At 28.1% G+C, this 72,089-nt stretch overlaps 3 protein-coding genes, 1 long non-coding RNA gene and 1 pseudogene across 4 annotated transcripts in view; all 5 read left to right on the top strand.

Moving 5' to 3' along the window:
• LOC149062398 (uncharacterized) overlaps positions 1-514 on the top strand; it is a 3,520-nt gene extending 3,006 nt beyond the window's left edge. The window contains exons 3-4 of the mRNA XM_089215311.1: positions 75-206; positions 262-514. Of these exons, the coding sequence (XP_089071437.1) occupies positions 75-206; positions 262-514 (385 nt within the window). The remainder of the gene's footprint in view (positions 1-74; positions 207-261) is intronic.
• Positions 515-49,441: 48,927 nt separating this feature from the next.
• Positions 49,442-52,336, top strand: LOC149062397 (zinc finger MYM-type protein 1-like). The gene is made up of 2 exons (XM_089217283.1): positions 49,442-52,179; positions 52,244-52,336. The coding sequence occupies exons 1-2, from the start codon at positions 50,065-50,067 to the stop codon at positions 52,244-52,246; spliced, it is 2,118 nt and encodes a 705-aa protein (XP_089073409.1). The 5' UTR covers positions 49,442-50,064; the 3' UTR covers positions 52,247-52,336.
• Positions 52,337-55,554: 3,218 nt separating this feature from the next.
• LOC149062396 (uncharacterized) lies at positions 55,555-56,034 on the top strand. The gene is made up of 2 exons (XM_089217948.1): positions 55,555-55,710; positions 55,794-56,034. Exons 1-2 carry the CDS (start codon positions 55,622-55,624, stop codon positions 56,032-56,034), a joined length of 330 nt encoding a protein of 109 aa, XP_089074074.1. The 5' UTR covers positions 55,555-55,621.
• Positions 56,035-58,792: 2,758 nt separating this feature from the next.
• LOC149062395 (uncharacterized) lies at positions 58,793-60,722 on the top strand. Its single transcript, XR_016189932.1, has 6 exons — positions 58,793-58,898; positions 58,989-59,229; positions 59,285-59,347; positions 59,416-59,549; positions 60,098-60,181; positions 60,472-60,722. It is a non-coding gene; the product is annotated as an uncharacterized LOC149062395 (long non-coding RNA).
• A 55-nt stretch (positions 60,723-60,777) lies between these two features.
• Positions 60,778-62,330, top strand: LOC149062394 (uncharacterized; annotated as a pseudogene).
• Positions 62,331-72,089: the final 9,759 nt, after the last annotated feature.

Here is a 72,089-nt window from a genome sequence, read left to right as displayed (position 1 = left end):
TTCTATACTTAGCTTCTTATCATTCTATTATTATTGAAATATTACTGAAATTTCTGTTTTTACAGTTCTAGAACTGCAAAAAAAAATGTAAAAGACAATTTTCGTAGAAAATGTGTTTCAAAGTCTGGTATGGCTGCTAAAAGTTCAAAATGTTATACTTATGCTAAAGTATTAGAATTTTTGCGTCCGACAATGGAAAATAGAAAGTAATTAATTTAATGAAAAGTAGTATTTAAATATTATAATTTTTTTTTTTTATAGGACTGAGAGTAATATTTCTAGTGAGTCAAGCAACGAAGAACTGAGTGACCAAGATAGTGAAAGAGAAGATGAAATATTGATGATTGGCTTGAATGAAAGTGAAGTAGATGTCCAATCTCCTTCAACCAGCAAAATGTATGTTAAAAAAAAAAATAAAAAAATAGAAAACTCCTTTGAATCAAGTGAGAATAATAATTTAAGAACCAAACGTCCTTACTCACCTACTATGAGCAGGGCCGCATTTAAGATTTAGCCACCCCGTGCAATCAAATTCTGCCCCCCCCCCCGTTTCAGTTTACATAAATATTAAATATTAATAATTTTGGTTAAACAAATAACATATTACGTTTACAAACAGCTTACAGTTGCGGATAAATAAATTAAGAATCAAGAATTTACCAGTTGAAAAAGAAAACCTATAATATATTTTTATTTTATTTTTCTAATCAGTATTTGTAGCATATAGTAATTAGTAAAGTAAGGATAACATTATATAAATACGTTTAAATGGTGAAGTTCTGCGGACAATATCTTATTAGCATTTTTTTCTGCATTTTAATGAAGCAAATTCTTCGATTACACCATTGTAATCAATTTTTGATGTTAAATCCGCTTCTATAGTCATTATTGCTAAACTGTTCAGTCTATTTTCTTTAGAACATGATCTAAGATACGATTTTACTCTCTTCAGAGCTGAGAATGATCTTTCCGTTGAACAGTTACTAATAGGTGTCCATAGCAACATTCTCAAAGAAATATCAATATAAGGATAAATATTTACAACATTTTTTTGCCTTATAAATGCACACATATCTTGTATGGTATTTGGAGCATCACTGCCAATACTTTTTAAATGACCTCTAAAATGTAGGCATTCATTTATAAAAGACGGTTCCAAATCATTGAGATATTCTGTTTGTAGTCTAGCAGCGTACATATAAACACAGACTTCTATTTAGTTAGTATAGTCGTATAGGATGTCTGTGGACTGTGGATAGCAATCATTAATCGAGTTTAATGATAGATAAGATTATAAGAATACAATTTAATATGTTTAATCTGTATTCATCTATGCTAAATGATAATAGAATCTAAAGATGAAATAAAAAAACAAAAAAAAAATGAAAGAAAAACGATATAATATAAAACTCGTCAGTTAAAATTAAAATACTCCTAAGACAAATTACACATAGGCACTTTTTCCAGGAGTCCATGACCGCCCCCTTAAATCTGCCGCCCGGTGCAATCGCACCCATTGCACCCCCCTAAATGCGGCCCTGACTTCCAATACGACCTGGTTCCAATGGCATCGCCAATTTACCACCACGGATCCGCAGCTATGGTCGATGGAACAGTCCGTCCGGTCCCGCACCTGCACGCTTTTCCACGTAGACAGCACAAGGTGGTTGTAATTGGCAAAGGTGCCGACAAATGGCGATGACACTGGATTTGCTGGATGTACCCCCAGGTACGCAGACAGACGACGAAGGCCAGTGGCCAGTGGCCCAACAACAACAAAACCAAACAAGGCACGCGACGGCGAACGAGCACAACTATGTGTCAAGATCGACCGCTCGGAGTGGAACACACAGACAAAGTCGTCGGGCGCCGGGCTGGCTGGCGGCACGGTCAGCAGCAGACAACAATGTCGTCGGGCGATGGGGGGGGGGACTTGCTGGATGACACTTATCTCCGCCAGCTGTGGTGTCCGGGGCAAGTTTATGCTGTCGCACAACGTTCCGCGTCCGAACATCGGTTTCATTTGCATATTGCTGTCGGTCATGACGGTTTATTACTGAGAACCGCAAGAATAAGCGAAAAAAATCAATCTTATCCGTTCTAAAAAACACTTGTGAAATTGTATGTAAGTACCTAAATGTAATTTCTACGTTTTCGGATCCTCGAGTTAGATGTACCTATAAACGTATCTGAATTCTAAAATCTTATTCGTACGAATTGTACGGAGCAATAGCATATGAAATAATTTACACAGTTAAATGTCTGCGTGAATTTATTTACAGTACCTATATGGGTACAAAATTCAACAAAATCAATTGTATCTAAAAATTATTTCTAGAGATTACAACTTACAAGTTGCAATATATGAGGCATAATACCGTCAAATAAACGCATATATTGTGTGCAAATCAACATAAAAGTACAGCACGCTTATAAATTATAATTAAAGGACTGTGAATTTTAAGTTCTACAAATAGGTACTTGAAGTACCTATATTAGTATATTGGCATATTGATTTATTGCATATATGTTCTGGTCTTCAATAAAATATTAAAAGCTGCATCAGAAAACATTTTAAGAAAATATTAATAATTATGTTTTGATTTAAAAATAATTTTAAATATTTAAAAATGTTTGATAGATTATAATTAGAGCACGGATTTATATGCATTACAAATCAATCAAATATGCGCTAAAAAATCTTAAATATTCATAAATATATGCATTAAAATGTTAAAATATGCATGGAAAATAAAAAATATGCATAAAAAAATTCATTTTTGGAACATTTAATTAATACAATATAATATTATAAAAAAAAAATATGGAACGATACTAAAAACACTTTTCTTTATTTTTTCCACTGTTTTCAGGTAGCTTTAATCTATATATAAAAAAGCAATCAATTTATATCAAAAATGTCTCCTAAAATAAATTTACTTACCTATATTTTGATATTTTGATATTAATCGAAACTATAAAAATATAATTTTTTTTTCTTATATTATAATTGAAAATAGTATAAATTTAGAAAATGTCCAAAAAGAACATCGAAATATGCACGAAAAGATGAAATATGCAATTAAAATTGTAAAATAAGCCCTTAAAATAGAAAAATGACGAAATATGTAAAAATATGCGTAGCAAAGTTTCATTTTTTTTTAATCGTTTTGTCATGAAACAAATTTTTTGCTCACTGATCAACCAGAATAAATATGCAAATGCATACAAATCCTCGCTCTAATTATAATGTTATAAGCGAAAATAACATCGTAAAAATATGCTAATATGCTATACACCTACCTAGATAAAATCTAAGTATAATATAATTATACTGTGTCATTTTAAGACACATTAGAACATTAGAATAGCATCCAAAATGATATCCAATATAAACCAATATTATATTATAATATACTTATGTCTCAGATATGCACAATACATTTTTTTAATTTAAGACAGTCATGCGAAAGTCATGATTTAATCGAATCAGATTCTTATATATGTAGGTATAATGTATTTATGTGCTACAATAATTTCTGAACAAAATTGATCGACAGATATAAAAAAAATCATTAAATTCGCATCACCGTTTATATTATTATTATCACTAACTTATTTTCGATCGCCGTCAATAACACATCATTTATACTTAATTCCGATCAATTGGTGGTACAACTTCCCCATTACAAGTAGTATATATAAGTGTAGATAACAATATCACCATAATATTATATATTTACCACAGCATCTGTCATGTTGATTATGAATTCCAACAAAATCGGTGAATATGAAGTGAACCAGTAGATGTAATGTTTTACGAGCTGACCACCGCATCGCTCGAGCTCGTCACCTGTAAGACATTTTTTTTTCTCAAATTAAGACATTTTTACAATCAGATGGTTTCATCAAACCTTGAACCATTCTTCTCGGACAATGTCAATGGCTTGTTTCAATTGGATCCTGGGCAATAGCGTGGCCGACGTTTTATTTAGAGAATCGTTGAGTACTTTTAACGCGCCTTTCATTTCTTTACTAGGATTATCACTGAATAATATTATATTCAATTAAATTTAAATTCAAATCATACGTTCATGAAATTATAAATTTTTTAATAGTACCTAATATATGTACAAATTTTAAAGAACCTATATATGTCATTTTTATAACGCATTTATAAGGTTTTAGAAGGCATAACTATATTTCCTCATTTACAAATAATAAAGATATTTTTAGATTCAACGAAACGATCACTAATATAAAAAAAAATCTGAGTCATTTTAACCTTACAAATTAGTTGGCCAACAATATATGAAATAAAAATATTCTGTAGAACTAGAATTCTGTAGAATTAACAAAACCAGATTTTTTTTAAACAATTTGACGTATTTAAATTGACAAAACGATGGTTGATTCAAATAAATCTTCGATCAATTAATTCATAATTTTATCCAAAATATTGATAAAAATAACGCAATCAAATAATAACTTGTATTAATTTATTATTTAAATCAGGTAACATATGTTGTACTGCTAAATTAATAAACATTTTATAAATACTTTATTAATAATTAATACTTATTGTTAAATCGATCCACATTTTTATTGAACACACTGGTATATTTGATTGAGTGATACGTTATATTTTATTATTATTATTATTGGCAGTGCTCGCAATGATTAGGATTTGAGTAAAGTCAGTATGTGAAAATCATACCAAATTATATGATATATAACCACTTTGCGGACTATATTATACTTATGTAAATAATTATTAATTATTAGTGAAATATTCGGAAACTTCTCACTTCCCAATTCAAACCCACTCTGGTCTTTCGTGTTAAATGTGCCTTCCAACATAAATAACTAATTTTCATTTGTATCATACTTGGGTGGTCTGACTTGGGACGAACAACATTAAGCGTGTCGCACTACACACAATTTTAGGGACTGTTAAGTACTGAAATATTGATAACCAACTTAATTTAACCCTATAGATTATAGGCTATAGTAAAAATTCATAAAAATAAATATTTTTAGAAATTACATAAGAAATAAGAAAGCAAACTGAAATATTGAGCATAATAGAATTTTTTTCAGAACTTAAATATTTCGTTTTACTGCGAAATTACAAGAAAAAATATTTAAATAATCCTGTATAAGTATGTATTCTAAAGATATTCTCAATATTATGATAGAATAATTTAGTGGACACTAAACCCGCATCTATTGAGTTTGTTTTACACAAACGTACCACATGGCAAAAACTGTTTTACGCGGCCTGCGGGAAAGTATACTTCTTCTGTATTTATAAACTTATAATAATAGAAATATTGAATTACGCAGTGAAAAAAAAGGCGCTAAAAAAATGTAAAAATTTCGAGGTGAGGCGGATGCGTGGTTAGTCAGAACGTTAGGATCACTCCGGTGCGCGGCCCGTGACGGACCACATTATGCACAGTGGAGCAATTGATTGTATACTGATCAGTTTATGACCAATAAACGTTTAAAATTCTAAGCAAGACAAATTTTAATTTGTAACACGAACTAGTTATTCACTAGTGTCTGCCGTTCGGCTGGGTTGACGTTGACTACTACTTGCGCCTCACGATAGAATAACATCGGTTTGGTCGTATATATACTTGACACATCGGCCCCAGCACAACTAGTGAGAGCCAGATAATCAGATACTTACTTTAGTCATGGAGGTAGCTGTTCGGATACCGCTCTATCTTGCGGTGGCGTGTGGTCGCCACTAGATTTCTCACTACTAACCGGTAGAGCGCATTGCCTTTACCACGGAAGTGACTGATTTTAAGAAGACGTGACACTGGTAAATGTTATTATCTCTTTCTCTCTCTCTCTCTTATGAGTGCGTAACATAACAAATTTACGCTCAGCAGATCACGTGTAGGTGTAGCTTCGTTAGTTTAAAAATCTGTATCTATGTATTTAAGCGAATCGACCTCTTACGAAACTTGACGGTAAGAACATTATCTGTGTTTGTATGTAAGTTTTTTCACAATAATACAATTTTTTAGCAAGTTTTGTGTACATTAAATTTCATAAATTAGAATGTTCGTAACTCACTTTAATACAAACTATCGTAAAAAATCCACATACAAACACAGATAATGTTCTTACCGAAAAGAGTAAAAGACGTTTCCGTCAATTTGGGAACCATGTTCAATTATTATATATTCTTATCATATAAAAATATTTTTATTATTATAAATTATAATACATGTACCTAGATAATAATAATACATTATATTTAACTATTTCAAATTATAATACAAGTATAGGTCAAATATATATATATATATTATAAATATATATATATATATATATATATATATATATAGGTCAATAGAGTTTTGAAAAAACATATCGTTATTTTTAAATAATTAAAAATGTCACAAAAAATATTAACAAATTTCATTTTGAAAATCGTATTAACTGTTGTTAAACTCATGACGAACAAAACAGATACTGAATTAAAATATAAGAATTTAACATTAGTCAGATAATTATTGTGTGCGAATTATAAATAAACTATGATACCTTAGATCATATACACTGGATAGAGCTATGATTTAAAATCTTGAAGCATAGCAGTTCGAGCCCGAAGTCATCATTGCGCATGCGCAAAACGGTTTTATGATAAGAGATTACTGATGAATACACAAAACAATATCCGTGTGAACTGTGAGTGACTAGTCGACTAGTGGCTTCATCATTACTCATTATTCATTATATATTTTATAATTTCTATTTTCCATTGAGTGTTTGAATTGAGTTCCTTTACTAAGACTGTGAAAATTTATAAAATTGGCAAAATGAATAAACTTAACAAGACGCACAAATGTTGTATTTTATGTCTAAAATCGCCAATTAAAGTACCTGGTCTTAAATTGCATCGGTAAGCATGCTTTAGTATTATTATTTAGTTTTTACTTTTATGACTGCAGGGCCCAGATAGCTACTTATTATTATTAGTAAATAGTAATAAGTATTTTATGGTATTACATATGTTATTAGCTTATTTATTTTCATATATTTGGTAGTGTAGAATAAGTTGATACACTTTGTATTTTATTAATTTGTTTGGAACTAATTCATTAAATCATATTTAAATTTATAGATTTCCAAAAAATCAAGTAAAAAGAAATGTGTGGTTGAATGCTTGTGGGTTAAAAGCAGATGAGTATTTGCCATATGGAAAATTATGCTCCAGGCATTTTGACGAATCCTGTTACAACAAATCTGGTTTTCGATTAAAAGTAGATGCGATTCCTACAAAGCAATTAAAAGGGAAAATCATACAACCATTTTTTCAACTGTAAGTATCTACTCTTTATTTAGATTTATACTATTTTTAAGTATACATCATTTACGTAAAATAGATCTGAAGACAAAACATTAGATTTGACATCAAAAAATGATGAATTGACTTCAAAAAATGATGAGTTGACTATACCTAACCTTCTGTCTACTCCTGAACTGCAAACAACTCGGACAGTTTTAAGCATTCCGTCTACTCCTGAACTGCAAACAACTCGGACAGTTTTAAGCATTCCGTCTACTCCTGAACTGCAACGTAAATCATAAAGTTAATAATTATGTTATTTATAAATAATAAATATATTTTTGTTGTTGCAGAAACTCCAAAAAAACAAAAACGTTTTGTTGGTGAATTAAAGTCACCTGACTTTGCTACACCTCGAAGAGCTAGGAAAAGTTGGAATTTAGCCAAGACTCAAATTAAAATACAACAAAATAAAATCAAAATTCTTAACCAAAAAGTTAGGAGATTAAAAAATAAGTTATCATCATTAGAATTATTAATAAAACATTTAAAACAAAAAAATCTTTTAACTGAAGAGGCTCATGATAACATTTTGGTAATTTTTGACAAGGTTTTTACTTGATACTGTAAAATGGGGTAACTTTGATAATTTGTAACTGTTTTATTAGAATTTTACTTTTTATTTTATTTAAGTTATTAATCTTTATAAAATTATAACAGTGTTTCTATTTGGTGTTCCATGATATCAAAAAGGTTAAGAAACACTGCTTTATAAAATATTATCAAAGTTAAAAAATCTTAGTTCATTGTCATTTAATGCAATGTTTTTAAATATATATATATTTTTTTTATTTGTGTTTTATTTTATGTAGGATACAACAAATGATTCTGTTAAAGAAACTATAAATAGAGGTTTAAAAGCAAAGAATTCAAAGTATAGCCCAGCTATACGTAGTTTTGCCCTCACACTACAATTTTATTCTTCAAAAGCCTACTCTTTTGTGAGGAAAACCTTTAAAAATTTATTGCCCCACCCAGCAACAATACGTAAGTGGTATTGCGTAGTAAATGGGGAACCTGGGTTTACGAGTGAAGCTTTCCAAACAATAACTTTGCAAGTTTTAAATTCCAATGGACCAATTATTTGTAATATAGTAATAGATGAAATGGCTATTCGGAAGCAGGTATCGTTTATGAATAATAAGTTTTATGGTTGTGTTGACTTAGGTACTGGTAATAATGTAGACCAGGATAATGCAAAAGAAGCTACAAATGCTTTAGTCTTTTTAGCAGTTTGTATGAATGGTCATTGGAAGGTACCACTAGGTTATTTTTTAATTAATAGTTTTTGTGGCAGTGAAAGGGCAAATTTACTTTCAAAATGTTTAGAATTATTTTCTAATACTGGTGCAAAATGTAATTCAATAACATTTGATGGAGCACCTTCAAATATTGCTATGTGTACATTACTTGGAGCAAATTTCAATTATTATTCAGACAATTTTCAACCTTGGTTCTATAATCCTTCCAAACCACAAGAAAAAATATTTGTATTCTGGGACGCTGCTCATATGCTTAAACTTGTCAGAAATACGTTAGGAGATAAAAAGAAATTAATAGATGGTAATGGCCATAAAATTTGTTGGGAGCACATAGTTAACTTACAAAACATTCAGGAAAGCAAAGGAGTTTATGCTGCGAATAAATTGAAAATCTCGCACATTAAATTTCGTGAAAATATAATGAATATACGTCTAGCTGCACAGACATTAAGTAAAAGTGTCAGTGATGGTTTACTGTTTTGTGAAAACTTGAATTTACTAACAGGCGTAAAAGGTACAGCTACATTTTGTTCATTATTTAATGATGCATTTGATTTATTAAACTGTAGAAACAAATTAAGTAAAGGGAATTATAATTATTCACTTAACGACATAACACTCAGCCGTACTGAACAATTTTTAAGTGATTTAAAGATTTATATCGAAAACCTTAAGTTTGAAACAAATGATAAATACTCTAGAAGTGAATTTGTTTTGAAGAGTAATAGGAAAACTGGATTTTTAGGTATAATTATTTGTTTGGAAAATTTAATTAATCTATACAAGATGATAAACAGAGAAGATATGTCTTACATACTTAGCCACAAGTTAAGTCAAGATCATATCGAAATTTTTTTTAGCGCAGTTCGAAGCCGCGGTGGTTTTAATAATAATCCCAATGCTGTGCAGTTTCGGGCAGCTTATAAACGACTCTTAATAAGACATGAAATACAAGGGTCAATGAATGGAAACTGCTTATTATTAGACAATTGTAGCATATTATTTGTTGGAACAAGTAAGCGTACAGATGCCAATGCAATAGTCACTAATAATAATAATGAGTTAAATGACAAACCTTTTTTTGATGATTTTGACCACGATTATTATTCCCAACGATTATTGTGTATGGAGGAATATGTTGTGGATATAGCCAAATATACAAGTGGTTTTATAGTCAGGAAAATCAAAAAGATGAAAAATATATGTGATATATGTGATTCTCAACTTATAGAGACTGAAAATGAGGAAACTTCCTCTCTTTTAAAATTAAAAAACCGTGGAATGTTATTAAATGCGTCAAAAAGTGTAAGAAATATATGTATAACTGCAGAATATGTTTTTAGAATGGAACACGGTAATATTTTAACTAATAAAACTATTTTTAACAAAATATATATGAAAACCATGAACGAGATCGGGCAAGATTCATCAATTTTCAATTCTGACACAATGATAGATCATATTAAAAATCAAGATATTTTTGATAACCATAGAAATCAATTAATGAAGCTAATTACAGAGTACTATACAAGATTACGATTACATCACTTTAGTAGGATGCATACATTAAACATTAAAGGAATTAACATCAGGAGAAAGTTTTCAAAATTAATATTATTTAAAAACCAATAGTAAAAAATATTTTAAGCTGTATTATAATTTTTGTAAAAATTATGTAAACAATTGTATTTATGTATAATTAAATAATATATAAACTACATATATTATATAAATTACAAATATAAAAGTAAGTTTGTGTAACATTTCATTTTTTTTTCACTTCAAATTCAAAATTTGCTAAGAAATATCAGTATCAGTTATCAGTATTCAATAATCAGTAACCTAATGTCCTAATCACACTTAGATCCACGGTTTAAGATATACAGGTTAGCTATCGCCGGCCCGCTATACGGTCTGATTGTGTAACGGTTCAGTTGTTCATATTTTCACCACACGCGTAAAGCGCTAGTAGTAAGTAGGGCTATATTTTACTTACTATAGGTAGTGTACTAGTGTATCCTACATGATAGAATTTAATGAATTAATGATCATACATTTAATATCTAAATAAATATAATATAAATTAAAAAATATATTTAAATATATTTATTCAGATATCTATTATGTCGATATAATATTATATATTATTAAAAGATGGTTTAAAAACATATCCAATCATCTTCAAAACTTTTTAAATAACCTTCAGCCCAGCCAATTACCTACCTACATTAAGATATTTACCTTAATATACCTATAATATTATATTGTCTTACATTCACTCCATTTGTCATTGTCTTCATTGTTTTGTAATTAAATACAAATAATTTTCAATATTTTCATTATTGAATATAAATATTTTCCTTATACTTACTATTATTATTGTAACTGAAAACATTACAGTAATTCAGCCTCTTCATAACTGTAACAAAATATTTCAAATAAGTTTATTCTAGTGTTTCACAATTTAATTTAACCTTAAATTGCAACAGCAACTAGACAATATTACCAAAACAAATTAAAGAAAAACAACTGAAAGATTAAATTTATTAAATAATGCAACTAAACTACTAAAAAAACAAAAAGCCATGCTATTAATAATATATAAAAAAAAATTAGGGAAAAGCTTTAGAGTTTCTCTTAGGTTGAGATCAATTTAGCAATTTTTTTTTTTGTCTGCTTTTTTTTATATCAAAACGATTTTCTTGAACAGCAAAGTGGCGCATTCGCATTACAATGAAATTAGTCAGAACAGATGTGACAATTACATTTTTATGTTCAAAGCAGGGAATTACAATTTTATTAGAGTTGGACTTATATCCAGTTTGGCATCCAACAACGCAGCACGAACGTGGCATTATTCACTATGATAAAATATTGGACCACAAAAATTAAAAGAAATACATTATCAATATAGTTAGGATGAAGATGACCTAAAAAAAAAACTTAAAAATGCCTAAAAAAACATAATAAGTGAAAAAAATGTATTTATAAATAATAATTTTTATTAGAGATATGGGTATAATAGTATTTTAAAATATGAATTATAATATTAATAAACAATAGTACCTATACATTTACATTTTATACATTATTTAAAATTATTGAAAATAAATTAAAAAGTAAAATATAAATAAAGAATGTATAACACCAAAAACCCCCACAATAATAATATTAAAATTATTTTTTTTTTTATGTTATACAAATTATATACAATATAAAAAAAATGACTTAAAAATGTTGAAAAATGACCTAAATAAATTAAAAGTTGTATCTACAGCTAAAAATGCAAAATAGAATTAGAATATTCTGCATCAAGGGAGCATAATAATTACTTAAAGGCAATCGCAATAATTCGCAAATCTCAATCAGAAATTAGAAAAGAAATAGAAAATCACAATCACAATATTGAATTATCGAATAATAATATAGGTAGTTCCGAGTTCCCTAACATGCAGCTATATGACCCTACTTACTACTAGCGCTCTACAGATGTGGTGAAATTATGCGCTAAACCCGTGACGAGTTCTGACCGCAGCTATCAATACAATTTAGATAGCCGATAGCTAACCTGTATATCTTAAACCGTGCTTAGATCTAAGCAATCACACATCACTAGTTCCTACCCCGTCTCGCGGGATCTATTTCGTTTCTGACGCATGCGCAATAAGTACATCGGGCCCGAAAAGATCTGCTTCAAACACGGACTACGCGTGATATACGCTATAGCTCTATCCAGTGTATATGATCTAAGTATGATACAGTGTATACTTCCTTTCGTTATCGACGATTATCAACAATTATCGAAGATTATCGCTGTATATATTATTGTTGTACCTATTTCCAATTTCGCAATTATTTACAAATGCCATTGCTATTACCTACATTTTACATTACTATTTTATTTTATATATACGAGTATACGACAACATATTATAATATATTGCTTAAAAATTAAGACCATTAATTTCCAAACTTTTTTTGGCGGAAACGGGAATCGTACCTGTTTCGTTTTTGGCGGAAAAGGGCTATGGCGGAAACGGCCAATATTATTTTGGCGGAAACGGGTAACTCCCAGATTAACAGTCGAATGCTTTCGTATGGGCCAATGACACACAATATAATAATTATTTTTTCAAATTCATTTATCGATCTCTTGACAATTGTATATAACTAATCTATTTATCAGATAACATTTTTGAAAACATATTTAAATATTAAATTCAACATGAAATTTACTTGAAAGCGACTTTCTTATATTTTAAAATTTAAAATATATATTTATACAGTAAAATTAAAATTGTAGAGATTTAAGTTTAGGTAACTTTAAAATAGTGGAGGGGTAGCTAACTATAATATTAGGTACCTATATTTCCACTGAAAAAGGTTTTACTTTGTACGCGATTAGGTATATTGTATACCTATTATGTTGTGAAGTACTAACTTTTTTAGCCTGAAAATTGACATCACCAAACTTGAACAATCTTACGTCTATATAGACAACATATGTTGTCATTTTGTCAATAGATAATAATAAAGTACATGACAAATAAGAATTTATTTAATTTATTTGTCATGATAAAGTATAAACATAGGTTAAATAATAGGTTAATGAATAAGTTTAGTTACATTAAAATTAAAATTAAAAATCACATAAAAACATATTAAAGTTATAGGTTTTGAAATAAAAAAAGTTTTTTGTATTTAGATCTAAGTGTTATGATATCATTTTTATTTTTTAATTCGTGATACATTCGTATATCTCAATATTTGAAGATAATTAAATTCGTCAATTGGTCCCTGTGAGTATCTAAAATGGATATGTTTTCGCTGCAATCGTTTTTATTAAAATATATGTTTAATTGATGCAAATATTAGTACATCATTTTTAGTTGTAATTCACAATATTATAACTAAAGAGTTAAAACTTTAATTATTTGATTTCTCTATTCAAGACAAGATACGAATATAGTAATATAATGATTTATTATTAATTAATATTTATGGTGATAAACTTATAAAGCCTATGATACCAATATTCAGTAACCTGTGCTTCATTTTGTAACCATATTGGTAACTTAAGTTCTCTTTCGTCACAGATGAGAACAATAGCATGGCCCATCCATTTCTTTATTATCTATGCATTTATTAGGAAGTGTCACTACTGGGTGGCTTCTTATAATATAAGGATAAAAAATATTTAAAAATATAACTTTTTAATAAAAAAGTTGGTTTTTTAACAACTTGAAACCATGTAAAAAATATTTTGAAAAAAGTCAATACTTTTTGAAATAATGAGTGTTTTATGATAAATCAATCACCCTGTATAATATAACGATAATTTATGTATCAGTTCCAAGTTTAACCAATGAGCATTTAGATGATAGCTTACTTTCAAATTTAAGCATGGAATCAAGTAAAATTGATGCACTATTTCCAACACAATCCATACAGAAGATTTCTAATCAGCGTACCACTATAAAAAGTAATTTATTATAACTATTGCGACTTAATTGTTTTTGATATGATATATACCTATATAACATTATATAATACTACGTAGTATTAGGGTTTGAAAATGTATGCATTGACATACAGTTTTAGTAGTTCTTGTCCCTATATCCCTATATTTATATTTTAAAAAAAACAGAATTATGATATCTCTATTATTTTATAGATGGGTAAATGAGTAAATTCTCACAGAGAAACTGTATTTAATATTTTAATTATTTAAATATACTGCTATTATTATGCATTTTATAAACAATTTTTTTTGTAGGTTCAGATATAATGAATAGTGAAGGAAATGATAATGTTGAATTTGATGATGTAATAAAGAATAATAAACCATTTTCATCAAAAAACAAAAGTCAAAAAATGATTGAAACTAGCAGTCAATGTAAACGTATGTTTTAATATAAATTATAACTATAATAACACCATATAGCATGTCCAACTATGTATAAAAGAATTTTTTTTTATTTATTTTTTTTATTAACTTCAACCACATAGACCGTTTTTCTTTTTAAACTCTAGAATACAAGTTAACAAGTTTTATTTTTGTAGATTTTTAGGTTTGAGTTAATATTTTTTTTAAAATTTAGTTGATTCTAGGTTTTTTTTTTATTTTTTTATTTTAAAGAAATTTAAAATCTGTATACAAATTATTATAATAAGTAAATATGAGGATTGTACCGTAGGGGAGGTATTTTACTTTTTTCCTTTAAGATATTTTTAGTGGCTTTCAAAGTGAGTTGTATGCATTAGAGAGAGATTCCAAGTAGTTTTAAAAGTTGTCTAAGTTGTACTTTTGGTGAATATTTTTTAAGGAGTTAATGAGAATGTTGAAATGTCTTCTATCACTTAGCAAGTTAGTTCTTTGCCATGTATGGCGGCTCGACGCTTTTCTGTGATGAATTGTGTTATGTGTGAGGGTTAGACATTGGTTGTGTGTGTCCAGCATTTTGGATGATATTTGAGAAAAAATGTACCGTAGTATCTAAGTCAGATGGGGTTTTTTTTAAGGAGAAGTTGAAAATGATTTTTTTCCAGTTTGTTTTTCCTGGAGTGAATTATAGATTTATAATAAAAATATTATTCCAAGGCAAGAAATTTGTAAGGTTCTATTTTTACTAAGGTGCTCATTTTACAATAATTATTTTATTATAATGTATTATTTTTATGAATATACTTTTTTTAAATCATGTTTTCAGATGATTTATCTGTTCTCGAAGATTAGCTGAAGTAAAGGTAAAGGTTCAAAAACTGTTGTTGAATCAAAATACAATTCTAAACAATTTGCACAAATTACTAGGAAATGATCGTTTAAATGATAACTGCTTGCAAAATATTACATCAGCACATAATATATATAATTTTGACTTATCGTCATACTATTATGGACATCAGAAATTATTTCAAAAAACCAAAACTTTGTGATTCTTTTAATGAAGCCTCTACTGGCTCTACTTCATTTGAAATAAATAATACAGAGTCGTCGGAATTGTGTGTATTATAGTTAAAAGTACTTCGGTTAATATAATTACAAAAAATAATGATGGTCATGTCAATCTAACCTATGAAAAAGATATTGGAAAATTTTTGAACGTCAACAATAAGCATATAATTCTGACATTTTTTGTAATTTGCAAAGAATACACTTTTTAATGTACTTTTTGGTGTTCAATTTTATATCATTATTATTAATTCTGAAATATTTTGTAATTTGCAAGGAATAAACATTTTTTAATATAGTTTTTGGTGTTTGAACTTCGATTTAATTATGCCCCTCCCTGATAAATTTCCTGCAGGCGCCCATGTGCATTTCTGTATAAATATATCATGCCTACTGGTTACTAGAATGAGTAGAATATTATTAGGTTTTATACCACTAGGTTGTTGTATAAGTGTTATAACTTATAATAAAAGTGAATGTATTTTATGATTGTATTCAACTTGATATTTATTAACATAAAATATTTATATATATTATTATATTTTATAGATACTGTTCAAAAAAAATTTCCATCCTCTTCCCCTGATGCAATAAATATACAAATAACAAGCTTCCTACTTCACTCAAAAGAAAGATTAAAGAAAAAAATTGAATAAAAACAGAATTGTTTATTTTTAATATAAAATTAATAAAATGAGTCTTGACAATAATATACATTTTTAATCGTTTTTCAAACTATAAATATTTAATTTAATGTTAATACAATAATACATTACAATGCATTACAGAGCAGATAAATAAGTATCATCATAATGTTATACGTATTTAGTATAGTATTGTACGCCGTAGCACAAATTTACAATACACAAATTAGAATTTTAATGTTTTTATGTGCTTCTTTTAAAAGATTCCTTTATGCATCCTTTGTAGGAGTCCTACGGCTATCCCACGAAGGACTCCCGAATTTGTATCCTCGTGGCAAGCATTCAAAGACTGTAGGGACAGCATAGGTGCAAAAAGGAGGGGGTTAGGGGCTACCCCCCCCCCCCCACCAAAAAAAAAACACTTCAATAGCCCTCCCAAACATTTTCTAATTTTTTTTAAGCCTTTTTAGTATTTTATAGTTTATGATGAAAATTCATGTTCATATTTTAAAGATTACGTAATTCGTAAATGAACAAATTTTATTTGTCATGGTATTATTTTTATTATTATTATACATTGTAGACTTGTAGCCATAAACCATAATACCTACCAAGAACTAAGAATAATTAGCATTCTTATGTCGTATACGCCGATCACTGACGTACACAAATAAACGAATAAATTAATTATAAGCATTTTTATTGAACACTTTGACATCCAGTGGCGATCGAGTCACACGATCACCACCTGGCTCTGACACTGGTGGTCAGTGGTAATCGAGTCACACGACTACCGCCAACTGACCCCTTTTCTGTCTTCACATATTCCTTAAATATAAATTTTAAAATCGAAACACTATCGGTAATATCGATATTGAGTTTAACCTAGTTACATTAAACTTACTGACTAAGCTTAAAATTATACTAATTGTTATTGTATTACGCCATTACTTAATTGTTTTGGTATTTTACCAGTAAACAATCGTTTACTCAACCAGTTAATCGTTCTAATTGTAATATTTCTTATGTATTATGCATAATACAACACTTATTACGGAGTCTATTGTTGCAGCTCATATTCATATACCATTTGGCCATTATAGGTACGTCATTTAATACCCCTATACGAGCTATACTATTATAACTAATAGGTTATCAGTTATCACTAATAGACAGTATCGCGCTGAGCGGTGAGCACGATGTGGACGTGCATTTATGAGTTTAACGCACCTTATTTAAAAATAGATTATCCGGGGAGTCCAAATAAATCGCAGTATGATGTATCACGTATTACGTATTATCACTATTTTACATTTAGTATTTACGAGTTTCATGTTTGTGAAAATATTCTAAACGTACGTCGTACAAGAAAAAATGTTCGGTATATTTAATTTAAAAAAAAAAAAAACAGAACACTTCTGCTAGTTTTCATTTAACTGAACAGACCGAAGCCGAATCAGTATTAGTCGAAACATTAACTACTGAAAATACTGAAGTTCCAGTTGCGAGTATAAATTTGTATTTGACTCAAGTACGCCTGACTTAGATTTAGGTGATTTAAAAGGTATTAGGTAAGTTAGATATCAACACACTGGTATTAAAATAGTAGTTTTTTTTATTGTTTATACTTATTAACTAAGTATATTCTTACTTTTCTATATAAAAACTCCAATTATTTATTTTTAATAATCATGTAAGGTAACTACTTTTTTTCACCAGTTAAGACTTAAGATACAAATAAATTGATGTGTTTACTGTTTAATTTTTCTTAGGTTTATCCAAAAACTAAATTTGGATCTCAAAATAGAGCATTTTCTTCAACATACTATGATGATTTTAATTGAATGGAATATAGTATTCAAAAAGATGCTATTTTTTGCTATCCTTGTCACATATTTGCTGTAACTTCTGGCCAAAATGAAGAAACTTTTACTAAAACTGGCTTTAATAATTGGAAAAAGGTAATTTTATATATTTGTGATATGTTATTTATTTTTTTTATTCTTGGTAGTGGAACGTACTTAACTGTAATCAATATATATTTATAATTTTAATATATTTCAATTAAGTGAAGCCAAAAATGTTAAAACCAAAAATTCTAGGATTCAAAAACATGCAAATTCTGAACATAATTTAACAACTATAGTTAAATGGAATGAATATAAAAATCATGTCAATCTGGTAATAGTATTATTTCCCAATTAACAGCTGTTCATACTGAACAAATTAAACAAAATTGAGGGTATATGAAATGTATAATTGATATTGTTTTACTACTTGGCCACCAAGGTTCTGCTTTTCGAGGTCAACGTGAAAATGACACTTCACATAATAAAAGTAATAAACTAATAAATTATTATATTATGCTCTAGTTTTTTCCTTCAATTATACTTTTTTTGATCATGTTATAATACATTTTAATTTATGTGTCAGGTAAATTCAAAGAATTATGTGAACTCATGTCAAAGTATTATCCAGAATTTAAAAATAAATATTTTAACGATGTGACAAACCACTCTAGTTGGTTAATACAAAATGATCTGATTAACATTTATGCTGAAAATTTAAAAAGTACTATTATCAAAGAAATACAAGGAAGTGGAATTTCAGTATTTCTTGTGATGAAACTAGGTAATATAAATTAATTTAGTTAAAACAAATAAAAGTATATCATGAATCGATTTCATTATTATACATATATTTATTAGGTGTCACAAACAAGAACAACTATCAATTTGTATTCGGTACCCAAAACAATTGGAAGTACAAGAAAGATTTTTGTGCTTTGTCGACGTTTCAAGGAGTCGAAATGCTGATGCATTAGTTTCTGTATTACTTAATTTTATTAATTCATCAAATTTAGATAAAGAAGGTAAATAGGTCAATCATACGATGATGGAGCAAATGTGATGTCTGGGTCTAAGAATGGTATGCAAACAAAGCTAAGAGAGGCTCACCCTCAAGCTAAGAATGCTATCTATGTGCACTGTATGGCACATAGATTGAATTTGGTGGTAGTCGACATGTGTAAACATTTAAAGGTAGAGCTTCGATAACAGTGCCGTAGAAACCCAAGACCTATAAAGAAGAGGTTAGCCAGTTATCATGATATTTTCTGATTGGCTGTTGTGCGCGTGACGTATACGCTAGACCTCAATAGAACATTCGCTATTGCCTATTCATTCAAATACAAAATAAATATAAAAATGCGATTTCATAGGAATACCGAATGTCAGAATAATATTAATATATTATGCGACATTCGTTTTTTATTTATTATAAACTTTTTATAGAATATAGTTATTAAATATTAATAAATATCTTTTTAAGTCTTAATTATTCGAAATAACGTAATATAAAAATACATACCTCATATCTATCAAAAATTTTAAAATAGGTAATCAACATTATAAGACGTATAACATCCATTAAAAGGAATAAACAAGCATTGATTTAATTTTATGATAAAATCGTTCTGTTTCTAAAAATCAATAATTTTTTACACATCAATTTATTTCAATAATAGTTTAGAAACAAAACTTAGTATATGACTTAACATTTAAGGAAAAAACTAATCTGCAGTGATAATAAAAACTCAATTTAATACCCATAATTATGTGCCTTACTACTACTCATAATAATTTTTTTCAAATTAAATTTATATTTACCAATATTTATTGGTTATAAGTAGGTTAGAGAATATTATTACTATTTAGGTTTCTATTAATTTTTGTTGTTTCTATTTCCCAATACAATATATCTTTTAGAACTCAATCTATACCTACCATTTACCAACAAAAGTTAGTTTTTTTTAGACAAGTTGCAAGTTGCAATAATTTTTAAATATTATAATATATTATAGTTACTTATCTGTTATAAAAATACTATTTATAGATATCTTATGTAGATTTGTCATAAAGCATATTACCAATGTTGTTGAAGCTTATTTTTGTCGTCATAAGTATATTTGTTTATTTTCTAAAATAAAATTTTTAAAAAAATAAGATTAAATGTGGACAAATAGATGTTGTAATAACTAATAACTAGAGAAGAAAAAGCATGACTATAAGTAAAAATAATTATTTATAGCAATTAAGCAAAGCAAATCCTTATTTAATAATTTTTTTCATTTTTTTGAATAGCTTCCTTTTTTCTATACCTAGTTTTTTTTCTGTTTTGATTTTCAAACTTAATCTTGATGAATATCCTTTGTAATATGTATGTTTTTACAACCTTTACCATTCCTTGGTCTTGGCAATCCAAACGTCTAAATATCATTTGTGTTAATCTTGAAGAAATGTTTTTGGATTTAAAAATAGATTGCTTACATAAGAGCCGACTTAATATTTTTTCAATTACTCTTACCATTTCCAACCACTTAGAGGAAGGAATTGTAAGACCACCAAAAATACAAATGACTAAGCCAAGTAGGAACTTGTAATTGATTATGATCTTGTAACGATCGAAATTGTAATTAATATTATAATATTCTAAACCACTATGCGATAGCGCTCTCCGTCCCACGGTCCCCTCTGCCACCGCTCATAGGCGACACCGAGTTCACACACACACACATCATCATCACGTATGCCTAGTACCCGTGGTTCGGATGACCGGCCGACACGGCTGGAACCCGATTGAGCACAGTTTACCTTTTTCATTACCCTATTGAGCATAGATACAATTAAACAATAGAAATCCAAAATATAACACGATTGAGCATAGAAATACGTACAACGTTGCCATTTCACACAGAAAAATAAAAATTTAAAAAAAAAATTGAAATTTTTACAGGAATTATTTTATAATAATGATCAAGCTATTAATTAGTGTATAAAAATATAAAATTAAATTATTTTACAAATATATACAATATACATAATTTATGTCCAATACAGATTAGTCTTAAAGTTAATAATAAAATAATAATTACATAATATAATAAACAATAGTTCATTTTTTTATAAATATATATAATATAATTCAAGTCCTATACGGATTAGTCTAAAAGTTAATTTACCTATTGATGTAATAAATTGAGTATAATTTTTTTTTAAATATGTATATAAAAAAAGTTATCTAAAACAAAACGGTGTAACGTACTAACGCGTAACGACGAACGACACTAACCACTAACGCCTGATAATATTGAGTCTAAGTTACTTATATTTTGCCATTTTGGCAATACAAAAGCCCACTTCTATATGACTATATTATATTATGTAGATAACAAATAATATCCAATCTTACAGTCGTACAGATAATCTTAATTGGCGTAATCGACAATGCATGAGTGTACCTATTTTGATTTTACGATTACGTCGATCCTAATTTCCTACACGACTCGTATATTATTTATCGATTAAACTCGTGCCGCTTTTCAAAATATGGGAAACCACGATTGAAAATAATCACCACGACTAGTAAAGCACACAGATTGACAAATATTTCCATTTCATAGTACTAGTATTTCAAAATACGCGTGTAGTCTAGCTGGTTGTAGTCGGACAAAAAAATTGGCAACGTTGCATTTATTTGACTGTGCTCAATCGGGTTGTTAAAAAATATGGACCGTGCTCAATCGGGTTTTTTCAAAATAGGGACTGTGCTCAATCGTGTTTCACCGGCCGACACTATATAATAATAACACCTCGACCTCATTAACGGCCTATAATAATATAAAAGTGTAAAGTACACCGGCCAAACATATTTCTAACTAAATTATGCAACGATGAATTATATAATGCTGTTCGGTGAACAACACGCCCAGCCACGGCCATCTCTTGTTCATTACTTTTTCTTCGCGTCAACGGACAACATCATGGTCGAGTAGCGAAGAATAAAATCGCCGGGGGCGTCTTGAGACTTAAGATGGTAATATGGTTTTGTTAACGTTGTACGTAGTACGTACAATCCGCATACAGTCACACCTTGGCTGGTGAATTAATATTATTAATTGTTAATATAGGTTCTGACATTTTGGTGTTAGTTAATATTATAAAATCTGATCGTTCGTCTATATATATCTACTATATTCATATACCATTATTATTTATTTATACATACACTGGTAACCAATATTCGGAGCCGTGTTTGGAATTGGCATATCGTCCATTCCATATTATTATATTATGATTTATATTTATCCGTTATGTTTGTTTGTTCGGTGTCTTTCAATTGCGGCCAAGTTTTTATGCCGTATGGCTTTTCTTGGTCATAAATTAAATTTTTATTTTCTGGTATACATTAAAAAACCAACCCCCATAACGATGTTTTAATTTTTTTTCCCTTTTCCAATTTGTTTATTTATTTATATAAAGAAAATCCCGCATGCTCCGATTTTCGAATCTCGGCTGTGGGTTGGCGACCTTTACCAGCCTCGTCAATGTACACTCCACGCCGAATCTGGGTATGGCCTCGTGCGAGTTGTTACAATCTTCATGTTGAATTTTGGCAAGTAGATCAGGAAAATCTTTTTTATATTTTCTTGCAACCTAACCTGCAAGATATTCTATTCCGTCTTCTTCAACTACATTAATATTTTCATTAGATGGAGTTAACAACGATAATTCAGCATCTTCTTCAATGTTACATAAATCATAATTTATTGACTTTGGATCTGGTTCAATGTCCAATGGCACTTTGGCGGTTTTAATAACTTCAGCAATAATAAATTCATCAGGTTCAACCTCATACGTATTACAATTACTGACTATTACCCCTGGATTTTTACCTAAAATAATCATTCGAAGCCGATATAAAGCATCCAGGGGCGTAGGATGATCGTTTAGGCCACCACGACTTCTTAATTGAGAAAATAAGCTCTCTAATGAATCTTGATTCAAGCGACGTGTTAAAATAAACTTAATATCATACTCTTCTTTTAGATATATGTACAATTGTTGCAACGACTTGCACGATATTATAACACCTTTCTGAAATGTTTGAAGACCAGATATTTTGTTTTTTGCGTTTGGGCAACTCATTTTAGAAAATACATTAATAATTTCATTAAGAACTTCATTTTGCTGTTGTAATTCAACACCATATGGCTTTTTATTTGGTAATGCAGCATATAGTAAATAGGAGTTCATAATATTAAACCAATTATTAATCAGCAAAATAAAATTACCAGTATCTTGAGCTACTTTTTTATCTCTAGAATTCTCTACTGGTATGTAATGACAAAGAGCAGTGCCGACTTTTCTTGACATTAACTGAGCTGCTGTTTTAACATTTTACCGCTGAGTACCTCTTACAGTTAAATGGTAATCACTAAGCTGATGGATAGAACTGACTTCTGTATTGGACATTTCTAATAATTTTTTCACAGGAATTTTGGATATAATATCATTATTTTCTAAAATAAATCCAGTGTCAAGAAACCAATTTCTAATGAGCTTAAGCAGATGAGGAGTATCAGCAAACATAAAGATTTTTTCACCTGTAATAGGGTGTTTGAAGTCAGTACGTTCAATAGATATTTCTGACTCACGCCATAATCCAATATTGGCTCCAGCGAAATCATGTACACAGGCAACTGTTGTGTATCCAACATTATATACTTCAATTATAATACGCATTAATAGATCTTTGGTTATTTTCTGGTCAAATGCAACATATATTGGTTGTTTCCATTTACTAAATAGTCCACGGGCCATTACTACTTGTAATTGGCTATGAGGACCAATAACTTCATCGCACTCTTTCGATCATACTCATAAGTTGAAGCAATTTTCATTTCATCAAATTTAATTACGCAAAGTGTATCTTTTTTGACATACTATTAGATGCTACTTTCATAAGGTATTAGTACATCTTTTAAAAGGCCATGTCTCAAGCCAATTTTTGAAGCCCAAGATCGAAGTGTAGATAATCCAGGCAAAGGGAAATTCATACTTTGTCGAACATACTAATATCCCCGTATACCTAAATATCTCAAAGTAAATGCCTGGGAAATGTCATTTAAACTCCACTTTACCTTTTTTTTTTTTTAAATATATATATCCATCTGGTTTTGAGAAAATATTCCAGATAGACTTTCATGTACTTTATTTTCTATTTCTTTAGATTTATTTTCTTTTATAGATTTTATTTTTTTAACCAAATATTTTGTTTCTAATTTAGATACTTTTAACTGTTTTTCTGTTAATAAAAGTTTTTCTTTTAAAGCTGTGACTTGATTTGTCGACCTCGTTAAATTATCTTTCATTAGATTATAACTTTGTTCAGTTTGAATAGGAATTGTATCCTGATAATCGTTGATTGAATCATTAGACATAGGTGCTTGTTCATGGCAAATAATATTCTCAGCTTCCTGAGAATATAAATATAAAAATTAATAACAATGCATTAGTAAGCAAAAGCAATAAGCTTAAAATCTAAAGTTTATTAATAATATAGAAAATATGATAAGTTAATTTCATATATAATATTCATTGAAATTAAAACAAAAATATATGATTAATTATTTTTTACTATGATGAAATTGTAAAATATAAAATATAATATGGAAAATGTGAGTTTCTAAAACAATAATTGAATTTACAAATAAATAAACTAATAATAACAAATAAATTTGTATTTAAATATTTATATTATGATGTAGTTTAACATGCTTAGCAATTAACATAAATAATAAATAGATTTTTATATCTAAAAATGAGCAGATAAATAGAGTGGGTTTAAATAAAGCAAGACAAAAACAAAACAGCAGCTAAGACAAGCAAGTATAGAGCCAAGCATCATTATAGTAATAGTAAGGTATATAAAATAAAATTACCTTATTAGAACCATGAACCAGTTTTTTATACTTAATAGCATCAAATTTATACTCAGTGACTATTGTGAAATAAGTTTTTATTATTTTTGTTATTATTATTATTCAACTAGTATAGAACCTACTTCCTAATTAACACAATGTATTTTAAAAGTAGCAATGACAACAATTTGTTTTTACTTTTATACGAGGTTTAATATTTTAAATAAGGGTTCAATTATAAACAATTTAGAATATCTATTAAATGCCTTTTCATTCCTTTATAGTTTATAGTTTTATACCAATACAAGTGTAGTTAAGTATTTTGTTAAAAGTATTCTACAAATATATTGTTAGGTAAAACATATTTATTTATTTAAACTATTTCAATTATTTGAAGAACATTATAAACAAATATAGACATGTCATATAGTAATATAATGGAAAATATGTTTTTATAATAGGTACTTATAACTTATTATTACTCTTTTTTAGATATTAATTAAAAACATTTCTATCAATATTACTATCCATTTTGAAAAAGGAGGTTGTTTTGTTATTATCAGTATTTTTATTTGTTGATTCATCTAAAATTTAATTTAATTCATCACCAAAAACTACCTTTTAGTTTTCAATAATTATATCATTAGTTGTTGATCGAAAATGTCTTTTTTGAAGTCTTTTCAGACGGTTTTCAGAACCAATAGGTGGAGATTTATAATTTGCCAACAGTTTTAAAGATGGAACAGCTACATTTAAACAAAAAAAACAAAATAATAATAACTACCTATCTATTAGTGTACTAATTTTATATTTTTTCTTTTATACAGATATAAAATATATATGTGTATAGTGTATATATATATCATATATGTATAATGTATATATTTATGTACTTTCTACACATAGGCATATTTTAATTTTAATTTTAATATTAAATTTATTTTTTGATAATTTATGACAAGTATCTACAGAAAAAATATAATTACAATATTTATATTGATATGAACTTAGGTTGAAATAGTTGTTTACATATAAATATATAATTCATAGAATTATGTATCCATTTCCATGATCCTACTATGAAAATAGTAGGTACCTACTATTAAATAAGATTAGGTATCCATATTTATATCAGGTATAAACGACAGTTATTGTCATACTAACCGGATTTTTTTAATTGTTTTTTAACTTTTAAGTTCAACATTTCAGCTTGTAAATTTCTCTCAAAGTCATCAGCATTAAAATGTTCAGAACAAATATGAGATGACTTAGGATTAAATTTATCTGCTCGTTTCGTTCTCAAAATCCAAGTTTTTAAACGCTCTGGTTCAGTATCTTTGGGAAACGTGTGATAGGATATATCTTTTGATAGACTTTTTGTTTTCACTAAATTATTATTGCAACATGCAACAGCACACATAGTACCAGGCATTATGAATTATGATATTATATTATATGGAATTTAACAGTATAAGTTTCAAATATATATTAAAAGTACCTAGAATCAAGAGACTTAAATCAAGTTAATACAAATATATTCACAATTATACAAATACAAAATAAACATTTATCGATTAAGAAAAGAATATATTAGTGAGTAGTGAGTGAAGATTTTTTGCGCCTTCGGTAATACAACGCTGTGGATACGTATTGCCATCGAAATGATAAAACATGTTCTAAAATGCAACGTATTTTCAAGCGATAGTGTTCTGAAATTCAGCGCATCGAATGCGTTGTTGCATCGAAATATCGTAGTTTCCATCATAACTAAAACCCGATTTGTCTGATGGATATGCGCTTAAAATCACTGATAAGGCCCGTTATCACTAACCATTGTCATAATTATTATTATTATTTATTATATTTATCATGTAATAATTGCCTTGAGTCTTGACGTCTGATATTAGTTTAGTTAAAATAATTTTAATTTTAAAATATATTACAATTGACAATATGGAAACATTCCATTCTGTTATTTTAAGCGATGATGGGAATGGTGAAATGAACGAACATGGTTACGTATCATGCTTGTATAAACGGGGTAATTTTATAAAATATTAATATTAATTATAAATAATATACAGTGTACAGACTAGAGCAGCATTTCAAAAATTGTAACTATTTATTTTATTTTAAGATGGAGTTACTTTCAAAAAGTTAGTACGATTTGATGATCTTGTTGAAAATGGAATAATTGAACAAAATCCAGAATGTAGTAAAGAAATCAATGAAGTTACATCATATAATCTGAAAGAATCAAATTTTAATAAAAATTCAAGTGAAGGTAATTATCAAACACAAATTTAATTTGTTTTAATAATTTTTCATTTTATAAACATTATTTTTTCATTAGAATTTATTTGGACGAAAAAACTTGTAAATGAATTAATTCAACTACGAATCGACATGGATGATATGTTTTTAAAAAAAAATTAATTTGTGGGCTAAAATAGCTTCCATAATAAATTCCACATTCTCTGTAAAAGTCACTGCGGAGAAATGTGATATAAAATGGCGTAACTTATGGCAAACATACAAATTCAATGTTAAAAAAAGTAACTCAACCGGACGTGATGCTATTGTTTGGGAATACTTTGATATCATTAATGAAAAATTTGGTACTAAAGCTAATGTTAATCCTCCACCTTCAACTATAGTTGGTACATCTCCTATTTCTGAAAAAACTATGCAAATTGAAAATGATTTATCTTCAACTATAAATGGAACATCAAACATTTCTGAAAACAATGTGCAATCTGAAAATGATTTAACGTCAACTATTGTTGGAACATCTCACAACAATGCAAACGATGCTGAAGTTTGGACCAACAAAAAAAAAAAATTTAAATCAAGTCATGATAGTTTTATGCAAGGTTTTATTAATTTAAAAAAAGAAGAAATGGCAAAAGTTGAAGAAAAACAAAAAAAATTATTAGATGTAAAAAAACAAGAAGTGGCGGCCTTGCAATTAATGGCACAAGCACTTGCAAAAATGGCAGGTCTTCCAGCTAACGAATAAAAGTTTAAAATACTTGCAAGGTACTAATTTTTACTTTACTCGTATGACTGAATAGTCCATACAAAGATGTTATTATAATTTTTTTTTTACTTTTTTCACTTTTGTAGTTTGTTGTATAATTTATAATTTAATATACTTACTTTACTCATAAGACTGAATAGTCCATACAAAGATGTAATTATTATTATTATTATTTTTTTTTTACTATTTTCACTTTTATAGTTTGTTATATAATGTATAATCTAATATACTTACTTACTTTACTCATAAGACTGAATAGTCCATACAAAGATGTTATTACAATTTTTTTTTTACTATTTTCACTTTTATAGTTTGTTATATAATGTATAATCTAATATACTTACTTACTTTACTCATAAGACTGAATAGTCCATACAAAGATGTTATTATTTTTTTTTCTTAAAGTGATTTCAATTTTATAACATGTTATATAATTAATAATTTATTGTTAATTATTTTGTGGTTGAACAATAAAGTTTAAAACATTTAAATTGTATTTGAATCTTTTTTTTATTTTCAAATATTGTTATTGGCAATAGCTTCACGAATGTCATCATAATTGTTCATATTCAACTCATTGATCTCATCTGTATTTTGGACTTCTTCGTCTGAATAATATTCATTTTCATCAACTAAAATAGGTACATACTACATATTTTATACATATAATATAATATAATATATAATATATATATATATATATATATATATATATATATATATAATAATATAATATAATATTATATATTATATAATATATAAAATATTGAATAATTTTAAACTCTTAAAACATTTATTTTATAATACAACAAAACATAGTATTTTATAATTTATCAAATTGTGTTTTGGTTACCTGAATTTTTACAAATATTTTGTAATACAGCAGCTGCAACAGCTGTATGAGATACTAAAGTGTAATCTAATGATTCAATCCCTTTCAACCTTCTGAACCGTCCTTTAAGATAGCCAAAATTCTGTTCAATGATGAATCTTGTTGATGAAAGCACAGTGTTAAAATGTTTTTGTTTTGGTTGTATTACAGAATTATTTCTGTATGGCTTTATTAAATAATCTGTTAAAGGATATGCAGAATCCCCAAGAATATAATGGTTTTTAGGAATTAAAATCTCTGAATTTTCTGAAAGTTTTTTATATAAGGGACTATTAGACCACATATAAGCATCATGACAAGATCCGGGATACCCCACAAACACATCAATGAATTTTCCTAAAACAGTTTGTACATATTTAATTTATACATTACACAATATACAAATAATAATATATTTTGTATTAAATTCACCTGTATAATCACATACTCCTTGAAATATAATACTATGGTATCTATTTCTGTTTAAATAACTATTATCTTTACAACTTCCTGTAATTTTAATGTGTGTACAATCAATCACAGCAAATGTCCTTGGAAAAGGAATCCTTCGTAGGTTTTGAAAACCAGTAATATTTTTCAAAACATCAGACCCTAAATATTTAATGTAAATTAAAATGCCAAATTTTAAATATGTGCCTACTTATAAATTAGGTGCATAAAATAATCATATTCACCTTGTGGCCATTTGATATATTTGCTCTTTAAATTTGAAAGACTTAAAACAATTTCTTTAAATATTCCATGGGCGGTAGACTCACTAACATTAAACCGATTACTAACACTTCTAAATGTTTCCTTTTCATTAGCTATAATCCAGAGAGTTAATAGCAGTTTTAAATCTAGTTTAAGTGAAGATCGTCCAAGGCAATGGGTTTTATTCGGTAATTCGAGTAATACTTGCTATAATAAATTACAAATTTAACATTATTCTATGAAACATACATTAGTAAAACACATTAGAGTAGTAAATACTAACTTCAAATTCTGATGGTGTTAAACGGAAATGGAATCGAAATTCTGAAGGGGTTTTATTATAAACAGTTTCAATAAAACCACTAATCTTTTGTCTTGAATCAAAATTACTTATCGCTCGTTTTCTGTTAAGAATGTTCAAAATATATAATACAAATATATCATCCATTTCAGAAATCCGAAACAAGCATTCTTCCAACTGTTTTTCTGTTTCAGTCGTTTGAATAAAAGTCGCTATACTTGTAGCAACAGCAGCTAAAACTTCATTACTTGAGTTCATTCTAACGTTTATTCAACAAATACTAGGTATAACCATAATATAATATACTTAAACGTAAAATAGAAATGGAAAATTTTAAATTTAAATACAATTTTGAAAATAATCGTTATCACATAAAATTAACTGATAACCATTTTTACATTGATAACTGATACGAATAAATGAAGGTGTTCTGAAATAAAGCGATTTTTACCGATTTCATGTAGCATACACTATTTCCATCAAGAATTGCAGCGTTGCATTACCGAAGGCGCAATTTAATTCGTATTTTGTATGGTTGGTGATAACTGATAAGTGATAAAAATTCGATAGAGGTCTATTGCCTACGTCACAGATATAATTACCCCGCACTGCTTTTACGGTTCCTTACCTAACCTCTTCTTTATAGATCTTGGTAGAAACCACCGGTGCAAGCGGTGCAATGCACCGGGGCACTTGATCTTGTAAGGGCCTTACGCCCTTACCGATTATCTGATAATGTGACCTAAAATATACAACAAAGAAAAAAGAAGATTATGGGGCATCTACACCAATTTGCACCGGGGCACATATGTATCTAGCTACGGCAGTACGGCACTGCAGTTCGATAAATAATATTATAATCATAATAGTGACCAAATTGGTGTTTTAAAATAATAAAATAATTTATTCTCTATATGCAAGGAACTTGTTTATGGGTTAGGAGCTCTTTATGTTTATACAACCCTCTAGAAATTTTAAATTTTTTGAATTGCAAAAAAAGCTAGGTTTAGCAATATTGAATATAGAAAAAGATATTAATGTAGATAATGAAATAATATTAAACACATTTGCTAAATCCAACTGACGAATACAGCTTTAAAAATGTATTGGGCACGTTGTTTTAAATAAAAATTTGTTCTATAATTATATTATTTGGTTGTTACTTGTTGCTCTAAAGCCATACTTACAGCATTAATAATTCCTATTGTTTTCCTAAAAGTTATGTGGTGTATAATGTATAATTATAATTATAATTTTAACAACTATTATAAGTAGATGAAATAGCACATTTGAAAAAAATATTTAGTAAGTTTTATTTTCAGTCAATATTGTAATTAAGTATGCAGTATAAGATATACTAGAGGTCTCTATTTCACGTGTAGTTAAATTCACGGATACACGTGAAATTAAAATTCACGTACGCAATCACGTGAAATAAATTCACGTGCATTTATGAATTTAAATTAAACACGTGAGTCCGTGAATTTTGTTATTAAATCATGTTTTAAATTTTATTTATTTATTAATTTTGGACAATAAGCTCAATTTTTTCACGTGCATTTACTCGTATAATATAATATATATGTTATAGTTTAATAAATCCTAACAGATAAACAGATATCCATATGTATGTATTTGTGTTATAAATTAGAATTAGAATATTATACCTATAAATACTACATGTTATGTGAAATTGAATAACAATAATTTGTAAAAAATAAACATAATAATTTTCATTCTAATAGTTTTCTATTTTGATAAATAAAAATCAACATATTAACATTTTCCGACAGCAAACAGCTTCTTTTTGACGTAACTATATTACCTGCTGTAGAAAAACATCTTTCCGAACTGACTGATGATGTTGCCGGTATTGTCAGATATTTTAATGCCAACTTCGCTATAACTGGATATTTATGTTCCCGTGTTTTCCACCACTCGAATGGATCAAAGTCAAATCTTAACTGTGTTTCTGCTAGGTAGCCTTGAAACTGATCAGATATTTCATTCTCAGGAAGACTATCATGACAATATAAAAATTTGAGATCGCTATTACCGATCGATGTATGTTGTTGCGGCTGTTGCTGATGAACAACAATATTATTCAATACATTTTTATATGTTATATAAACATTGACCAAATTGTTAAAAAATATTTAGTTATTTTATTGTATGGAAAATCTTGTGATAATATAGCTATACCCGTTTTACATACTGAATAAATGTACCACTAATTAGTATATGTACCATGGTCGTCCCCAGACATATTTCTAGGGGGGAGGGGTAAAATTTTTCTTTATCTTAATGCATAAGTTGACCTATTTAATTTAATATTTAAGCTTATTTCGTATTGGGAATTTTAATAATAATTGCTGTGGAAATAACATTATTCCAAGGAGGGGGTGGGGGGGGTTAGTTGGGGATGCCCATGGTATGTACATTATGTTCTTCTTATTATTTTTTATTGTATAAAGAAAATGTATTAATTATAGTTAAGTTATTTGATTGTATTTTAAATATTAAATAAGCATGAGTATTATAATAATGGAACAAATTGTTATAGGTATTGTCTTTTTAGAAAATAATATTATAATACAACATTTATATCATGGTTTATTCTGTGGTTGAATTTTTAAATGAAAAATCGGTTGCAGTTGTACCAACATTTTGGTTTAATGTTAAAACAGGCAAATGTGCTTGGCCAAAAAAGTCTAAGCTTCTTCGGAGGTTTCTAGAAAAGTTAGAGCCTTATAATACCCATGATTTTGATTTGTTTGAAGCAAGATTATTCAAAAATAATATTAGTAAGTACCCATAATTGTATTCTATGAAATTATATTCATACAATGTATATATTAATTAATATATATATATATTATAATAGGTACATTTAAAGAAGCTACAAAAAAGTCAAAATTGTATATGGAAGCGTCTGATCTTTCTGAAATTGAAAATAGTGTTGAAAAGAAAAGAAAAGGTAGTCAATCAGCATTATGTAATCATTATAACTCAAAAAATAAAATAGCCAAAAAACTTCATTTGGGCAATAATAGTAGATGTGTAGATAAAAAAAAATCTCAAATTTTTAGATGATTCTGATAATGATGACACTTATAAACCTTTAAATAAGTCAATATCTCCAGCATTAAGTTTAACTGATTTATTTTATACACAACACTCTATTGATGTACATCAGCCTATTGGTACACAGCAGTCTATTGGTACACAACAGCTCATTGATGTACAACAGCCTAATGGTACACAACAGCTCATTGATATACAAGAACTTTTAGATAATGCCGAGGACGAAACCCAAAATAATCTTGAAATTACTTTACATAAAAAAGGTGCTTTTCATAATATATTAACTATACTTATAGTATTAATATCTTATTTTTATAAATGATTTATTTGAATACATAACTTTTTAGTATTTAGTTATTTTAATGTTATTGTGGTTACTCAACACTGATATTGCACATGTTCATTTTTTATATACAATAATCAATTTTTCAAGATACATAATACCTATTCCTTTATTATTTCTAAAAAAATTGTAATGCTAACATATATGTTCTAGGAATGGAAAATTACAATGACAATATATTCAAAAAAAATGATCAATTAGGTAAAAAATAATTTTTTAATTATTTTATTTATATTATATAAAATAAATAGTTAAGTCCCTATTTTATAAACATTTTAATATTTTACAGTAAGTCTTTTAAAATAATTTAATTTTGAACTGTGAGATGGTATTAATAGTTAAATTTATTTAGTATTTCAACAAAAAATCTTTATAGTATTTTAATTTTTGTAGAAAAAAAATTGTTTTTATAATCATAATTTTTTTAATTTTTTCCAGATAGTAAAGTTAATTCTGTTGAAAAGCAAATTGCTGGACTGAGATATGATAACCCAACATTGTTAGATACATTAGATAGGGTTGAAAATAAATTAGATAAATTGATTGGCAATGGGACAGTAGAATTGCAAGGTACAGACAATTTCTTAGGACAACCATTATTTAAAACGATGGAATTAGAGGAAGATCTTTTAGATTTTGATAAGAAGCTAATTGAAGATAATAAATTCCGTTCCCAAATGGTACGTATTCTATAAATTATTTTAAAATATTTATTATTGATATCATATTCGCAATTGCTTATCTTAAAAAAAAAATTAAACCCATAATTTATAAACAGGTTTTCTCATAAATTTTGGTATCTATACTTATTTGATATAACATCAATATAACATCAATAATTATTATATACACAATTATTGAATACCTAATAGTGAATTAATATTAGATTTTAAAAGGGGTAATTAATTATTTATTCTACACAAATATAATATATAGTAATTTATAAAAATAAATCTAAATAAGTATGCTCTTACAAATTGTTTTATATCTATGATATATTTTTTAGAAACAAGAATTAACAAGATTGTTAGGTATTAATGTAAAGCGGTCCATTAAACAAATTTTTGAGAAGTTGTTTGACGACAAATTATTATGCGGTTATTCTTTTCATGGCATTAGAACAAAAAAATCCTTTTCATCATTGAATATATGCTCATTAATTATTGGTAAGATGTATAGATTGATAATTTTTAAATTAATATTTGTTTTGTTTTATTTAAAAAAAAAAAAATGTGGGTTACAAATATGTCATTCCTTGTGCTGTGAGTTAGGTATCACTGTTATAAACTGTAAAGATCACATTTTATTATATTTCTAGCTTAGTTAACGATATTTTACAGTATCATAATAGCGATTAAAAACATTTTAAATACACAGAATTTTATATCATAAATAATATAATATTAATTTTATGTACAAATTGATCAATAATTATAAATTTTAATTATTAAATTATATAATAATAAGATGTGGTACCTATAAATTTTGTCGCTGTCTTATTTACATACACACATTTATATATATGTTTAGAAATTTAAATTTTGTGTGTTTAACTTAAATATTAGAGTGAAATATCTTATCATAATACAATTTAAAAATACTTATGTAATTCAGCTTAATAAGAGAACCTAGAACCCAGATAATACCAGATCATTACCTTTAAGTTTGATAACAGGTAATTTCACTTTAAACACCTAATTGGAACTGCTGAAGATATATTTTGGTACAGTGTACATTGGTAAGATGAAGATAACAGATGTGGGTAGGATGTCCTCTTAAATTGTTTTCTGTTAAGCAAACATTTTTTACAAAGCTGAGATGTTTTTATTTTATTTTTATTTTACTTTTGTTTTCTCAATTGATAAACTTAATTATTATTATTGTACAATTAAAAAAAATTAAATATACAGCTATTATTAAATGTGTATTATTTATTTGGTTTTAGAAGCAATACGAATGGATGCTATGTTTTGCCATGTCCATGATAGAGAGGTAGAAGAAATTATTCAGAAGTACTTGGCCCAAAGGACATTTGTTTTAAAAAGACATGAACAAATATCAAAAAATCAACCAGAGACAATTATACTTAATAAATAAATAAATTATTTGTATTGCCTATACCTAATATGATATTCTAATTTTTGTAATTGAAATATTTACGAAAATAAACAACTAACAAGTGAAATTATTATTATAATATAATAGTAGTGTATAAATTATTTCTCATTTTAGTTAAAAATTTCTATTAATAAACCTATATAATTATAATATTATATCTAAAACAGTAAAAAGAGTATACGTTTGTAAGTTAGTTATGCAATAGTGTATTACAAAAAATCAGTCATGATTCCAGCTAAATAGTATTTAAGTAATTCTTAACATTATAGTTTGATGTATTTATTTCAATTACAACTATATATAGGCATGTTGTATTAATAAATTTAAAGAGTAAAGTAACATTAAAAAGAAGTAATCTTTAATATATCTAATTGATTAAATGTTGTAACACTTGGAGCATTTATTGTAATGGTTGTAATGATGTTTTAATTGTGTTAATCAGTGATAAAAAACATGAATCGCAAACCTCTTTACCATAAATTCCTTTTGAATAACTTAAATCTACAAAATATTTTACTTTTTATATCTAGATCTGAAACACCTATAGAGCCAAAATTTCTATTGTACATGTAGCAGACCCCTGGATCCAATAAAGGAATAGCTATTTTATAGATTTTTCTAATAATATAAGTAACATATTATAATAATCTAATAAGCAATATTTATTCAATTAGATTTTGATTTTGCTTTATGATTATGAATTCAATACTATTATATCATTAAATGGATATTAGATAAAGCTAATAAATATTATTGCAATATTTGATATACATTACTTAATAAATATTGACAAATTAATATTGTAGTCATAATTGTTTAATATTAAAAATCAATTGTACAATATCTATTCAAGTTGGGTTTAAAGATCCATTTAATATTGCTAGAAAAATATGTATATAACATTGTAAATTCAATATTAAATTAAACATTTTTGCGTGGCCAAATAAAATTGCTACGATATTGCATTGACATTAAAAAATTCACATACAATTCATATTCATACAATCTCAAAGTTGAATAATTAACATTTATATAATCTTATAGCAATGTATTTTTGCTGTCTGGGTTGCGTTTACTAAAATAATAATAAAATGGATAATACATCAATAATGTATAGTTGTATTTCATATAAATTATTACTTGGTAGGAGTTTTATTTTTGTCAACAGTTATATTGGTTTTATCGAATGAAGTATTATCACAAACATCATCGGACGTATCTGATAACTCTCTTTCTAACAATTGAGGAACATTTGATAATTCTGACAATGTATCATCTAGAAAATTATATAATAGTATTTTCAATTTTGATTATAACTAAAAAAATAATAATTGTTTACCAATAATATTATTTTCTTTTGAAAACACATTTTCACCTGAAGAACTTTGGAAATCTATAACACAGAATAAGAACTAATATATCAATACATGTATCAAATAAGGACAAACAGATACAGGTCAACTATGCATTACTTGGTAATAACGAACGACGAACACCCATCATTTTTGTTGGTATAGAATTTGGTTTAAGACGCCTTACTTTGTCAGTCTTAATAAAATCATTATCATTAAAGTGATTACTACAAATTCTTGTATGACTAGTTGGTGTAAAGATATAATCCATATTAAGTTTCAAAATCCATTTTTCAAGAACTACAGTATCTTTTGGAAAACTAAATGAACAATATGAATAAAATAAATCATAATTTATAACAAGTAACAACATACACACTTGATCATTACAATTAAAAAACCATAACAAATTTTATTTGACATGTACATAACATATACATTTTAAATGATCTAATGTGTATGGGATCTAATCGTGTATTTTAAATGTAACAAAATAGAAATCTATAATTTGGATAAATACCTATGTAATGAGATATTATTCTCACTTGATCGCTGCGATTTGCAAACAAAACATTTTTGTACCATGTTAAATTTGTTCTATCCAGTATCCAGTAATGCAATATGCACTATGCACGAAAAAATAAAAACAATACAATAGGAAATCGTGGAAAGTCGATAAAATGTTGAATCATTAAGCGTGGAAGACGTTTTAAACACAATTTTACATTAATGTCAATGTGGTTATTAATCTCATATTCTCACCAATCATGAGCACAGACCACAGTAGATAACAACAGTAGATAATCGATAGATAACCGCGGCACAGACTATCAGTGTGTGATTAAAGTTATAATCTCTTTGATAAAACCGCAGATTTATAAAGTCATATTAGCCTCACATATTTCGTATCATATGTCTGTGGTTAAAACAACAGCAATCATTAGTTATATAAATAAAGATAACTTTTAAATACACCCAAATTTGATGTTGGCTTGGAACTAGTTGTTGTTTGCATCACATTATAAATATTTCATTTTAATTTATAAATAATTGTTTATTCAACCATAACTGTTGTTGAATTTGTTTTATTTGAAGTTAATTTGACACCACTAGATGTGCTTTTAGTGCTCTTTTTGGTGTAGAAATCTTTGTTAATTTAACTACTTTTGTAGTTAAATTGAGTTTACCGTAGTTGTTAAAATGACATCAGCTGGTCTTAACTGGTAGACACCTTGTCGTTAAAAATATAAATACTCAAATCATAAATTATACTTTCAAATATTTTTTATTCAAATATAATATACATAATAGAGACAATATACAATTTGTAGGTACATTAGGTAATGTAATATAAAAATAATTGTTATTAGGAACACTATATACTAAATACATTAATGGCTAATTTGAAATTTTACAACACACATCTTAGAGTGACAAAAAGTTTTCCATTAGCTAAAATTCTAGAAACTGTAGGTGTTGTATCTGGTAATTCTGTCACATAATATCTAATAAGTTGGGAATTACGATTTTTATTTTCTATTTCATATGCTGAAAAATGTGGATCAAATCCCACTGTCAATAAAGGCTTAACTACAAAATAAGGGATTCTTTTGCTATTTATTAACATTTTATGTATTTCCCCAAACAAACACTCTCCTGATATTACTTCTAGAATTAGTAGCATACCATTTTTGTATTTTATACCTTTATATTCCAACCAAGTTGGAGAAAATGAATCACATTCTAATTCTGGGGGTAAATCAAATACGTTGTTTGAATGGTCTTCATTAAAAGAACTAGAGCTAAATTTTAAATCTGGTTGTAAACCTGTGCAAGATAAAAAACGATTAATCATCTGTAATTGTATTTTATGAGATAATGTATTGCCCAAGTTAATTATACACGGTATTGCATTGGCTATTGCTTTAATAGTCTTATGTTTTGCCTCAAATCTTATACTAGATGTTAGTATAAGTGGTCCATTTTTTAGAAGTAGTTGACCATAGTGTAATAAAAAATGGTATTTAGGTTTAAGAGTGCATTTTGATATCGACATGTACAGTTCATTATGTTCAGAAACCAACTTATTTAATTGAACATGACACTCTGGTTGCAAACATCTAGAATAACATACATCTACTATTTTATGCAATAAATTATACAAGTGCCAAACTTTATTTTTTCTTGGTACCAAATCACCTATAATGAGGCTAAAATATCTAACAAGGCATAGCATTTCAAAAGCCGACATAATAATACATCCATTTATTAAATTAGTTGAACTTATTTTTGGAGGAGTATTTTTAATTTCAGAGACTCCATAATCAAAATGTTCTAACCTATTATTCAAAACCTCAAGTGTAAAGAATTTTGAGTCGATAAGATTGCTTATTATAAGAGCCATATCATATCTGGCAACCCCTTCTGTTAAGTCATGCATGAAGTCACATACTGAATTCCTCGTAACATGATAGCTGGGTACTTCGTTAAAAATACATATTTCTTTTAACCCTGTTAATGAATAATTATTAGTATTAATATCAGTAGCATAGTTTATTTCATTTCTAAGTGTTTCGGGGCATTCATTTATCATAATTTGGAGTTCAGATTTTGGAGATCGACAAATGCGGCAATAGAAATTTGAAGAAAAGCTTTCAACAAACCCTAAAATTGAATTAAGACCTAAATTGTCACCTAGGACTAAACCTAAAGCAAAATAAATATGATGGATTTCAGAATTTACACAAATTGAAATTCCATTTGTCTGTAAATCAATTAATTCATCAATAAGAGCTTTAAACATTTTATCATTATTTATTTTATAAGTTCCTCTATCATCTGAATGAAATAAATATGCTACAAAAATATTCTCTAACCCTTAATTGCATATAGTTGCATTCATGCAACATTATTATTTTTATTTTTTTCTGTTCTTAGAACTACTGGTATGTATAGTTTGATTACACCATTGTATTCGTCAAATAATTCTGATTATTTTGATATCATATTTGTTTACTGTTAAGTGTTTATTTATACTTTAATAATTCCCTGAAACTAATGAGTGATCCTTGACCAAATGGATATATGATAACTTTGGAGAATCATAATATTGAAAATATATGTGATATCAATAATCAAAAAATGTGTATCGCTTATCGTACATCTAAACTATGTTGTACAACTGTCGTTTAGGTTTTTTCGATAAATGGTACAATGATAATCCATGATAAGTTCCGGTTGCACGAATGCAACTATATGCGTACAAACTTCTTATCTGTCTACACACGCTATCCACTTGTTTGTTGATTACAAAATAATTACAAAACATGCTTATAAGTTATAATTACAAAACGTTTTATATTACCTATATTTTTTACTTTCTAGACACATTATTATGTTCTGTGCTAGATAATCTTAATAACATGTTTAGAATGTTTCAAATGAGTGCTTTTCAATAAATAATATGAACTAGAATATAAACAGTGTGTAGTACCTACTACCTACAACATAGGTATAAGAATATTAAAAATACAAAAAATATATCAAAATAATTATTCATAAAATCAAAAATCTAGTAACCTAATAATTGTAATTCATATTACCTACCAATAAATTAATATTAATTTAAGTAGGTACAACCATTGAGTATATATACTCAATGGTACAACACATTATTTACATTCTACATTACAGTGAATTCTTTGTTAAGACGGGTATTGTACCCCATATACATTCCTACCTTTTATATTAATAATATTAATATAATACACTAACATTTAGTTTTTCAGATTTATTTATTAAATAATAATATAGTAAATAATACAGTAATAATACAGTAGAACAACAATACCTACATCTCTAATGAACTATGTCGCTTAGGTACATAGATTAATTTTCTGTTGATACTTTACCTAATTGTTTTTTTTTATGAATAAAAAGTAAATATATCACACAATATATTATACCATTTTGCTTGTTAATTCCAATATATTAAGTACAAACTAGCAACTACACAAGCGTCTCAAGCTACGAATAAATAATTAATAAAATTTTAAGATCTTACTTCAATAGACCACTCGATCGGTTTTCTTTCCTTGGCAGGTTTAATAATTGATTGAGCTTGACAAGCAACTTGGATTGGTACTTGAGTCGGTAGAATAGGCACAGCGTATTCAGTATTGTAGGAAATGCCTAATTCTAGTAGTTCCGACGACTCTTGACCATACTAATGTATAATAATATTATGTTCATAAAATATTATTGTATGCACTTATAGAAATGACCAGTAGGTACCAGGTTCAAGTAAGTGCTATAATACTGAGGATTTCATTTACATTTACCTGATCCATTATTACAAGACCGAAACACCAAACAAGATAGTTTTGAATTTTATTTGTTAAATAAACACTAGATAACAGTAGGTATTACTTTACAGTTAACACGAACTATTTCACTATAAGAAATCACAAATCTGAAATCACTGACGGTTAACTGAGAAAACGACGTATGGAATAAAATGACTCCATCGTTGTAGTCGCTTCGGACGCTCGTTCATATTTCCGACTTGATAATACACGCAGCAACGCAGGGAAAACCAACCTTTTTTTATTTATAATCTGTGGAGTTTATGTTTATATTAATAGATTTCTGAGTAACATAGTTAGGTGAAATTAAAAGTTACAGTGGTTCGATTAAGATTCGTGGTGTTAAATTGATGTCATCGTTTCTTAATCCAACAATGTATTGGTGTTGTTTTAACCATAATTGAACACATGAATATTTTTACATGATTTTAACACCAAGTTAACGTAAATACAACTAGTTAATTGATAGTTGTTTTAAATAAATGCAGCATTTAGAAGTTATTTTCTTCAATTTTACTATAAAAAAATTTTGTTTTAACTACATATAAATTAATAAACCAACATCAATTTTTTACTATTTTAACTATATAAATTGTTAAACTAAAATATTAATTCAGTTTCATATTAGTGTTACCTTAACTATCCTAAGCATATACCTTAAAATTTAGTTGTACAACAATTTATGCAAAAGTTAAATTAACTACAAATTTCTATGTGTGTAGTTAGTATTATAGTGTATATGTATAACTATTATAAGTTGTTATGAATAATACCTACCAAAATAAAATATTATAAATTCATTTTATTTTATTAATCAATTCAATAAAAAATAAATTAAAAACAATGAAAAATAATATATTATTTTCAAAACATTAATTAGCTTGGCGGGCCGGTGCAAAATGCTTGGCGGGCCGGAACCGGCCCGCGGGCCGTAGGTTGGAGACCCCTGCACTAGGTATATAAGTACAATATGATTTAAATACAAATTTTCTACAGTAATTCTTTTTTGAAAAAGAACAAAAAGAATATGAGTACATGAGAAATTGAGTGAATATCCAATGTTGTAAAATTTCAAATTCAAATGCTCATTCATAAAAAGCGGGTAAGTGGGTATCGCTCTGCTGTACATTGGGGATGGGGTGGACCTCTGACTAAGGTAGGTTAAATTTGAATTCAATGATATTATATCATTGTATACGAAATACGATTCTGAGCGAAGACGATTTATCTGTCTAGGATATATTATAGATTATTAAAAATTTTCAAATCTTAGATTTAAAAAGAAACATTTTTATGAATTTCTAACTCAAAATAAATTGCAAATTTTCGTGCTTTTTACGTATTATATCAAAATTTCAACTTTCAATGCTTATTAAAAAAAAATTTTTATTTTAGTTACCAATGTCACATTGTATAAAAGCAGAGCGATATCCGTTTTTATATTTTTTAATACCCACTTGTTATTATTGACTATTGAGAACTAAAATTAATAGACAATTAATATTGGATAACTAACGTTTAATATGCTTTTATTGAATGAAATGTGATATGTACATGTTGTTATTCAGGTATCTAAAAAGGGCATGTTCGGGTTGTTCGGGGCTTTTTGCAATTTTTGTAGTGGTCACTGGTCGTAGATTATGTTAGGTGAGTTATTATAACTATTATTAGGTACTTGTGCGTTATCGCGACTACCTCGATGTCGAACGCGACTACCTTGATGTCGAACGCATGGCCATACACGTCTGTTTAATACGTCGTGTATAATAATACAAAACTATCCAAAAGTTATGTCAGTGTATTTATTGATAATGCCTATGTTTTATGAAATGACGAATTAATTAAACAAAAACTTTGAGTTTTTATATTTCATCAAATTTCAAGAAAAGTTCACACAGCTCACAATCAAGCATATCATAACAGAATGCCGCCAATTTGAGAGAGAAAAACGGGAAGCAGGAGTACCATCCATTCTCGCCGAAGCCCTTTTTTGGCCTAACCAGCCAACATTCAAAACACGATATCATTTATAATCAATTCTAATTTAATCAACCTTCGGTAAAATAATTTGTATATTAATATTAAGCAATTACCTTCCAATGTAATTATAATTTGTAGGTTAGTATATATGTCATATAACTTTTTTTTATGATGAACTCGAACAAACTAATTGCATTTTTCAGGCCTATAATCATACCAATAAATCCAGTCTTCCTATTTGAATTAAGAACTTTTGTGACAATTCTTTGTTCATTTCTACATTCAACAAACTTAAGACCTTCTACATATTGGGTAAATTCAATTGTAAATTGTCTATAAGTATTTACTGTATCAATTGATATAGGTTTATTATATGGATTGATAGAAAATTGAGTTCGGCTATTTAAAATATCAAAGGCATTATTCATATATTGAATAAACTGAACTGTGGCATCAACATCTTTAAAATAAGATTCATTGGTTTTTAAAAACATTAATGCGTCTGCTACACTTTTGCTTAATGTTTGAGCAGCAAGTCTTACATTCATCTTTTCATTTGAATATTTTATATGTCTTATTGTCAACTTTGTACCAACTCTTAGTCCTCTTTCACTTTCTATTGTATACAGCTTTTTTAAGTAATCCCATCTAATTAATTCTTCTTTAGAATTTACAAGTTCTTTTATTACTTCCACTGACTTGTTGTTCTCATTTTTTTTTGTATAAACGATCACCCCAAGCATTTCTAACAAGTTTGATCATATGCGCGGCGTCTAGAAAAATATAGATTGGTTCTTTTGTATGTGGATTTATAATTTGTGGTGAGTTATTTAAATCAGCTCCCAAAGTTGAAACCATTGATGTATTTACTGATGCACCATCAAAAGTTAAAGAATTTATATTTACTCCAGTTTCATTAATTAATTGCAACGCTTTCAACAGAAGCCCTGTCTTTACCTGACAAGCCATCAATTAAAAAATAACCAATGGGCAACTTCCAGTAACCATTTATTCCAACTAATATAAAAACTAAAGTATTTTTTGCCTCTAATATATTTTTATCCATATTTTCTGTACTTGTGACACCCAAATTAACAAAGCCATACACATTTCGATTACTATCCATTTCTATTTGTTTTCGTATACTCATTTCATCAATCACTAAATTGCATTGAATTTCTTTTGTTTTTGCAATATCAGCCAATGTATCAAAAGATTCTTTAGTAAACCCGGGTTGGCCATCAATAGACATATACCAACGACTTAATGTTCTTGGGTAAGGCAATATGTTATTAAACTTTTCTCTAACATACATGTAACTATGTAAGCCTTGGGCGAATAATATTGCAAAGTTACCGAAAATTTTCGAATTTCTTCACTATAGGTATTAGGTCTCTTTCCAGCAACAATATAGTCAAGAATATCTGATCCTAATGCCTGAAAGATATTCATTTAAGATAATTAACATATCAAAAAACATTTAAAAAAGTTTAATAACTTTTAAATTGACCATGCCCAAATAAATAAATCATTCACAATCACAGGTAATAATAAAATCACATTATGAAACATAAAATTATATTTTATTATTAATATAAGATTAACATATATTGGATAACATAAAACAGGTTTTTTTTTCCAGTTCTGATCTTCGTATTTGTCTTTCTGAAGTTTTTTCACCTTAAGATTCCACTCCCGATTGTTTTTTTGACAAATGGTTAACAGACACAAAAAAAAATAACAAATGGTATTAAAATACAGTTACAAATATATAATATAATAATATAATATAATATAATATATAAAAATATTGAATAGAAAAAAAGTTATTGCATTAGTCAAATAGACCTGGAACACCCTGTATATTATATTATTTAATATTATATACAAGGCGATTCTCTTTTATCATGAACCACTCAGTGTTTACAGAAATTAAAATTGCTATAAAACATTTTTTTTAATATTTTTATTATTTTCATTAGTTTTTAAATTTTTACTTTGAAAAACACAGCATTACTTGAATTGTAAAATTAGAATCACCTTATGTATATTTATGTTTAAAAACAAGTATTAAAATGAATATTTATTTTATTTTTATATTACTTTACAGTTAACGGCTGCAGAATTAGTTTGTAATAGCCTGTCATTTTGATCTTTGATTATCATATTCAATTCACAAATTTTTTGTTCGAGCCTATGACATTTTTGAACTAGACATTTGTTCTTTTGTCGAAGATCTAACACTGTTGTTTGGACAAATTGAAAATTTTTTTTCGATTTCCGAGGAGTACTAAAATCTACTTCAGACAAGTCACCAAATCTTGACGAAGAACAGAATACTTTTCTAGGGGATACAGATGAGCTAGAAAATAGTTTCCTGTATGGAAGTAACAATCAAATATTGTTTTAAAATAGTATTATATTTAAATTACACATTTATCAGTTAGGTACCTTTTAGATCGATGCAGTGGTGTTTCTGGTGATTGAACCTGATTTGAATCATTTTCATCTTTACTGTAAAAATATATATATATTATGTATAATTTTGTTTAAAATATTGTGATTTAAATAAATGAATAATAATTTTACTTTTTTAAAACATCTTGAGTTGGTACTGCATCATATACTAATTTTTTTTTTGAACCATGAACAAAATAATCCTGTGATTTAAAATGGTTTGAACAAATTTAATCCCACTGGCCAGCACTTTTCAAGTTTAATATATTTAGCCACAAGTTTTTTCTTTGATCTTTGGGAAACCTTTAATGTTGAGAAATAAATATTAAGTCAAATTAAATTATTAAATTCTTAATTAGCTACTTACGAATGAAAAGACAGTTTATCATTATTTATCGATGATGATCCACAGTACAAACATTTAAAAACCATTTTAAAAAATACAAAAGTATCTAGTACAGTTATAAATTATTGATAAGCGAAGTATTATCTATATTTCTACTCTGTGTTGATAACATGGTTTTATCATAAACCACTAATGTAACCAGTGTGGTAACATATATTCTCTTCGGGCACATTATACCACAGATTATATAAAAATACAAAAACTTTTAACAAACTACAAGCGTTCTGGAACTTATTAAGTAGAAGTACCATGGCATCTGATAAAGTAGTAGAACATTGCAACTGTAAATTTCCTATTCCAGTCGTGACAAGGTGGAACTCAAAATATGGTGCTATTAAAAAAATTTTGGGACATAAGAAAAAAATAGTGACACTATTTGATATTTTAAAGTTGAATAAACTTAAAGGTAAAGAATGGGTATTTTTAGAGGAGTATTGTTTATTGTTAGAGCCATCAGCACATTCTCTTGATAAGCTACAAGGAGAAAAACATAATTATTTAGGGTATGTTGCGCCCACATTAATAGTATTAAGAATACTATTAATTCAATCAACCAATTTAAAGCACTGCAGACCATTATGTTTATCATTAATAAGTTCCTTAGAAAAAAGATTTAATTATGTATTTGATCTTAGTGATCCAAAAAGCAAGACATATATTATTGCATCTATAAGTCACCCTAAGTTTAAGTTATCTTGGGTTCCAGTTAGGTACACAAATTTGTGTAAAAACATTTTTTTAAACGAATGTGAAATAAGTGCCACTATTGAAAATAAATCATCTGGGTCCACTGACAATGAAGATAGTGATAGTGATGGATTCTTCAATAGTTTATCTGAACGTTCTACTATAGACATTTGTACACCAACACAATCTCAAGACAATGATTCAACTGACGATACTATAAGAGTTTCAAATGCTTCTAGTGTTCAAGCATTAACATTTTTAAATTCGAAGAAAAAAGATCTGGTGATGCTTGATCAATTTAAAGTTGTCAAGCAAGTTTTCCTTAAGTTTAATACAACGCTACCATCATCAGCTCCAGTTGAACGGCTATTTAGTGGGGCCATACAGGTTTTAACTCCTAGACGTAACCGATTAAAAGACAGCACATTTGAAATGCTCTTATGTTGCAGATCTCAAAAATGATCATTTATTATTTTTCTTATATATATTTAAAACTTTTTATATTTTTATTTTGCTACAATATGCCAAGATGGCCGAATTTTTTTAAAATTTGTTAATAGGTATAATTTTATATTCATTTCAGTTATTAATAAACGAGTGTTGTCAAATGGAACTTCTCAACCATTATTTACATTAATAATAATATGAAATATGATTATTAATTACAATAAAATATTTATTTATTTATTTTTAATATATTTACAATCTATACAGACTAGGTTGGCCACAAGCCCACAATAAAATGTACATACATTATTATGTCTTATATTTTATAAGAAATAAGTGCCATAAACCAATATAAAAAAAATTTATCCGATAATTTATCTAGATAAAATAATTTTTTTTCATCTTTATCTAGATACATAAATAATTTTTTCATATTTATCTTTATCTAGATAAAATTATATTTATCTCGGCTCAACACTGGTTGTTAGCTCATTTATTATGATGTTTTTCACAAGTTCAATACACAAAAGATAAATAAATAAAAAAAAATATAGGTAGAGAAGATTAAAATCAGATTCCGTAAGAAGCCCGATTTTTAATTTTTAAATTTTACGTCCAAAAAATAAGTCGAAAAGCCAACTAAACGGGCATGGTTTAACATGAAATATTATTATTAATATAATATTAAGTTTTACAGATATCAAAAATCGGGCATCTTACAGAATCAGATATGAAAAATATTTTTTTTATTATTAAATAAATATAAAATAATTGGTGCAAAAATAAATTATGAAGATTAAATAAAAAAATTCACACTCAGCATGCCGCGTACGTTGAGCAATGAGCAGCAAAACAATAACGGTAATTCGGTACTATATATTTAAATGTATATTATATTACTATATATTTAAATATATATTATATTACTATATATTTAAATGTATATAATATTACTATATATTTAAATAAATATTATATTACTATATATTTAAATACATATTTATTTAATTTGTGGTACAACGGCTGAACAGTGTCAAAAAAGTCAGTGATGCGTAGTAATAAACAATAATTTCTAATAAAGCCTTATTTTCCCTATCCGTGGTGACACTGATTTGAGGTAGGTTTTGATTTTTCGCAGTTTTGAGAATTACATGGGCCGAATAGGGAGTGCACCATCTGGTTTTATATAATCTGTGATTATGCCGTGTGCATTAAGCACAGATATCTATATTATACTAGATAAGGTACTCGGGGCGTTGCACATAGGAAAAAGTGAAGCCAGATTTCAAGCGCTTATCAGTGTATTATCATATGGGCGCCATATTGCTGGTTGGCAAAACATTCGAATACTCTATAGGAACTAGCATAATAATTACATAAATTCGTTACTTTTTTACATAATTTATAACTTATAACTTCAAATTTTGGGTCTGTTGTGTATTCACTATAGATGTAAGTATGGTACTAAGCAGAGTTGGCACGTATTATACTATGCATTATACATCTATACGTATAATACATCTATGATCTATATTTTATACATCAATGTACCTATATTATAAAATCCAATTATGATATGCATAAAAAACGTTTAATAAAAATTTTAATATTTTATGAAAAAAAAAAAGAAATAACAAATTATACGTTTTATACATATTGTATAAAAATGTATAATACATCATGGTGTATAAAACTTTTATACATAAATTCATCCCCCTGGTAAGTATTTGATGGCATTTTTTATTAGGATCAAGTATGTATGAAAAAGTAAAAACTCATCTTGTATAGTTGTTTATTAATATTTAATATAATTTTTACATAAATTCATGTCATAACACAATATAATATAACATACATATAATGTTATTGATTGTTAAATAATATTAATTTGGTCAATAAGCGACGTTTACTAACGTCTGCACTTGTTTTCAATTTGGCCACATAATGAAGACGAACTTTCAGATATTGCTTGCTTATTAAAGTTACCAAATTCAACTTGTGGTTTTCTAAAAAACCGTCATTTACACAATTTAAACAATTAAAAATACTATAGTTATATACATGATTTTTAACGGCAAGAATAACTTTTTGACTTAAGCCTGGTAATAATGAACAAAAATTTGATGTTAATTGAATTAATGTACTTTCAATAAATTTAACAATTACAACCACATCCTTTGAACTTTTTATTAATCCTCCTCTATTTTTAACATCTACTAATATTGAATGGGGATATTTATGACTATAATTATGTTCAGATTCATTTTCAATCATACTGTAGGCCAGTGGCGTACCGACGGGGGGGGTTTTAGGGGTTTAACCCCCCCCAAGTAAAATACGAATAATGATTTTTTTTATGGAATATTATATTTAGGCTAGGATCATATTATGCGGTTTGTCGGTCGGTCACTTACCGGTGGTTTTAAAAGGTTCCGTATATCGGTCTAGTCTGGCCCCGATAACGCGTTAGTAATTATTTTTGTCGAAAAATAATTACTGTCATTCCATGTTACATTAATTTATTACATGGGTCGTGGTTGCTTATGAGCAAAGTACTAACTTCATACACAGATATACGTGTGCGTGTAATGTGTATAATAGATAATATTTTGTAATCGTAATATCGTTGCTATCTACTTTGAATCATGCGATTTGACATAATAATAAATATTATATACCATCTAAACTATTCTACAAATAACCGATCGACGATAAGGTACTAGTCGATTACACTAATCTGCAACGTGAATACTCAGAATACTGGCTCAATTTCATTTTATTTTGAACTCTCGTTCAGAACGAGTCGTTCTGTGTTCAATATTTTTGTATTTATACAATTATTTAATATTTTAAACGTAATTTATTGATTTATTATTTTAAACGTAATTCATTTTTTTTATTTATTTTTCAATATGAGTGATAAGAAAAGAAAATTAAATAACACCACTCTAACGATGTTTTTCAAAAAAAAAAAGGAAACGAGTGAAGACGAAGACGAATCTAATAATTCAAATTCTGTAACACCCGTTGAAAACAATAAAGAAAAAAGCCCGGTTAGTAAACTAAGTATGAATGATAATGATATTGCTAATTATTTTAAACAAACACATACGTCAGATGAGTCGAAATTATCTATTTTTAAAACATTATGGTACCCAGATAAATCTTATCAATTTCCTACTAGTGGAAAACGAAATTTAAAATTTCAATTTAACTGGTTTTCTCGATGGGAGTGGTTAGCTTATTCAAAAACAACGGACGGAGCTTATTGTAAATATTGTGTATTTTTTTCTTTGCACCATGGCGGTGTAGGAAGTGTTTCACTTAAATCTCTCGTAAAAATTCCTTTTTCAAAATGGAAAGATGCTGTAGAAATTTTCCGCAATCATGAAATAACCGAGTATCATAAAATGGCTGTTCTTCGTGCTCAGAATAGATTAGCTATTACTGAAAAAAAACAAATTTCGATAGATTTGCAACTAGATTCTGCTTTAAAACAACAAATACAAGATAACCGTTCAAAATTGTCGCCCATAATTGAAACTATAATATTTTGTGGACGACAAAATATTTCTCTTCGGGGGCACAGAGATTCTGGATTACTTGATTTTAAAGAACCTATTGAAAACGACGGAAATTTTCGTGCCTTATTACGATTAAGAATTCAAAGTGGGGATATAAATTTAAAAAAACATATATCTACATCATCACTTAATGCAACATATATTAGTCCCAGAATCCAAAATGAAATTATCGATTGCTGTAATAATATAATGGTTAATTCAATTGTTTCAAAGATAAAAGTTGCTGGGGTATTTTCTATATTAGCAGACGAAACAGCTGATATTTCATGTAAAGAGCAATTCTCTTTATGTGTTCGATATCTAGAAACCAATACTTTAAAATTACGTGAAGATTTTTTAAAATTTGTTCCAGTAACTAGCTTAACGGGAGAAAGCCTCGCTCAAACTTTATTAGATAATCTAATAAATCTTGGAATAGATTGTTCTTTTATGGTTGGACAGGGATATGACGGGGCTGCGGCTATGAGTGGTCGTTTTAATGGTGTACAAGCATATGTTAGAAAAAATAATGATATGGCTATTTATGTCCACTGTGCCTCTCATAGTTTAAACTTGGCTATTTCTGACGCTTGTGACCTTCAAAGTATTCGGAATTGTATGGGTGTACTTAGTTCTGTATACAATTTTTTTAATACTCCTAAACGACAACAAGTTCTTTTAAGTAAAATTGCAAGTATAGAAACAAATACAAAAGCCACTAGACTTAAAAATCTATGCCCCACAAGATGGATTCAACGACATGAATCAGTTTTAATTTTCTTAGAACTACAAAATGCTGTTACAATTTCTCTTGAAACCATTTCTTCGTGGCAAGACAAAACTACTTGTTCTACAGCTTTACAACTATTATCCGCAATTCAGAATGTTGAATTCCAGATATCCCTCCGTACTACTGCCAAGATCTTTGGTATAACTTCTCCCTTGAGTCGTTTATTACAAACAGAAAATCTAGACTTATCAACTGCAATGATTCTCGCAACAAACATTGAAGAAATGTTAATTAAAATGCGTAATGATAGTGAAAAAGAATTTAATTATATTTTCAATGATGTTCAAAAAATATGTTCTGATTGGGATGTTGATGTTAAAATTCCACGAAAAGTTGGCAGGCAAGTACACCGTAGTAATATTGAAACAGATTCACCTGAAGTATATTTTCGTGTTTCAATATTCATTCCATTTTTAGATTTTTTTACTACCCAAATTCAAAAACGTTTGTTAGATCATAAACAAATTTTGTCAAGTTTTCACTGTCTCTTGCCATCAAAAATAAATAATTTAGAATTCAAAAAACAATTTGAGACTGACATTGTACATTTAGTACGTCGTTATGAAAAAATCGTTAACTGCAGTGAAGAACAAAGTATCGGAGAACTTAGATTATGGTGGAATTATGTAAGCCAAATGAATGACAATCTTAAAAATGCCCATTCAGCTTTACTTGTATGTGATGAAAAAATATTTCCAATTATACGAAAACTTTTAGTTATTCTTGTTACTCTACCAGTAACGACGGCCACACCAGAAAGGACTTTTTCGACTCTTCGTCGTCTCAAAACCTATCTACGAAATACAACCGGAGAATCTCGCTTAAACGGATTAGCAATGCTAAATATTCATCGGGATATTGAAATCTCAACAGACGCAGTACTAGATGAATTATCAAAATCATCGAGACGAATTAATATTAAGTTATAACTTAATAGGTTAGTGTTTTTAGTCCATAAAATATACATTTTTAAAAAATTTTAATGTGCATGTCTTTAAATATAAGAAGAATACAATTGTTTAAACATTTTTTTTTTTTTATATATGTATATAAAATATGGTAACCCCCCCCCCATTAAAGAATTCTGCGTACGCCACTGCTGTAGGCACAAGTTTGACAGTCAATTTTTTTATAAACACTTCTAACGATAAATCCACAAATATAATATAAAATATTATCTTTTACCAAATCAAAACTATCAATATAAGGCAGATTTGATATATGTTCATCTTCTACTTCTTCGATAACATTGTCTTCTAATGTTTTTTTTGCCCAGCGTATCTCAAAAACACTTTCAGAACCTGTGTTATCTAGTGCAATACAATTAGCAGCATACGAAGAAGAAATTGAATTTTTTAAAAGAATTTGTTTCAATGCTGTTCTAAGTTCTAAAGCATTTGGATTGTTATTGTTCCCAAAACGCTGCCTTATTTTTGAGAAAAACATTTCTAGGTGGTCCTGGGAAAACTTGTATGTTAACATGTATTTATATTCAGTAGTATAAAACAATTCATCTGCTATGCTAAATATTGATTTCACTGCAGTTGCCAATCCTAAAGGAGAAATATAATCGGCATGTCAGATTTGTCAAAACAATTTTAATAGGTTTACATTTTAAACAAATTTATATTTACCAAGAATAAATGTTTTACGTGGAGTTAAATAAAGGAACTTTCCTTCGATATTTGTAAGTTTTAATAAATACTCAATTTGAGGTATAATTATACTTCTCATTCTATCAACATCATTTCTGTACAGGGGTTTTTTAAAACCTTTTCCAAATGGATTCCGACTATTTAAAAAATCAAATATCCTGTCGATTACTCTAATAAATTTTTCAGTTGGTTCACCTGAAATCCAACAAAAAATATTTAATTTGACATTTTATAATTTATTTATAGTACTTAAACTCAACTGTCTTTAAATGTAGGTTCATTTATATGTCTAAAAAATTCAAGAGCATCAGCTGTTGATGAGGATAAAGTTTGCGCTGCGAGTTTCACGTTCATGATATTTTTCTTCCAATCAATATGGGTATTTGATAGTTTATTTGCAATATTTAACCCTATGGTTTGTTGAACTGAAATAAAATAAAAATATTTAATGTAAATGACAAATGTTATTAATATAATATAATTTATACCTGTATTTAAATTCTTAATGTATGACCAACTAATAACATCGTCATTGTATTTAAATTGTTGATAAGTAGCTAGTGCATTGCGAGCAATCAAGGGCGCCCATCAATCAGAACCTAGGAGGGTGACAATATCATAAAAAAATAACTAAGAACCAACTAAATAGATTTTATTAAAGAACAGAAAATAAATACACAACATAAATAAATAATGTACCTATGTAATATGGGCAAGCCCTCCTCCCAATTTGCACCTATGGGTTACATGTCACCTCCTTGCACCCCTTAATAGGCACCCTTGTACAATATTTTGTAAAATGTTTCTAAAATTGTATTTAAATCTTAAATGCATTCAAATACATATAAATAAAGCTGATTAAAATATTTATATTAATAAAATAGCTAATTAAAATATTAATATTAATATAAAAGCTAATTAAAATATTAATATTAATATAGCATCCAGTATTACAAAGCGTAAGCAGTTGGCTTGTTTTTTTAGAAATGATTGCATCTTACAATTTAAGTACAATTAAAAATATGTCAACCCATGTAGACACATTTTTGTGTACATATGAGAGAAATTTGTATATGAAAATTGCAATTTTACTAACCAGCAATATTGATAAGCTTTAGGTGAATAGTAGTGCAATGTCAAAGCAAATTTTTTTATTTCAGCGCTGTAACGCTGACCGTTAGCATGCCTTTTACAATTTTTCAGCTGATTCATAAAAATTTCTTGAGAAAGCCCTTCAAATTTACTACTTATAACTTCACCATCATCACTATTCAACAAACCTTTTTGTTTTAAAGATTTCAATAGTTGTTGTAAACTATTTATCTTTAATCGCTGACGCCTAACTCTCTGTTGTAACAGTTTCAGTTTTTTCTTCAGCTTGGTTTTAGTTGGTGTAGAATGGGTAATAGGCGATTTTGTAAAGTTCAATCTCCTAGCAGGTGTTACTAATGTAAAAGTGCTGAATACATTTTGAAGGTGTCTTTAATAAAGGAGATATAGAGTGTGGTGTTTTGATGGGGGTTAAACTAACATTTGGTGGTGTAGTAGTGACAGATAAATCAATTGCAACTGATTCAATAGATTCCTGCGATTTCAATATTATAGGATTTAAATTAGGTGTAATTGTCATACTGGTACTTTGTAGTGGGGTTTCATGAATAGTTTCAATATTACACATTTTTTTAGGAGGTTCCAAACTTTCAGACATAAGAAGTGAAGGAACCGATTCACCTTTTAACATTAATTTATAACTTCCTCCAGGTCTTGGCACAAAATCAGAGGGTAAAAAATGGTCACTACATACTCTACTAGAATTATTCGGATTAAATCCTTTACGCTTAACTGCATCAATCCATAATTGTAGTTTATAGGGATCTTTTAAAGGAAACCTACAATTCATCAAATATACAAATAATAATCAGATTCAGGTCTATTTTTTCCAAATAGAATACTAAAAGTACTCACTTAAAAAAATGTTTGGAACAATCACGTTTCTGTCTGTTTGTACATCCGTGCACTGAACATGAGACAGGCATAATGGCTAATAATGTTTTTTAAATGTACGCAACTTTATTGAACCAGTCAAGTCGGTAACACACTATCAAAAGTCGCAAAGTGTAATACTTTATGGCCTACCGTAACGTCGCAAATCTCTGTATTGAGTATTCGAAATTCATAATATGGTGAATGATAATAAGTATAGCATTATCAGTATCCTCATGATAAGAATATATGTAAACATTGCCTGCTTTGTAAATGGCGGCCGACTTCAATATCGGTCACTACTGTTGTACGAAGACGGCTATCTAGTTGTTGTATATATCTATGATTATTACATTACAATATTATAAAGTCACTAAACTTAAGACATTGCACTATATACAATAGCACAGAATAACATATGAAGAGTGAATACTATTAGAACAATTTAGCTAACTGTTCTGTTGTAAATAATATTATAATGAATAGTAATTATGAATATGAAAAAGCCTTGTGGAGAAGAAAAGTGTTAATAATTTGTGCAATGAGACTACTAGCAAAGAGGCATGTGTATAATCTAATAACTATTCTTTAAATACTTGTCTGATTATTTATTAAATATTATAAAATGTAAAATAAACTTAATTTGATAGGAATTCCAAAAAGAGATGGTATGTGCGGCCAATTTTTCAAGAAAGAAGGAACTTGGATCACCACACTTTATTAATTAAAGAATATCAACTAAACAATTCTGCTAAATTTTATAATTTTATGAGAATGAGTTCTTCCAATTTTGAAGATTTACTTAGTATGGTTGGTTCATTAGTGTACCGAATTCCAACACGACCTGATGTTTTGTCTCCAGGTGAAATTTTGTCTGCAACTATAAGGTAATTGCCTCATATACATTGTGATTTCTTATACATGCTCACTCCTATTTTTCCCTTAATATTAAGTTTATTCAAATTCTGATTTTTAGCATTTTTAAGTATTGTTAGTAGGTTAAATTAAAGTTCTAAAAAGTAGTTTCTGAGTTGTTAAAATGTTTGTACTTAGAATAATATTAATATATTAATAAATAGTTATGAAAAATGACACAAGAGCCCAATATTGTTGGGCCCCCAAATAGAAATTTACTGGCTGCGTGCCTGATTGATAGATCAATGTTCTAATCATCTAAGCCCCAAATCTACCTAACCCATTGCCATAGTCCATAGACATATTGTCCTTAATACACAAAGTTATACAGCTCAAAACTACATGCTCAAATTTGAAATCAGAATTTGAATGTATAAAAAAAGCTTAAAAATAAGGTGAACATGCTTAAAGAATCACCCTTTATATATTGTATAGATATAAATTATCACTATAAATATATTGCTCTCAGTAAAAAAACTTTAATGTTCAAAAAGTTTGTAATTATTAATTGTGCTTAGGTATTTGGCTAGTGGTGATAGCATGTCAAGTATTATGTATGCTTTCCGAATAGGAGAATCAACAGTGTCAATTATTGTTAGAGAATGTTGTTTGGCAATATGGAAAGTCTTGAAATTAAAAGTTAATTCTATTTTATAAAACAATAAACTATAAGTATAAATATTCCATTAAAAAAAATGATGTATTCATTGGTTGAACAGTTGTCAGTTTATGAAATTTAGGTTGTCAACATTCTATAAAACAATTTTGAAATTAAACTTAAGATTAATTTTTATTATTTTTTAGCTAGACAATAGACGTATATAACCTTACATCTTTTACAATTTAAATTATATATTTTTTCTTTAATCTAGGTTTTATTTACCCCAAGTAAACAAGGTTGGATACAAAAAGCAAATGAATTCCATAATAATTGGAACATGCCTAATTGTATAGGCGCTTTGAATGGAAAACATATTGTCCACCAGGTGCTTACCTATCTAAATAATAATATCTGTCAGCCTTTGGAAGCCTTGCATCCCAAAGATGTCTTCTTTTTTCAACTTCAATAATCAATTGAGTACTAAAATCTAATAGTTTGGTTTCCTCTTCTACAACAGATGTATTTCGTATTTCAATCTCTTTGTCCGCTTCATCATTAAATTCTTGCATCAAATGTCTAAAGGAGCTTGTGGTGGCAACGGTCCGAGGCTTTATAGATTGACATTTTGGCATCTCTATTCAATAAAATTAATAATACCATATATTAAAGATATTAACAGTTACCTACTACTATTACATTTAAATATTAAAGATAGGCACAACTAATAACAAAATAACAGTTTTGTATTTATTGATTATTTTTTGTTCAAAATAATTAAAATAGAAGTTTTTTTCTATTAAATTTTGAATATTTTATGACTACTAACTAGTACTAACCTTTAGGTGATGCAGAGTTGTGGCAGACATGTTTGTCATTTGTAGCTAAAAAAAACATTTTGCACAGCGCACATATCCGGCCCTAAAATAAATACATATTTTGAATGTGAATTAGTTCATGACATTCGTGTAGTTTTTGTATGATTGTATCGCAGAATACTAACTACATACAACTTGGAATTTATCTTGAGCTCGAGAATTCATGTTTTCGAATAACATTTATAATTTATATTTTTAATTTTTAAAATAAAAATATAAGTTTTTTAAAACATAATGATAAATATTAAATAATAACAACAATAATTAATTTCGGCATTCTATTAATATTTTTATTTGATAATTGTTTTGGTAACCAGTAACCACAAAATTTTAAACATTTGACTTGAATAGGATTTGATCCTATTATCTGGTATCTGCAAAATAACTTGGTATTTACTTATAATCATTGTGGTTAACCGCTAGGTAACCACAAGATTCAGCCAATCACAGTGCTGAATTGTTTTTCCGGAAATCACGGATCACGGATAACGGAGCAGTGTGAATGCACCTTTATGCCGCATCCATTAGTTTAATATCAATGGGTTAAGACTCCCTTTTACAGGGTTGCCATGTACAATAACAAAAAAAATGTACGACCTGTTTGACATAACTATGAAGTGATAACTGAATAACTGATAACTGTATAATGTAAGCACAGCGCTTAGCACCAGGAGTTGTACATGTTTTCCTTTTCGGCTTTTCATTGTCAAGTACAAGTAACCCAGCTACTCATACTTTGTATTTGATTTAAAAAACGTTGAGTTGTTTTTATTTTGTTTAATTGTAAATTGTCTTTATTCATTTTTTTTTTTTTTAAATGCCGAGCTGTTTTTGGCTGTAGCAGAAATGCGAAATGCAAAATTGCTAATATCTCTTTTTATAAGTAAGTTCTAATGAATAATAACCGTTATTTGATCATCTTTATTTATATGTATTTTATTTATACATAAATGTGTTTTACATTCTTATAATTATTATTTATTATTATTCAGGTTCCCAGCTAAAGAAAATATTAGAGGAAAATGATTGAATTTCGTAAATGAAAATGGTTTAAATACAAATGATATCACTAAGAACAGTTTATTATGTTCTGCTCATTTTGATTTAGAAAGTTTGATTTTCAATAAAAATTAAAACATGAGGGTTTTAAAAAAAAGTGCTGTTCCAACTTATATTGTTGAAAGAGTGAAAAATGTAAGTTTTGGTTTTATAGTATAAACAAAAAATTCCTAAACATATTATATTATTGCATTTTAGCCAATATTTATTCAGAACTAGTAAAAGCTATCCTGTCAAGTGCTTCAAACATAGATGTGCCTAGTACAAGTGACAACCGTGATTTGTTTGAAAGGACTGAAGTCAAGGTGAATAACATATTTCAATTATTACACATACCTAAATCAAATCAATTATGTTTTTTTATATTAATAAACTATTTTCTGTCACATTTATAGGTGTGAAATTGGTTACAAACTGTCAGCTCATTTTCTATCCAAAAAGTTGTGTGGAAAACATTTTGAGACAAATTTGGGCATGAATAACCAAAAGAATCAATGGATATATGTACAAAATAAATACAGATTACAACTGCTATCAGAAACCCACAACTTGAGGTATTTCTTATCAAAATTCTGATTGGTGTTCATCAACACTTAAATAAACCTGTTGTGCATGAATCATATACAGCTTAAATTAGTAAGTAGTGATATCACAACAATTAATAGTATATTAATTTTATTTTTGTTTCCAGTGAAGCATTTAAATATTTGTTCCACACAACAACATGGCTTTGGAAAAATTATTTGGACAAAAAGTATCCTCAAAAGAAATTCTATGTACTATTTTAAAATCATTTGAATTTTATTTATTTTACTTTATTAGGTAAAATTAAACTCGGTGGATTGAGGTGGAAAAACCTACTGGACTACAATATTGTAGGTGGACATTTGACATTTTACCACATTCAGAGGATCAATTATTATATTTTTATGAAACATAGCTGTGGCCCATAGAAAGTAATTAATTATTTAATGGATATTTTTATAAGTCAGTTCCATATCCATAAAATATATTTATCTTTTTTAAAGTTATAACTTAAAACAAACCGATTTTTAATGTTTAGTATCGTGTTGGTCTGTAAAGCCATTTATAAATGTCCTAAATCATAATACATATTTCGTAAATTAGTATTCATAGCTTAAATCAAACTTTTATTCCCCAATTGGTTTATTATTCTTTTTAATTATGTAATATGTTACTATTTATAGTAACAAGACTAGTTATTAGAAGTATTTATGCATAATTTAAGTAACTTTTGGCAGTAATTGACTACTCTAACTATTTTTGACCATTAAATGTTAGTTTATTCATATTTTTGTAATTAATTGCACACAACCTTGATATTTTTTCATATAATATCCAAAATTATAACTGCTGGTGTAAAATTTCAACTTCAGGTCTTCACCTAACCTATGGTTACAAAGTGTTTATCTTTTTAAATACTGATTTAGATTATCTGTGTATAAAATTTTGGCAATTCATTCAAATCAAATTTTTATTTCAGAAAAGTGTTTTGGGAAGGTTGACATCTATGATGACCACATTTATTGTACCTTTTATATTGGATTGATCATTGCTGTAACGTCAAGTGAGTTTTTTTTTTAAATATTAAATATAAATTAAACAAATCAAAACACTAAATGCCGTCCCACTTTGAAATATCAGACTGCGGACTGTCAGTTATGCAGATGTATGAAATGCATGACTGGTGTGGTTACAAATTGTGTTTTAAAAGTTAAAACTATTTAGTCACAATTTTTAGTGTGCTTTAGCTCTAAGGTCTACTTAACAATTGCTATATATTTTAATTTCTTCATTTCTGACACAATAAACAGAAGAAATCATTAATTGCGTAATTAACAATTCTGTTTTCTTTAGGGATGCAATTAATGGCTATCCAGCGACAACACTGAGAACACGACACCCATTCTACATATTCATCATCCTGTTGACAACGGTGCTTATCTGAATGCCAGTTACAATATAAGCATATGTTTGCCATGTCTTCAGAATTTTCTAAGAGATAGGTCTTTAAATATTCTCTGTGAATGTTAGGATTGAAGTCTAAAGTGAAATTAGAACTGTCCATAATTGCAAATACATAGTAAATAACATAAATTCCACAGTTATATGTGTCTTTTTGTATTGGAATGTTTTCCAAAGGGCACACAATCGGTGTTAATGATGGACACTGTTGTTCATCGTTGCCGTAGGTAACGTTTGATTTCAATTTTTCAAATAATTTTTTGAATCGAAGTTTTGGTATTCTATCATTTATATCGTATGGACTACTTGGGTCCACAATGTAACATTGTTTGGTTTTGAAATTTATAAAAACTACAATCCAGTGAGAATTATTATTTACTAACCATGGCATAATAACCATACTGTTGTGATTGAAAGTAATTTTATCGTGCTCTTCTCCGATTTCACTTTTTTCCATCAGCTGTGTAACACAATTGCATGATAAAATGTGTGTGTTTTTTAAATTTATTTTATGTGCATATGACAACAGACATATATCTATGACAAAGTTACACAACCAATTCTCTCCAGACAATGCATCAAAGTCTGATATGTACAGTTCTGTCATGATTTCACAATTTTGATCTCTAGGTATGTAATTGTATATTCCAACTAAATAATCTTTATTTTTTGGCATTTTAATTCGTTTGTAATACGTCAAATCTTTAGGGAGCATATTTTGGTATAAATCTATAGACTGAGCTAGTTGTCGAAACGGAGATTTATGACTGCCAGGTGTCGAAACTGATTTCATTAAACAATTTTCTGACAATGGCTTACTCAAATCATTGACAACCACACCGTTATTAATAGGCTCATCAACAGTGAACATAGCCTCATTGTCACATTCTAGGAACACAACGCTTTCAATATCATCGACCACTTTGGGCGAAAGGTTATTTTCATGTGCTGTAGTGGTCGAAGACTTTGGGATTTTTAAAGACAGTTTTGTGAATGGACGGTACTTGGTGGGTTGGAGATGTTTGTGTTGTTTCTCTTTTTTTCCCCAACTTTCTATTGCCTCAAAATTTTTATGGCTAGAAGTTTCTGAGATATTTATTTTCCCATTTCCTTTAATATTACTCTGTTTAGACTTACTGTCAAAATTAAGCGCACGAGTGCATTTATTTTTTCTAATATTGTACTTCATTTGTTTGTGTACATTCATGACGTGCTCTCTCATACGTTTTAAAAACCGGCCGCATTTTAACCTACGGTCGCCTTCTAGTATGTCAATTTTTACCGTCTTAAACCAAGATTCAACGGTAGCATTACTCTGCCGGATTTCAATGCCATTGTTTACTTTACTATTCATAATAGGTGTCCACAATGATAAGAATTAATCAATATGAATTCGTGTAAATATGATTCATCGTGATATTCATTAATAATTATATTTTCACTATTTACGGAAACATTTGAGACCTTAGATTTAACCTGTTCTTTTATCGACTGAAATCTACAGAACATTGTGGAATTACTCGTGTTAGATTCGCTTAGAAATTTATAAATGTCCTCGGAGTAATCTTTGCCTTCGTCGTTCGATTCTTTTGGCAATTGGTATTTATCATTACACTTGGCTTTCATTGTACTAATGGCATTTTTGGTGTCTCCTGTACTATAAGGTGACAGCAGTATTAGTGAAAATATTTTGAACCATTGTTCGACATCCTCTAAACTAGTTGTGTTAAAAAGTATACATATCCAATCAATGATATCATTTCTTTTCATTTTTTCTACAATCTTAGAATTGCCTGTCTCAGATTGGAAATATGTGTAGACATGGTTTACTATGATTTTTGTGTAATGGTTTACACATATATTTATGATGGTGACATTAGATCCGTCGTGGTTTCCAACCAATACTCATAGGCGGAAATTGGGGGGGGGGGCTTGAGGGGTCTTAGCCCCCTCAAAACGTACAAATAGAAAAATTAGCCCCCTCAATTTTTGGTCATTGCACTACTTACATTTATCAAATGGCGAACGCAGTATTAATTTAGAAGCTTTGACTTCAGTACTTTCCGAAACTATATACCCTAACATGTATAAGCTTATGCAAGTTGCACTTAACCTTCCTATAAGTTCGTCTACGTGTGAACGTAGTTTTTCTGCGATGAGAAGGATTAAAACATGGCTGAGGTCATCCATGTTACAGAATAGATTTAATAACTTAGCTATAATTAGTATTGAAAATGATATTTCTAAAAAATTGATAAAGAAGCCATACTAGATTTATTTGCACAAAAAAATAGATATATTATTTTAAAATAAATATTTTCTAGTTTCATAACAAAGAGTTTTCATTGTTAAAATGTAATTATATGTATGAGTATCTAAGTTATATGCATAGTATACTATATCTATATCTAAAATAAATCACGCTTAAGTTTTGAATAATGTTTAGGGTAATATTATGTGTATATTTTTTTTTTTTTTGCTTTGATATGCAATAAAGTATTTTTAAATATCAGCCCCCTCTAAAATTATGGAGAATTTCCGCCTATGCCAATACTCCGAAACACCAATTAAGGTAGTCTAATATAGAGGTAAAGCCATTCCATCCAATACACAAGGCATTCATTTGGGCATAACTGAAATCTGTCACTATATTTGTGAATACTGGCCAAGTCAGTTTGTGTTTCAAAACGAATACTTTAAAAGCGTTCAACCATTGTGAAATTGCAACTATGTTGTGGGCTGAACTAATCATTTCAACAACGGGACACATGACACTCGAGTTTCTAGGTAATGGGACATTAACAACCAGAACATGGTACAGAACCCTTTTGCTGTTCTTGTCAATTTTCCTGACCAATGTACCGGTTGCATCCAAATACCCAGTAACTATTTTTTGTTTTTAATTAGATTTTTTATTATGTCCAACTGCTCGTTACTATAACAGTGCACTGACGGTATACCGACATGCTTTACAAAGTTGTTTTCTTTGTCATTACACATCAATACAATATCATGAAAATCATCTTTATCATAATCATCGGCACTTAAGGCCTCTGATCTGATTTTTCTGAAGACGTCATCTGATTTAATTCCTTGCAAATTACCACAATTCAACTGAGTGGGTGATGACATGCCAATAGCATCTGACCTGAAGGAAAACGCTTTAGTTTTTTTTAGCGTTTCTTTGTTCAATTCTCGCTGAAACTCTTTTACGTGGTTCGTGAGAGCATTGTCGTCGGGATTGTGATGGTAATCTAAACCAGAACTATACACATTCGCAACAAACATTCCGTTTTCAGACTGGACTCTAATCCTAAAAGTCTTACACCCTGCATGGCTACAATACATGTACACATTGCAATGATTTAGATAATATCTAACCCTTTTTGCATTAATAACGCATGTGTTATTTATAGTTCTTATGCGCTTTCTGAACATGATAGGATATTTGGTCTTTTCCAAAAGTTTTTTACCATTGACATGTGTATATATCATATAGGACCACTCTTTATATGAAAATTTGAAAATTCCTTCAAAAAACGAACAATCATCGTTGTCGTATTGTTTTGGGAAACAATTTTTTGTTACCAAAGGCAGCACAACACTAGACTTAACTGGGGTTTTCTTAAAATATTCATTCCTAAGGGGACTTGGAACAAGTCCAACATGTCTTCTGCTTTCTAATTTACTTGGAGTAACAAGATCAGCTTCATTGCTAATGTTTTCTGGTAGAATTGGGGTACTACAAGGTATTGCTGGATCCCTTATCATCCAACTGAAATCACTCTGGGGTGATACACTCGTGTATTCCAGTATGTCTTTTTGAACAAGTTCGGGCTCTGTGTGATCAGAATATAAATTGGAATTTTCAAGACCATTATTCTCAATGGCAGCATTCAATGGATTAGACAAAGACACGTTGAAGTGTTTTTTATATTTTCTATACACTTTATAACAATTAACACTATTCGCAGCGACTTTTATGTGTTTACAGATGTCACTTAGAGTTTTGTTATTGTAATTTACAAAATCATTAGATGTGTAATTAAATTGTTCAATACATTTTATTATTGTACTATTATTCATTTCTGATGTATTAATTACATCATTACTGTTCATAGTTTCAATGTACTTATGAAGAGATGAAGTTTTTCTATTCATAGCATTTACTATTGATTTTATTAACTTGTGATCATTATTTTTCTTAAAAATAATATTGCAAATGTTAGTTACACAACTGTCAGAAACCGAGACATTCTCAAAATTCAATCCCGGATATTCAGTCTTAATATAATGAGCTATCTCTTTCAATTTATCTTTTAAACTCATTTTTAAGCTTATAAATTGATTAGTGTGTCTGAATTAAAAATACGTCAACACTTTTTTAGCTGCCTGAGATTAGATCTCTTCGACAATTTCGTGTCTGAATTAAAAATTCGTAGACACTTTTTTAGTTGCCTGAGATTAGATCTCTTCGACAATTTCGTGTCTGAATTAAAAATTCGTAGACACTTTAGCTGCCTGAGATTAGATCTCTTCAACAGCTCAAACTAAAACTTAAACTACAGCTAAATCTACCACTAAAACTAATTTTTTTTACCACTACAACTAAAACTACTTTTTTTATATTTTTTTGGTTTGTTTAAAACTACAACTTAAATTACTGAAACTACAACTATAACTTAAATTACTGAAGCTACAACTATAACTAAAACTACTTTTTTTGGTTTTTTATTTTTTAAATATTTTTTTGGTTTGTTTAAAACTACAACTTAAATTACTGAAACTACAACTACAACTTAAATTACTGAAGCTACAACTATAACTAAAACTACTTTTTTTGGTTTTTATTTTTAAAATATTTTTTGGTTTGTTTAAAACTACAACTTTAATTACAGTACCTAAAACTACAACTATAACTAAAACTACTTTTTTTTTTTTTAAGACTACAACTTAAATAACTGAAACTACAACTACTACTACCACTAATACTAATTGTAAATACTCTGAAATTTGTTGTGATACTGCTGTAGGTGGGCTTGGAAATTGATGAGAAGAAAACAGGATCACAATACCTGAAAAATGTTTAAAATGGATAGGTTTTAATTTTAAAATTACAAAAATGTATCATTTACAATAATTATACGCTTCTGTTTTAATTCATCATTTAACTTGTGAATAATATGACAATAACAGACATGGTGAATACAATTAAGATTAATTTAAATACCTAGGTATACTGATAATGAACAAAGTTTTAATGATCAAACATTATAAACAGATACATATACCTATTTGAATTGTAAACCAATTATTCTACTATGGTAATTAATTCATATTTTAAAACAAACCTAACCTAACTTAATTTCATAATTTATTTATTAAAAAAAAACATTAACTTAACCATGTATGTACTGACAACTAACACTTTTTCAACATAAATATATACTAAGTAATTATATATTATATAATTTTTCACTTGAGAATTAAATCTAAAATATAAAAAGGATACAACAATATTGTGTTAAATAACAGATTCAAGTAGGTATTCAACGATGAGTTCTTGTAGTAAACCATGATATTTAAACAGTAAATGTAGATGGCAAGACAGAAGAAGATAAATTATTTATAAATGCAACATATTATTGTAGTCTTGTCATCAAATTAATTTTGTAACAGCTTATGAGATGAAATCTGCTGTTCATGCTGAAATTCAAAAAAATATACGTTTTTATCATTACTCTTCATATCTTATAGAATTAGGTTGTTACCATGGCACCACAGGTCACAATTTTGATTTAAAAAGTGTTTGGTGTTATGTTATTCATTATGTACCTATCAATTTGTAACCTAACTGGAGCCACGGAAAACAGCGTTCCAAGTCCCTACACTGTGTAGAATCAACATTTAAATATTTAAACATTTATTTTAATTTTTAATTGTATGTATTTTTCTTTCAATCAGAATTAGAATTAGGTATCTATTAAAATAATAATGAACATTGGTCTTTCTATGTTTGTTATGTACCTATTTATTGAATAATTTATGTTTGTAATTTCTGTAAATTAATTTATAAATAAAAATCTATAGTGTTATTAAAAAAATTAAATAGAAATCTATAAATTTGTTTCCTAAAAATAATTGTTTAAATTACCTTATTTCATAAAGTGTAACAATAAAATTAAATAATAATTTATTACTTAATTATAATAATATATTTTGATTACATCACAATGTTTAGGAGGAAATAATATGAACAATTAAAAAATTTAATTTAATAAGATTTATTTTAAATTATACATATTATAGCTCTAATTTATCAAATGGTGAGTTCACATCACTAATCAGGGCCGGATTTAGGGGGGGGCCCACGGGGCCCAGGCCCCGGGGCCCCCACAAGATTCTATTAATAAGAGGCCCCCACAAAATGATTACCTTTTTTTTTTTCTAGTAATTTGCAAAACAATATACTATTTTTTTTTAAGTTTGAAAATTGGTGCTATTAGTGTGTGATAAAACGAATCACTAGATTGTGAGGTAATTTTTTCCATTTCTACTTAATTATAAATAGTAAAGAAAATAGAAAAGAAAAGTATGTTTATTATAAATAACTTGTACATTATATTTCTTTAGTATTTTATTTTTATATTTGTATATTATAAAATAACGTTGTACCTTGAACTAATGTACTAAATATTATTTAATGTATCAAATTTTTTATTGAAAATAATTTGAAGGATTTATTTTAGTTTACATTAGCATCAAATATATTTTAATAACAACTTATTTAATGGTTTTGATGTACTAATTTAAAAAAATAAAAAGAGATGACTTTAAAGGTTACTTGTACTTACTTATTAATTGTATTAACATTATATAAATCTGTATTAATTATGTTCAATAAGCAAAATTGACGTGATAAGAAATTAATAGCATGATGAGAGAATAACTCATCGGTAATATAATTTTAAAGTTTTAAAGCATGTAGATCAACTAAAAAATCTTATATTTCAATCTTGTATGGGCCCTGGGGCCCCCACAACATTAAATCCGGCCCTGTCACTAATCGAAATCAAAATGTCATGAAGTAAATCGATCATCCGAAAATTATATTTAAAACATGACTTGCCATTTAAGACAGTACACACATATCAATTGTTGTCTTTGTCTTACAAGTACGTAACACAGCAAATTTAAGATCATCAGATCACAGTTAATTCTGTAAGTTTATAAATTATAGTATTATAGTAATATGACCTATAATGAAACTTTATTGAACTTGATGTTTAGAACATTATCTGTGTTTGAGTGTGGTTTTTTTACGATAACTTCATTTTTAGGTGAGTTATGACTGTTATGAGCATTTTTAATTTACGATTTTTTATATACGCATATCTTGCTACAAAATTTAATTACCGTAAATCAGGTATAAAAATCTGAGTCATTTTAACCTTACAAATTAGTTGGCCAACAATATATGAAATAAAAATATTCTGTAGAATTAATAAAACCTGATTTTTTTTAAACAATTTGACGTATTTAAATTGACAAAACGATGGTTGATTCAAATAAATACTCGATCAATTAATTCATAATTTTATCCAAAATATTGATAAAAATAACGCAATCAAATAATAACTTGTATTAATTTATTATTTAAATCAGGTAACATACGTTGTACTGCTAAATTAATAAACATTTTATAAATACTTTATTAATAATTAATACTTATTGTTAAATCGATCCACATTTTTATTGAACACACTGGTATATTTGATTGAGTGATACGTTATATTTTATTATTATTATTATTGGCAGTGCTCGCAATGATTAGGATTTGAGTAAAGTCAGTATGTGAAAATCATACCAAATTATATGATATATAACCACTTTGCGGACTATATTATACTTATGTAAATAATTATTAACTATTAGTGAAATATTCGGAAACTTCTCACTTCCTAATTAAAACCCACTCTGGTCTTTCGCGTTAAATGTGCCTTCCAACATAAATAACTAATTTTCATTTGTATCATACTTGGGTGGTCTGACTTGGGACGAACAACATTAAGCGTGTCGCACTACACACAATTTTAGGGACTGTTAAGTACTGAAATATTGATAACCAACTTAATTTAACCCTATAGATTATATAGGCTATAATAAAAATTCATAAAAATAAATATTTTTAGAAATTACATAAGAAATAAGAAAGCAAACTGAAATATTGAGCATAATAGAATTTTTTTCAGAACTTAAATATTTCGTTTTACTGCGAAATTACAAGAAAAAATATTTAAATAATCCTGTATAAGTATGTATTCTAAAGATATTCTCAATATTATGATAGAATAATTTAGTGGACACTAAACCCGCATCTATTGAGTTTGTTTTACACAAACGTACCACATGGCAAAAACTGTTTTACGCGGCCTGCGGGACAATTTACTCCTTCTGTAATTATAAACTTATAATAATAGAAATATTGAATTACGCAGTGAAAAAAAAGGCGTTAAAAAAATGTAAAAATTTCGAGGTGAGGCGGATGCGTGGTTAGTCAGAACGTTAGGATCACTCCGGTGCGCGGCCCGTGACGGACCACATTATGATGCACAGTGGAGCAATTGATGTATACTGATCAGTTAATGATCAATTACCGTTTCAAATGCTAATCAAGACAAATTATAATTTGTAACACGAACTAGTTATTCACTAGTGTCTGCCGTTCGGCTGGGTTGACGTTGACTACTACTTGCGCCTCACGATAGAATAACATCGGTTTTGTCGTATATATACTTGACACATCGGCCCCAGCACAACTAGTGAGAGCCAGATAATCAGAACTTACTTTAGTCATGGAGGCAGCTGTTCGGATACCGCTCTATCTTGCGGTGGCGTGTGGTCGCCACTAGATTTCTCACTACTAACCGGTAGAGCGCATTGCCTTTACCACGGAAGTGACTGATTTTAAGAGGACGTGATACTGGTAAATTTTATTCTCTCTCTCTCTCTCTCTCTCTCTCTTATGAGTGCGTAACATAACAAATTTATGCTCAGCAGATCACGTGTAGGTGTAGCTTCGTTAGTTTAAAAATCTGTATCTATGTATTTAAGCGAATCGACCTCTTATGAAACTTGACGGTAAGAACATTATCTGTGTTTGTATGTAAGTTTTTTCACAATAATACAATTTTTTAGCAAGTTTTGTGTACATAAAATTTCATAAATTAGAATGTTCGTAACTCACTTTAATACAAACCATCGTAAAAAAATCCACATACAAACACAGATAATGTTCTTACCATCAAGTCTCGTAAGACGTCGATTCACTCTGATTTTTAAACTAAGGAAGCTACGAGCGATTTGCTGAGAGTAAATTTGATATGTTATCATGCACTAACAAAACAGAGTCAACAAATGCCAGTGTTACGTCCTCATCATTTTAGAAGTGCGTGTGAGATGTGTATAGCTTATTGTATATTTGTATCATAAGTGATCATTAGTGATGTGTAAGATTAACGGGCATCGCTCGTTTCCGCCAAAAACCGGTTCACTGATTTAGGTATAGCGTTTTTCCGCCAAAAACGAAAAAGGTATGATTCCCGTTTCCGCCAAAATTTATTTTTGTGAAAAGAGTAAAAGACGTTTCTGTCAATTTGGGAACCATGTTCAAATATTATATATTCTTATCATATAAAAATATTTTTATTATTATAAATTATAATACAAGTACCTAGATAATAATAATACATTATAATTAACTATTTCAAATTATAATACAAGTATAGGTCAAATATAATCTCAATAGAGCTTTGAAAAAACATATCGTTATTTTTAAATAATTAAAAATGTCACAAAAAATATTAACAAATTCTATTTTGAAAATCGTATTAACTGTTGTTAAACTCATAACGAACAGAACAGATACTGAATTAAAATATAAGAATTTAACATTAGTCAGATAATTATTGTGTGCGAATTACTCGTATAAATAAACTATGATACAGTGTATACTTCCTTCCGTTATCGACGATTATCAACAATTATCGAAGATTATCGTTGTATATATTATTGTTGTACCTATTTCCAATTTCGCATAAAAAAAAGCATACACCATAAATTAACATAATTATATTATGATAAATAAGTTTTAAAAACAATAAGAGCATAAATAGGCAGTAGAGTTAAAATAAAAGCATACAATGAAAATAAATATTAATCATAAAATAAATCAAGCTCAATTAAAATTTAAAAGTATTTAACATGCACAAAAACTAAAAAAATGTATACTAACTTATGAAATGACAGATCTTTCCAATATCACTAGAGCTGGTACAATTGAAAGCACTACAAAAATGTACCATTTTGAATTACTTTTTGTCGTATTTCTTTTAATTAAGCTAAAATTTAAAAAAGTACGAAAAAATTTGAAATCAAAGAAATATTATTATATTTAACGTCGAGAAATCATAACATATGATGTATGATAGAAAAAGATAGCAACACCATTCTTATCTGTTATCCTTTTCTAACAGGCTAGCTCGGTTATATTTACATTGGTCTTATGGCTGGTAAGCATTCCAGTTATCATATAGACTCTATATTATAGAGTTCAATGACTATCACGCGCTTGCAAAGATAATAATTGGTGTTATCGCCACATTATCGCTATTACGAAATTTGCTATCATTTATTATTTGTTTAATTAACAAATCGGTTGTCGTCTACCACTCGTAATTTTCAAATTTTTTTTGGCATAATATACATAAATTTCATTTTACTTATTAAATATAATATGAGTAAACGAAGTATAAGTAGTTATTTCAATCCCATTTCGGTCACATCAAATGTACCGGCTAAGCCTCTAGGACGGAAGAACCCTAAGAACTACTGGAAATCCAAACTTCAGAAATACAATCGAGTCTAGACACATCAAATGTGCATAATGTTTTTGACATAAAGCTGTTAGTTGGTAAAAAATTAGCCGATGCTGAAAAATTTCAACATTTCAACATTTTGAACACCAGGTAAGAACTCAGTATGTCCTTCTACTCTGCATGGAAAAAAACAATTAAGATTTCAATTTGGATGGTTAGAAAAATGGAATTGCCTAGCTTATAGTAATATAGAAGGGGCGTCAGTCGTTTCCGCCAAAAAACTCGATTTTCATTTCCGCCAATTATTGTTTCCGCCAAAACGAAAAAGGTTTGATTTTCATTTCCGCCAAATTCATTTCTGCCTACCTGTCTAAATTATAGTTTGAGAACCATTTAGAGTTACCCAGGGGCCACCACGAGGGGGTGGTTCTCATTGACCCCCAAAAATTATTTGACTTAATTTTTGGATTTAAGTTAAACATTTGAATTTGAATTAAATTAAGTCAATTTATTATTAATTAAGTCTATGTATATATCTAGTAGTAGTTCTATACTTCTATAATTAATTATTAATTATTATTTTGAATAATGATTGCATACCTTTTAGATTCTGAACGAAGTGATGAATGTATT

This window comes from Diuraphis noxia, unplaced genomic scaffold, assembly GCF_037042655.1.
Source record: "Diuraphis noxia isolate RWA-SAM2 unplaced genomic scaffold, SU_Dnox_SAM2 contig0001, whole genome shotgun sequence".
Classification (NCBI taxonomy): domain Eukaryota; kingdom Metazoa; phylum Arthropoda; class Insecta; order Hemiptera; family Aphididae; genus Diuraphis; species Diuraphis noxia.
Note: the sequence above shows the minus strand (reverse complement) of the source record. Positions and strands in the feature narration are given on the sequence as shown.

Excerpts from the sequence above, each read along its gene's own strand:
- LOC149062396 (XM_089217948.1), top strand. The coding sequence starts at position 55,622 with ATGAATAGTAATTATGAATATGAAAAAGCCTTGTGGAGAAGAAAAGTG. Across the intron at positions 55,711-55,793 it reads CTACTAGCAAAGAGGCATGT|GAATTCCAAAAAGAGATGGT; the intron begins GTATAATCTAAT and ends TTAATTTGATAG.
- LOC149062397 (XM_089217283.1), top strand. The coding sequence starts at position 50,065 with ATGAGTGATAAGAAAAGAAAATTAAATAACACCACTCTAACGATGTTT.